We start from the raw sequence: 52500 nt of genomic DNA on the forward strand, positions 1-52500 counted from the left end.
TTCCTCCCTCTCTCCACACACACACACACACACACACACACACACACACACACCAAGAGAGGGGTAAGGGAGGCATGGAGATTTATATTTGTTTATTTATGTGTGTACGTCTTTTTAAGCCACTGATGATTAGATATGTTCAATTCCGTGCATGATATAACGATTTCCTAAAGACTGAGCAGATTATATTTTGATCTTGATGATGAATAAGACAGAGAAAGACAGGAAGGTGGGGTGGTGAGGGACGGATATGACTTAGTCGATCGTTGAATATTGGCACAAAGGGTAGTGAAGGTGGATGTTTTCCCTCTGTTAATCAAAGGGCAGTAATTTTTAACTAAACCCATTGGCTTTTTTTACCCAAACGACATAATCCTTTGATTTCTCCACTTCACATGCAGCTTGACACGATGGTAAAGCATTGTTTGCTAATGAGTATACACGCTGAGAGCAGCTGAGTAACTTTAGTGATGTATCACACCTTATCGTTTTGTCATGTAACGTCTTATGTTAGTAAGATAATTATGTAAGATTTGTTTTTGTAAAAGGGTGAAAAACCAAGAAAATATGGTAATCATGCCCTATCAAATTATGCAAGAAAATTTTATGAAATGAATATAGGGCTTTAGCATCATTGATAAAGCAGTAAAAGTTCGGGAAATGAAAAGAATTGAAATAAGGAAATACGCTAAAATATTCTAAAAGTGGACACACCAGGACATTATGAGTATTTTAGTTTCGTTGGGTGGCATTGTAGAGAAAAAATGTTCGCAAAAGACTAGCTTTGAGTTAGGGCGATCTCTGCGGGGATCACACCCAATAACTCTACTCCTTTGTTCTTTGGAGGAAAACGTGTGGTCTTTCTTCCATTTTTACTTCTTTTTTTTTTTTCGTGTGAGAAGTGTCTGCTAGGTCAGATAGAAGATGTCAGGCAGGTGAGGGAGAGTAGAAGGGTGGTGGGAGTAAGACCTAGGGCAACATAGGGGTGGAGAGACAGTGGGGACAGGCAGGGGGTGGGGATAGTGGGAGTGATGTAGATATACTTATGTTTTTTTTTGCTCATGTATGTGTGCCGTTTTGACCCACTGTTCTTTAGATATATCATATTCTGTGCATTATTAGATGATATCCTAACCACTGAACAGAGATTTGGATCTTGATGAAGAATTAGACAGGGGAGGCACTACAGGAGTGAAGCTGGATTGAATATATAATCAGTGACTTACACACACACACACACATATATATATATATATATATATATATATACAGAGAGAAAGAGAAAAAAAGTACATAGATATCTCGCTCCCTCCCTCATGTCCACCCCTTGCTTACTCTTCGTCCCCCCCACCCCACCCCACCCCTATTTCCCCCTGTCCTACTCTCCCTCCCCCATCTTTCCCCCCTGCCCCGTCCTACTATCCACTCCCCATCTCCCCCTATCCTAGTCTCCCTCCCCCATCTTTCCCCCCTGCCCCCGTCCTACTATCCACTCCCCATCTCCCCCTATCCTAGTCTCCCTCCCCCATCTTTTCCCCCTGCCCCCGTCCTACTATCCACTCCCCATCTCCCCCTATCCTAGTCTCCCTCCCCCATCTTTCCCCCCTGCCCCCGTCCTACTATCCACTCCCCATCTCCCCCTATCCTAGTCTCCCTCCCCCATCTTTCCCCCCTGCCCCCGTCCTACTATCCACTCCCCATCTCCCCCTATCCTAGTCTCCCTCCCCCATCTTTTCCCCCTGCCCCCGTCCTACTATCCACTCCCCATCTCCCCCTATCCTAGTCTCCCTCCCCCATCTTTCCCCCCTGCCCCCGTCCTACTATCCACTCCCCATCTCCCCCTATCCTAGTCTCCCTCCCCCATCTTTCCCCCCTGCCCCCGTCCTACTATCCACTCCCCATCTCCCCCTATCCTAGTCTCCCTCCCCCATCTTTCCCCCCTGCCCCCGTCCTACTATCCACTCCCCATCTCCCCCTATCCTAGTCTCCCTCCCCCATCTTTCCCCCCTGCCCCCGTCCTACTATCCACTCCCCATCTCCCCCTATCCGAGTCTCCCTCCCCCATCTTTCCCCCCTGCCCCCGTCCTACTATCCACTCCCCATCTCCCCCTATCCTAGTCTCCCTCCCCCATCTTTCCCCCCTGCCCCCGTCCTACTATCCACTCCCCATCTCCCCCTATCCTAGTCTCCCTCCCCCATCTTTCCCCCCCTGCCCCCGTCCTACTATCCACTCCCCATCTCCCCCTATCCTAGTCTCCCTCCCCCATCTTTCCCCCCTGCCCCCGTCCTACTATCCACTCCCCATCTCCCCCTATCCTAGTCTCCCTTCCCCTATTGCCATCCTTTCCTACTCTCCCTCCCAATCTCCACCCTGTCCTACTCTCCCATCCCCCTCCCCTCCCTCCCCCTTCAGACCCCTCCCTTCCCCTTATCAGTTTCCCGACATTTGATACAAATTTGACAGATGCAGATTTAGATTTTTACAGATCACTCCGTCACCTTATGTTATTTTTATTTATTTGTTTATTTATTTGTTGATTTATTGTTTTGTTTTGTTTTTTAATTTTTTTTTTCTACTGAGGTAAAAACATGCACTCGCTGTCAAAAACCTCTTACGCACGTGTACACACACACTCACACATATACACACACATACCATCGTACGCGCACGTGCACACACACACACACACACACACACACACACACACACACACACACATACTTAGAGAGAGAGCTGAATACTGAAATATCTAATGTCATTGCTTGGACTAGATGACATGGGGGTACAAATCAGAACAATAATGGTGAAAACAATGAAACACAAAGTTGGATAGGGGAAAAAACAAAACAATAGAAAACGAGAGAGAGAGAGAGAGAGAGAGAGAATCTGACAGAAGGGGGGAGAGAGACAGAGAGACCGAAAATGAGAGAGAGACAGATAGACGACGGGGAGAGAGAATCTGAGAGACAGAGGGACAGAGAAAGAATCTGAGAGACAGAGAGAGAGAGAGAATCTAAGAGAGAGAACGAACGAACCTATTTTTTTTAATGAGGGAAGTGGAATAAGCATGCATATGCTTTTTTACATCCAGCCCTCAGGGCAAAGAGAAATGAAATCAAAATGTTCACAAGATAACAAAAAGGTTATAGAAAAACATACGTGAGATTCAAATACACCCAATTGCACAGTAAGCATTCACAAGTACATAATCATGATACCTGCATTCATGACAATAATGTATGTGAATAAAGTAATGAGTGAGAGAGAGAGAGAGAGAATGAAGGAAGGAAGGAAGGAAGGAAGGAATAAATGAATGAATGAATGAAGAAAGGAAGGAATTTTATTTCCGATAGCATTAGAGTAAGCAAACAATTGCTTTCTCCAGCCCTCGAAAGGGAAACATGTCTAAAGAAAAGGTATGAAGAAGACCCCAAGAAATGAGTAAATGTGTGTGTGTGTGTGTGTGTATGTGTGTGTGTGTGTGTGTGTGTGTGTGTGTGTGTGTGTGTGTGTGTGTGTGTGAGAGAGAGAGAGAGAGAGAGAGAGAGACTGAAGACTGAAGATGTTTTATTCATAAAGGCCATAGCCCCTTAGAAGGGGGATAAACATGAAAGTCGCATACAAATACACAGAATGTTCAAGATGTTACGAAGGCACTTCGACGTTTAAACGCTTTACACAGATAAAGAGTGAATTGAGAGAGAGAGAGAGAGAGAGAGAGAGAGAGAGAGAGAGAGAGAGAGAGAGAGAGAGAAAACACTGAACACTGAAATGTTTAATGTCATTAGCTGAAAAGCTCTGGTGACATAGTAGGTACAAATAAGAACAAAATAGTGTTCTGGAACAGAAAAAACAACCCACCCACAACCCCCCATCCCCCCAAAAAAACAACAACAACACACAAAAAACACACAAAAAAAACAAAAAACAACAACTAAAAAACAAACAAACAAAAAACAAAAACCAGAATTGAAACAACATAAACTAATAAGAGATTTGCGACACTTTGGCACATTGTCATTAGGTTAAAAGTAAATGTGACAGGGGGTAATTTGCCTTTTTTTTTCAGTCGTTCGTCTCCAAGGTTTGGACAGTACACATAAAACAAAGTAGAGATAAATCATATAAAAAAATATTTACGCATGTAACATCGATACACATCATATCAATACGAATACATCAAATAATTACAATGTCGACATTGACCATCCAAATGTAGCCCCTCCTTTTTTGTCTATGCTTTTTTTCTCATAGAACCCATACTAATTTTTAATTGACTGAATATTTGGACCGATGATGGACGTATTCCGTATATTTATTGCCTCAGATACATATTTTGCATGTGAAAGTATCATATCTTCATTTTCTGTCATCAGTATGCCGAATAAATCTTTTCTCTGCGCTGGAGCTTTATTGAAAATGGTACAGTTTTTTTCGTAATTCATCGTACAGTCTTTTGCAGTTAAGTATGAAATGATTTTCATCTTCTGGGCTTTCGCCACACATTGGGGAAGGAGATGTTGCTACGTCTGAATCGAACCATCTTCTGTTGGCATTCAGTCCAAGTGTTTTCAATCTGAGCTTCGCAAAGCAGATTTAGTGCCATTTATTTGTCATAATCTTAATATACTTCTCTGCTTGAAATATTGATTTAAATGAATAAAACCATTTATACCTATCATTGCTCTCTACTTCTCCTTGCCAATTTTGTTTGTAACAAGCAATAAGTCTATCTTTAAATTCCGATACAAAGCCGCTCTCGTGCCTTACTCCTTGGCTCATCCAAACAAGACCGAATCCATGTTCCGTTAGTGTTTTATTGATATGGAATGCAGTTCTGTTTGCCCTTCCTTTTTTCCATTAGTAGGATCTCGTATGCTTGTCTACACAATCGTGATGTTGGCAATCTTGTTATTTTGGGCCAATATTTTATGCATTTTACAATTGATCTAATATGCAATGGGTACCTGCCGGTTTCGCCATACGTTATAGTGTTTGATGAGTGTAATGGGACACCAAAAAAGCGCTTCGTTGCAAATGTATGTACCTTTTCTATTTGGTTATTTGGCACGAGTCCCCATATTTCCGCTCCATGGTTCAAGGCTGGTTCAATTTGTGTGTCGAAAAGTTTCCAAAAAAAAAAAAAAAAAAAGCTGTGCGTCAGTCGAAGGCAGTCTCTTGAGTGATTTTATAATTTGGATTACGCCTTTTTTCCCTTTTCTATTTGCTTCATCCCACGCGGACGTCAAACTCAATTTTGTTGTTAATAACATTCCTAAATATTTATATGTATTGGTTACTTTTATTTCCCTATCACCATAGCAACATTTTTCACGAGTCGAAAGATGACCTCCATTGCGGAAAACTATAACTTGATATTGGTCTTATCGAGATTTACTGTTAGTTGTAGTCTGTCTGTTTTTTGCTGAAGAGCATTTAATTGATTCTGTAACCCTATGGGTGTGTCAGACAAGGGAACAACATCATCAGCAAATAGCATTAAGAACAATTTTGTTGCGCCAGGTATCGTTTGTATTCCACTGATGTCTACCCTTCTTTGCCGGATAACTCCACTGCCAATTCATTGGTGAAAAAGGAAAACAGCTGTGGTCTTAACCCCTCTTGGACACTGAATAAATACCTTTGTCACGAACACATACAAGTACATAATCAAAGATGCTTTTCACAGCCATGAAAAACTTCCCACGTACCCCGCTCGCTCTTAGAGTACTCCACAGGATGTTTCTGTTCAGAGAGAGAGAGAGAGAGAGAGAGAGAGCGTTCCCCCGTATATGCACTGAGTCATGATGAGGGAGAGCGTCTAAGTCCGTGTAATACGGCCCGTGTAACTACAACTGCAATACAAGGCAGTAGCCAGCCCACACAATAGCGGGTACCAACACACGTCGCGCACTGCTGCTCAACTCTGAAGGCGGACGGTTGTAAGAAGAGAACACGTAACACATTGTTTATTCCACAACACATCTTTGACTGATCAAGCAGAAAACATATTATCAGTCACAACTGTATAATTACATGTGTATTTGCTTGATTTTGGATCTTTTTGAGAGGGATTAACGAGCCGGGGGAGAATCGACACGGGGGAGTATCAACTTGGGGGAGTATCGACACGGGGGAGTATCGACTTGGGGGAGTATCGACACGGGGGAGTATCGGGCTGACCCCCACACTACTGTGTGTACGTGTACGCGCACACGGCGGTCTGTGTACCCGTGTGTGTAGTTTTGTCTGTTCATCAGTATACTGTTCTTTTTTCGCCGACCAAAGCTTATCGACGTGTCTGTCCAGTCCGCCAGGGCTACCAATCTGTCCAGCTGTCTGTCAATATGTCTGTCCTCTCAGAACACGTAGCCTGTGTAGGGGGTCAGCCCTCCCCCGAGTCGAATCGACACGGCGCTCTCAGGACCCCAGTATCGACACAGGGGATTATTGACACGCTCCCCATGTGTAGATGATGATTGATTAACATTTTTATACTGCCAGAGCCTAAAATTAAAGCTGTTTATAGGCAGTAACTGACCTGCACGCCATTTAAAAAAAGGATAATTATATGCATGAATTAAATATAAGATTGTCTGGCAATGAAAATAAAGAACAAGAAAAATACAAAAGATCCGATACTGAAACATACATGTTCCTAAGTACACTGCATAAAAAAGTCACAATAAGATGCAACATCACATACACTAGATTTGCCACAAATAATCCAAACGGGGGCACTGCATAAAAACCTGTACCCAAGACTAAAGTTGGCAGGGATAAGCTTAAACCAAAAATATGATTATTAAAAACAGTTACAGTGAGATCACGATTTTAATTACAGGAGCAAAAATATCTGTATGTGCACAGCCCAATGCAGTAAATAAAATGCGTAGTACTGCTTATGACATCTAAAAGGTGTTGTAATCTTTGTCGGTTATTGGGAAATAGTTATTTTGCAACGAAGGATTCTTCCCGCCTGAACAAAACGGGTCAGTTCCGGTATCCAGACGAAACTGCGAGGCATCAAAATATCCAAGATGGCGAATCAAAGCTGGCACCCTCCTCTGCCTCCTGGTTGGGAAGCACGTTGGGATCCAAACCAAAGAGCTTTGTGAGTAAATGCATTTTGTTTACTGTTTATTCGCATTCCCGCCCCGCATATTTCACAAGTTAATTTGCACGCGTGATTGTGATCATTCCCTATCAGTCAGAATGTTGCAGTGTTTGGGAGCAGACGATTCATCTGGACAACAACAAAACATTGCGACACCACAGTCTGAACAGTGAATCAAAATGTTCATACCGTGTTATGGCTTTCAGCTTCCATTTTACACTGAGCCTAAAAAGAAAGCGACTGGTATATGCTATAATTTTTTTGTTGTGTGCAAAAAGTTATTTTGGTTTTGTCGTAACTAAAAGTGCATGATGTTAAATGTTGGACACAACCGATAATAATGATATGTCTTATTTCTCACCTATACTTAATATATCTATCACATTAACCTGCTATGCCAGTTAAGTGCAATGAATTAATTAGCTTACTTAGTTTTTTTCGTTGTCCGTCAGGCCTCCCTGTGCCCGTTGTATACATTATTTTTTTACATTATTGTATTAGTAGTAGAAGTAGTAGGATGGGGGCAAGGCAAGCGTTGGGTTTGAAACTTTTAGTTAACCCTGTCTTTGTTTCATAACATATTTAGGTAGAAATTTTGGCCAAGATTTGATGCTTCATTTTCCAGTTTATTTATTCATCAAACTTTTGAAAAAATAGTTGAGAATTTTATACCATTGTCCTGTTGATTCTTTAATGAATTAGAAGATGGTGCTTGTTTTTGATGTAGTGGCAGTGTCATGTTTGGCAGTTCATTCAATACATTAGGAACTCTATTACTGAAGCAAAGCAAAGTGTTTGAACTTCATACCAGAAAATTTCCACATCAGTACTTCTTGTGGAACTGTACTCGGGTTCAGAGAAGATCTGATCCAAAAACACATCAACAGGACTGTTGAACTTGAAAAGTTTATATGTTTTCATGAGATCATCACTTATCTTTCTCCCCTTAAGGGAAAATAATTTTAGATAAGTTAATTGATCAATATAAGTTGTGCGTTGGCTTCGTGTACAAGCTTTATGGCTCTTCTTTGTACCCTCTCAATTGCAGTAGGTTATTGCTTCAGTTAAGGACATCACAGTCTTTCCACTCTCCAAATGAGGTCACCCTAGAGCTTTTTATAGTTTTACAAAAATATCACAGTCAAATTACTAAAAATAAGTAAAAAATCTTTTTATTATTCCAATTATTTGGTTTGTTTTATTTATGCTGTTCTGAATATGCGGGTCAAATAAAAGATTTCTATCAAAGGCGACTCCAAAGTCGTTTTTATTTTCATATGATTTTTTGTTTGGATTTTTTTCTGCCAGCATATATATATTACATCACTTTACATGTGTCAGCATTAAAATACAGATTCCATTTATCTGTCCAGGCCTGGAGTTTATCTGGATCTTGTTGCAAGATGTTACTGTTGCATGTCTTATTATATATTTGGTATTTACAACATGATTCTACACAATCTGGAAGATCCTTTATCAATATACTTTATAGTAAAAAGTATTGGTCTTAGAAGATAGAATAATTCCCTGTAGATCTCCACTATGAATATCAACTTCCCAGTCTGGATCTGAGGAGTAATCATCACTACCTTAGTACCTCTGACTTTTTTTGTTCTTTCTCAGTTTCTGTCAAAAACCTCTCATCCATATATGTAAGTTACTGACTATGCCATTAGCTTCTAGTTTCCTTAACAGTCTCTTGTGTCATACACTGTCGAAAGCTTTATTAAAATCTAAATATTGGGTTTAGTCATATCTGCTGGTTGACCATCATCAACTATCAAGTAACTGAGTAATTTCCTCCATCACCTCCAAAAGTTGTGTGACACAAAACTTTTTGCTTGTGAAACCATGTTGACACTTAGCATATGTTTAGATTGTTTCTATGAATCGGACTTTATCTGTTCAGATTGAATAATTATGTAGTGTCAGTGGACATTAGATGAGATGTGTTTTTTTTTTTTAATGTAGTAATCCTGTTGCATAACTTTACTGTTGAGTTGAGCTGAGTGTGTTTCTTTCTTTCTTTTTCTATGGGATCATAATTTTAATAACATGAGATTGTGTGTGAGTGTGAGTGTGAGTATACTTGTATGTGTGTGTATTTTCGTGTATGTTAATACTAGACAGCTGAACTTTCGGAGAGATGATGTCATAGTCACAACAGTTGCTTTTTTTCTTCCTTCAGCTTTTACATTGACCACTCCACGAAGACAACATCATGGGAGGACCCTCGCTGGTCCAAGAAACAAATGGTAGGTGGTGGTGGTGGTGTGTTGGTACTTACTGCTCATCGGTCCGGGTTTCTCCTCTTCTCATGATACTGTCACTTTCTCTTAGTCACAATTTCCATCAGACATGACCTAACCTCTCTTGTGTAGCTTTTTGTACACAGTCTTATAACATTGGTACATATTATATATACATATATACACATTATACATATTGCTTGCTTTTCTAAAAGACTGCAGTGTAATGCTGAGATTGGTTAGAACTGATTCACCAAATCTGCTGCAACAGATTGAATTTGCTTTGCTGTAGAGGAGCTTAAGTTTCAGGTGTGTTTGCTTTTTGTTTTTTGTGAGTGGGATGTTCAGCTGAGTGGAGAGAACAGAACATGAAATCTCAGAAATGTCCCAGCGCGTTCAGTTGAGTGCTTGTCAAATGTGTAAGAAAAGAAAGTGAAAATAAAAAGTTATAATATTTGCTTGTTGTTGAGCAAAGAACAAAATTTTGTGATGTTGACAGCTGTCAATTTAATTTTAGTAAAAAGATTGAAACAATTTTATGGAGAGAAATGTTTAAATGATGTAATTCAGGCAATCTCTATTGATTATGCCTGCCTTCCTTTATGTCATCCCCCTTCCTCTAGGCATTTTCTTTTTTCCTTTGTTCAGCAGAATCAAGTAACACTGTTGACGGATACTCAAGAAAATAACACTGCACTTCTAACTTGTGTCACAACTGACCTTTTGTATTTGTAATGATATATGTGCGTGGTTGAACTATTAAAGATTGTTTAAACCAACTGATTTTTTTTTTTTTTTTTTTTCCCCTAACCGAGGTTCAGCAGTCAAGGGATTAAAAAAAAATCTTATTCAGGTATTTCTTCAGATTCTTGTGCTGTTTTTATTTGGTCCTTATAAGTTATATTGTATTCTCAGTGTGAAATTCAGTCTGCTGTCCCTGGGGACAGCACATTACCACAGTGTAGTACTGTCTCTATTTTTCTTCTTCTTTTTCTGCCTGCAAATATGTTTTATTACTATAAAAGTAGATTTTTTGCCCCATAATTTTGCCAGGGACAACCCTTTTTGTTGCCATGGGTTCTTTTACGTGCATAAAGTGCATGCTGCACACAGGACCAGGATTTATCATCTCATTCAGATGACTAGCACCTTTTCTGTCACTCAGGGTCTAGTGGAGAGGGAGGAGCAGGAGTAGAAATCCTGGTCCATATATAGGGGATTTGAACCGATGCACACTCACTTCCTAGTCAGGTGCATAACCACTAGGCCACAACTCGGCTTTTGGTTGTTATCTCTTGAGTCATGTGCCACGTTGTTTGGTGCGCTGTTTCTGTTCTTCTGTCATCATCGCTCTCCACCTTACCATCGCCTTTTGGCATGGATGGCCTCTTTGCTGCAGCTTGCCACGCCGGCTGCCGCAGCCGGCCAAAACTCTGGCCATCAGGAGACCATCCCGATGCGCGACATGTCCCATGCTTCCCCCCAGCGCTCGCCTCGCCACTCGCCTCGCCACTCGCCTCGCCACTCACCATCTCCCTATGTGAGGTTTTAGGGCAGGGTGGCGGTGGTGCGAGATGTTTGTGGTGTGTGTATGTGTGAGGAAGGGGTTGGGGTGGAATGTGTGTGTGTGTGTGTGTGTGTGTGTGCTTGTGTGCTTGTGTGCTTGTTTCTTCAAGAAGAATAACAGATCTCATCTTTGGTGCCTATGTTGTAGTGTGCATAGCAGTAGTTGTCAAGGAATTGAAAATTGTTTTATTCATAAAGGTCTGCATTCATAGATCTGCACTGTACACGCTGAAAGACAAAAACTGGGGACTGGTGCAGGAATAGATTTTTTTCTAGGTTTGTCTTTGTCTGCCTATCTGTCTGTCTGTCTGTGCCTCGCTCTGTCTGTCTGTCTCTGTGTCTGTCTCTTATTGCTGTTCTTTTGCTTGTGCTGTTCTAATAATCAAGTTTAATTACACATACTTAACCGTGACCCACTAGTGCAGACTCCGGCAGGGGTCTGACATTACTAATATTGTGTAATAATCAAGTTTCTAACAACTGATCTAAGAAAAAAAAGGTTGGTAAAAATTCTGCTTGGTCATTAAATGATTTCTCTCTAATTCCTTTGTGGGGCTATTTTTTTTCATTGTTTTTTTTTTCTTGTTTACTTTGCCCCTCTGTTACGCTCGAAATTACATGATTAAAAAAAATTCCTTTTCTGAAATAATCTGGAAATTTTCTTTGCTTACATTGATTAATACATTTTTTTTTTTTTCTTATCAGAATTATCAGTATGATTGACAGAATTTCTAAAGACTGTATAAATAAAGTAACCAAACAAGTGAAAAAGCTTCTTGTAACTCTTGAGTGGTGTGTGTGTGTGTGTTTGTGCGCGCACATTTAATACATAGCTTTGATTTTGATGATTTATGTATGTTTGTCATAGCTGAGAATTTGAGTGGTGTGTGTGTGTGTGTGTGTGTGTGTGTGTGTGTGTGTGTGTGTGAATATCTTTTATATTGATGAATTGTGTATGATTGTTATTGCTGAGTAAGTAATTTTGCCTCAGTTTCTTTTGTTTTTTTTTTTTTGTTCTTTTAATTATTTACCAACTTAGTAGAGAGTTTAGGTTTGGTTCAGCACACAATGGGTCATTTCATCTGTTCACCACAAAGTCACTGGGTCGTTTTCAAAACTAATGTGTCTGGAAAAACAGCCCCTTTTTCCTCTTCCACACCACCTCACCCCCCACACATTGAGCATTTTGATTTGTACAATGTGTATCATGCTCTTTTGTATACACACAAACGCAGGTGAAACAGTTGGAGTCTTTAATGTTTGTGCGTTCATTTGTTATTCTTGCTGCTGTGCTTGTTGTTATTGTGTTGTTGAAAGGAAATGTTTACTGTTCAAGTTTTTCAGTGCACATGCATGTCTTTGGACACTCGCACTCTATTCTGGACCAGTGAAAAATGCCCTGAAACAGTCAACAATCGCACATGTACACTCGCACACACGAAAATGTGAACATGCTGAAGGGGGTCACTGGCTGCAGCTACTTTCCATTTCTTGTTTGAGTAGAGCAGTAGTTTGGCGTTTGCTCAGGACAGGTCCTGCCAGTCTGCACCAGTGAGCATAGCAAGTATGTTGGATTAAACATTTATTTTTTGGGGAAAAATTTCTTTTGTACTAGCATATCCTTGTCTGTTAGTTCCTAGTATTGATTTGAAAGTTCATCGCTCAGTTGTGTCTTCTGAGAAGGGTTGATGAATGGCTGGGCTTATTGCTGTATACCCATAGACAGGATACTTAAGTACATTGTAAGAACTGATTTGGTGCAGCTGTGTTCTTTCTGTGTGTGTGTGTGTGTGTGTACCGTAAAGTTCAGTCTATTGAGCGCACCAGTATATAAGCTGCACCCACTAAATTTTGGAAAAAATTGAACTTTATACATACATAATCCACACTGGCTTATAAGCCGCACATATTTCCGGTACCAGAACACATACTGATACTACAGAAAAGCTGTCAATACTGTATGTTATGAAATAAACACAAGCGGGAACAACAGAAAGAAAAGTAAGTGAAAATACTGCTAGTGCCACAAAAAAATAATAAATAAACACAACGAAAATAAGATCCATAATTTAGGGATAGTCACATTTATTCAACGTCATCCTGCTCCCTGAATCCACTGAAATCTTCGTCTTCAGTGTCCGAGTTGAAGAGAACCAGCACAGCTTCCTCCACCATCTTGTCACTGACTTCAGCCTCGCTTTCACTTCATAAACATGAAGGTGGAGATCACTGCTGGTTCGTCGCTTGCACTGTCGTCTGCTGGGTCGATCGCCTTCAATTTGAAGGCTGCATCATAGGCATAACATCGCGTTTTCGGCATGATCAGGGTGTATGCTTGAGCAGAGTAGAACTGAATGCTGATCTGAAGGCTTTAATGTGTGCGGATTTGATTAATAAAACGTGAACAGTTTGCACACTATCCTGAAGCTCATCCAAAACTTCATGGACAGAAATCATGATTTTGGTGAGTTGAAGGGCAGCTAAGAATAGACGAGAACGTGACACTCCCGGGATCGTTAAAATCCTCAAATAAGCTGCATCATTGTATAAGCCACAGAGGTTGAAGCTGGAGTAAAAAGTCGCGGCTTATAGACCGAACTTTACGGTATGTGTGTGTGTGTGTTGTCATTGGAATGTTTGGGATTTAGATATTTACAGTATCATTGTTTGCTGCAGTGAGAATGTGAGTAGTTTTATTATTTAAACTTGCAGCTTCACACATTTTGTATTTCATATTGTGTGTGTGTGTGTGTACATGTGTGTTTGTATACTTGTGTGTGTGATTGTGTAATTGCATGTGTGTGTTCACATGACTTTTCCCAGAGAGGGGAGACCACTTTCAGCAGGGACACGGAGGGAGAAGTCCTGGCGCGCTTGAACCAAAGATTTCCTGAAGCTCACCCCATCATCAAAGATATTCTGAGGGGGTAAGTAACTGGTTAGGTGGGACAAATGTGTACTGTTATATGTTGTTGTATGCCCATGTGTGATTGGACACGATTGAAATTGCATTTCAGGAGAACGTGCTCCTATTCAACAACAGTAACAAAAAAAGCTTTTATGTATTTTATACCACAGACATTTACACACACAGACACAAAATCAGCTGTTTGGGTGATGGAGATTGACTGCCATTATGGTGGGGATGAAAAAAACCCCATCATACCTGTCAGAAGTCCTGCTAGTACATACACGTGGACTTGGTAGTTGCCGCCCACAACATTGGAAGAAAGATAGGAAAGTTAACAGGGCTTTTGCTCACTGATCTTTCATGTGCATGCGTGCGCCCACACACATACGTGCACACACATGTGCACACACACACTCTCTCTCTCATACTCATTGGATCATAGAATTCACCCATCAGTTTATTCACAATACACACATACAGGGACAGACTGACAATAGAGAGAGAACAGGTCACCTCTTCCCTCCTGTCACTCACTGTCACACATGTTTCATCACCATCCCACATGCTGGAATATCAGTATCAAGGGAGATTAGTCTTCTTCAAGTGTTTTCCTGGCAGACGAACTTTTCTGCAATGCTGAGTGAAACAGAAAGAATATGGTATTTGGACTTTGATCGATGGGTTGATGTGGATACTTATATACCACTTATCTTCAGTCGGAGACCAAGCTCTAAGCGCTTTACAAACACGAGGTCATTTACACACCAGGCTGCCTACCTGGGTAGAGCCAACTGACGGCTGCTAGTGGGCGCTCATTTGTTTCCTGTGACATTCAATCAGATTTCAGGCATGCACACATACACACTCAGACATGTAACATTTTATGTGTATGACCGTTTTATTTATTTTCCCCGCCATGTTGGCAGCCATACTCTGTTTTCAGGGTTGTACATGCTGGGTATGTTCTTGTTTCCATAACCCACCGAATGCTGACATGGATTACAGGATATTTAACGTGTGTATTTTATCTTCTGCGTGAGTATAGGCACGAAGGGGGTTCAGGCACCATCAGGTCTGTGTATATGTTGACCTGGGAGAATGGATTGCAGTGTACATCAACACAGCATTAGCACCGTGTGTTTTATGATGTAGGCTGTATGTCAACAGCCCAGTCAAGGGGTTGTAAGATGTATGATGGTAAGTCATGTCTGGCTATAACCATCAGAACAGCAGAGGATGCAACTGCTGTGCCCAAATTGGTGTGGAGTGACGGCCTAGAGGTAACGTGTCCGCCTAGGAAGCGAGAGAATCTGAGCGCGCTGGTTCGAATCATGGCTCAGCCGCTGATATTTTCTCCCCCTCCACTAGACCTTCAGTGGTGGTCTGGATGGTAGTGATTCGGATGAGACGATAAACCGAGGTCCCGTGCGCAGCATGCACTTGGCGCACGTAAAAGAACCCATGGCAACAAAAGGGTTGTTCCTGGCAAAATTCTGTTGAAAAATCCACTTCAATAGGAAATACAAATAAAACTGCATGCAAAAAAAAAAAAAAAAGGGGGGGGGTGGCACTGTTGTGTAGCGACGCGCTGTCCCTGGGGAGAGCAGCCCGAATTTCACACAGAGAAATCTGTTGTGATAAAAAGATATACATATACAAATTTACAAGTTTGAGAGTCATAGCCCCATCACAGAAGTCTAAGCTATAAATGAATTCCCCAGCCAGTGCAATCTTTCCTCTAGGTTTGAGAGTCATAGTCCATCACAGAAGACTAAGCCATCAATGAATTCCCACTGCAGTGTTGAAACCATTGATCAAACAGCCCTTGCTTTGTTTTGGGGGCACCTGTAAGCTTATGTCAGCCTCTGATATAAGCAAGAGCTGCACCCAGACAAGGAGTTAAAGAGGGAAAACAAAGTTTCCTGTCTCTGATATAAGCCAAGCGTTGAGCCCAGACAAGGAGTTAAAGAGGGAAAACAAAGTTTCTTTAGTCTGATACAAGCCAAGCGTTGAGCCCAGACAAGGAGTTGACAAGTGAAAACAAAGTTTCTTTAGTCTGATACAAGCCAAGCGTTGAGCCCAGACAAGGAGTTGACAAGTGAAAACAAAGTTTCTTTAGTCTGATACAAGCCAAGCGTTGAGCCCAGACAAGGAGTTAAAGCGGGAATATAAAGTTTCCAGAACTGACAACCCCAACCCCCCCACCCACTACCCCCCAGGTGTGGACATGACGAAGACGAGGCGGCCCGACAGCTCATGGAGCTGGGCTTCACTTCCAAGGGCTCCGCCCCCACGCAGCGCCCCTCCAGCCATGCCTCCCCGGCCCACGGCAAGGGGAGGCCATCCAGCAGTGCCTCCCCCCACCGCTCCTCCTCCTCCACCACCCCCAAGAAGTCGGCGTCCCCAGCTCGCCAGCCGCAGCAGCCTGCGAAGCCGCAGCTCTCTGATGGGGAGAAGAGAAGACGTAGGTTCTGGTGTGGGAGTTGTGTTTGTGTGTGTGTATCTGTATGTCTGTGTGTATGTGTGCGTGTGTGTGTGCGCGTGTCTGTGTGTGAGTGTGTGTGTCTAGGGTGTCCTTCAGTCTTAATGGAGTCATAGGAACAGTCGTGTGTAAGGTAGGTCTGGTGTAAAGGGTTTTTTTTCTCTGTGATTTTTTTTGTATATTTCATTTTATTTACTTTTAGGTCTTGTGTAGAGGGCTTGTGTTTATCTTTCTGCGAGTGAAAATTATATCTATATATCTCTCTTTATATATAGAGATAGATATATATTTTTATAGGTAGTTCTTGTGTATAGGGTTTTTTCCCTGTGAGTTTTATTATGATTCTGTTTGATTTATAGATCTGTCTTGTATAGAGAGGCTTATTTTGTTTTCTCTGTGAGTTTTATTTTATATTTCATTTTTATTATTGGTAGATCTTTGTATAGAGTTTTTTTTTTCTCTGTGTCTATTCTTTAATTTAGAATTTTTTAATATATTTTTTATTAATGTCTTTCTTTGTTTTGACATCCAACTCCTGTGCTGTATAAAAGTTGTGTTTTATTAGTTTGCATCAGTTTGGCATGGTAAATATAATTATGTAACCTAACTGGCAGTATAATACAAGGTCCCCATTTCAGTCAGACAACTTCCATGATCCAGAATTTAATTTCCTCTTCTGATTTTCTCTTGTGCTTAACTTTTGCTGCTGCACCTCTGTGCTGCTGTTTCACTGACGTTCCTCTCAAGCTGCTTTTGGTGAATCTGATTCTTTAATTACACATACTTAACCGTGACCCAACTAGTGCAGGGGTCTGACATTCCTGCCTGTGCAAACTACTATCCGCCTATGCGGAGAAAATGAAACTACGGCTGCAACTCCATGTTCACTTGTATGTACACAAGTGGGCTTTTACATGTATGACCATTTTTACCCTGCCATGTAGACAGCCATACTCCATTTTCGAGGGTGTGCATGCTGGGTATGTTCTTGTTTCCATAACCCACCAAACGCTGACATAGATTACAGGATCTCTGTTGTGCGTATTTTGATCTTCTGCTTGCATATACACACGAAGAGGGTTCAGGCACAAGCAGGTCTGCTCATATGTTGACCTGGGAGATCGGAAAATTCTCCACCCTTTACCCACTAGGTGCAGTTACTGAGATTCGAACCTGGGACCCTGAGATTGAAAGTCCAATGCTTTAACCACTCGGCTATTGCGCCTGTCAGATGTTCCTCTCAAGCTGCTTTTGCTGAATCTGATAAAAACCTGTCATTTGCTGTCCCTGTTGACATTGATGCTGAACTTTTGCTGTCATCTGGTTATGAGGTGTGAACAAACTGCATGAGGAGTTCAAGGTCCTGGAACTGGAGGTGATCAAGATGGCGCTGGAGTCGTGCCAGTACGACGAGGGCAGGGCACGCACCACACTCAGTCATGTGGCCAGTCAGTGGCAGTCAAAAAGCAGGTGGGTATACAGGCTTCATTAATTGATCAGTGTCACGAACCCCCTTGGGAAGAGGTCGAGAGCTGTTTTTAAAGCCTAACACTCATCTCTATTCACCAGACAGCACAAACACAGAATACAGATGTTTCTCTTCCACACAAAATTTATTCTCTTCCGCTCTCTCTATCCCAGGCACTCGGGCGAACATTTTATGTATTAGATAATAGTTTTTTGTTTCCGATTTACTCTTGCAAGCATACACACACAGCATATACTTGCAAAAAAACAACGAAAAAACCAGAAGCAGTCGTTCACAAAACCACCGTGCTTCTCTCAAATGTTCTAAAGAGAGTTTACACACATAACACACACACGCACACACAAGCACGGGCGCGTGCACACACACAGACACACACACACACACATGAAAAAACAACAACAAAAAAACAACCTAAAACCCAAACCGGCACACAGATATTCATGCTTATAGTGTAGCGTCTTCACTGGCTTCAGGAAGCTTTCCTCTTAAAAGAAAATGAAACATAAACACACAGCTCCAGACGAACATCAGCAGACACGTGGCGCAAAAATCTGACCAAAGCCACAAGCCCTCAATCGAAAGGCCCAGGTGCCAGGATTCGATACAGCGCCAAGCAAAACAAAGACCCAGGCCACAAGTCAGAAGGCTCGGAACGAAGGAGGGATCGAAGACCCAGGTCGCCAGTTGAAAGCCTGAGACCCAGGATACAGGTTATGGGGCAGGAGGGAACGAAGATCAGGGTCACCAGACTAAAGGCCTGAGACCCAGGACACAGTGAGAGCTGGAACATTATGGAATGTTCACCCCATGCTGAGTAATACTATTTTTTTTAATGTTGACAGAAAATGTACAGTACATTCAAAATGCAAAGCTGGAATATAATTCCATTGACAAGATAAAAATACAGCACTCATATACGGCACTCACACTCTCTACACCTAACATGCAGAGCCAACGCCCAGTTTTACACAACCGTGAACTAAGGAAAAATTATATCATGATTTTAAAACTCAATAATAATAATAGAATTGGCAAAATTATTAATAACCGCCACAAGAAATGGAACTTATTCACGTAGTGGTCGCACAAGTAATTTACCAAATAAATTCTTGTGTCAAAACCTAACATTCACCTTCCTTTCTTGTCAGATCTCTACCTCTTTACACACCCACACCCCTGACAGAAATGCAAACAAGCAAAGTTGACAAGTGGCTTCTTACCTGCCACGGGCAGCGTACACCTACGACCACCACAAAGACACGATGACGAAGACACACAGAGAAACACAGAAGTGGCTCCAATGGAGGACAGACGGCCCACACATCAAAAGGTGCCAAGACGTTGGGGTAGCTACCCCACCAATACCAGAGGCGACCCGTAAACTTCAGCAGTCGCAAAAGCCTTGAACATTGTTGCTGCCCAACAATATTTCACACACGCTCAGGTGAACTGAGTAACATGCACGTGGTTGGTGCACAGTCCGAGAATTCTACCTGAACTGAAGGATGGGAGGAGGAGGAAAAGTGAAAGGAGAGGGTGGAGAAAAACGAAGATGGGCCACGCGCCCTGTCTGTCTTCACAAGTTGTGACAATTGATGTGGATACTTACACAGCGCCTATCCTCGGTCAGAGACCAAGTTAACAGGCGCTTTACAAACATGAGTCATTTGTACAGCAGGCTGCCTTCCTGGGTGGAGCTGACTAAGAGTTGCCTTTAGGAACACATGTTTTACTGTGTCAGTCATTCAGGCTTTAATCACATACACATGCATGCACACATGTGTATGGGTATCAGGTTCCTGACAAGGATGGTGATGGTTTTGGTCTGGGTATCACTGGATGCAGTGATGTCGCTTTTAACACTTTGTACCCCAAGTACTGATTTATCTGTATCTGGTTGCTTACTTGGATCAAGTACAGTGGTTATATCTAGCTTCGCTTTGTCAGTTATTGTATTCTCAGTCAGTGCTTTTAGCTTGGGCTTCTATGTTGTTTGCCGCGTTTTCAAGGGAATTTTTTGTTGTTGATGATGTTATGTGAGTTTTTTGTATGAGGTTTGACTTTAACAGTGCACTCAGCTGTTGTAGGGCTGGTCCACAAACTGCAGTGCAGCTGCACTGATAGGGTACAGAGTGATAGGTCTGGTGAGTGTTGACACAGTGGGGTTTGCAGTGCAGCTGCACTGATAGGGTACAGAGTGATAGGTCTGGTGAGTGTTGACACAGTGGGGTTTGCAGTGCAGCTGCACTGATAGGGTACAGAGTGATAGGTCTGGTGAGTGTCGACACAGTGGGGTTTGCAGTGCAGCTGCACTGATAGGGTACAAAGTGATAGGTCTGGTGAGTGTTGACACAGTGGGGTTCACTGTATCAGCAGCATATTTATGATTGTTTGACATCAGTAGCCTGATAATGAAAGCATATCAGAGTAACCTTTTTCTTAACCCTTTGATTCCTGGAACTGCTTGCAATTTTTGCCCTAAATTCACCAGCCTCCATTCCATTCCATTCATTCTCCTGCCCGGGATGGGCGTAGAGGAGACATGAGGGACGATTCCGTAGTCAGACGACGCCATCCGGTTCTATCTTCTGCCTGTCGTATCAGCGTAGCGCTATCCATATTGGTCCATTCCTTGATGTTGTCCATCCAGCATTTGGCTTGCCTCCCTCTTCGCCTACCACCCTCTAGTGTTCCCTGTAGAACTGTCTTTTGCAGTGAATTGTGGCGTGTCACATGCCCGAACCATGACAGCTTCCTCCTTTTGACCACTGCTAAGAGTGGTTCCAGTGGACCCGCTAGCATGGTTATTTGGCTCTTGACGAAGTCATTGGTCTTTCTGTCCTTCCATGAGATTCCAAGCAATCGTCTGAAGCATTTTGTCTCAAACGTCTGGACTTTCCTAGTAGTCTCTGCTGTTAAAGTCCAACTTTCACATCCATACAGCAGTATGGATAGCACCAGGGATCGGTACAGTTTGATCTTTGTTGGAAAGCTGATCTCTCTGCTCTTCCAAATCTTGCTGAGCTTAGCCATTGCTGATGTTGCGATCGCTATCCTAATCTTTATTTCAGTTGTTGAGCCTCATAAAAAGAAAATATGAATTAAAACAAAAACAAAAAAATCACCAAAATCTCAAATAATGCTCAAAAGTGTATCAAAGGAAAATGATTTGAAAATGTAATTATCATGTGCCCAATATTGATGGAAAGAGACAACCCACAATCAAGGAAAGATAACCAAGATTTTTATCGAAAATAAACAAGATATTTAACTCTTTCACTGCCAAAGGCGACTTGTTGACTAGACAGTGCGTCGCCACAGGCGACTGTTGTCGACTTCGAGGGGTCATGTCGATGAGACCATTTTTGACTCACTTGTGTAAACAAAGTGAGTCTATGTTTTAACCCGGTGTTCGGTTGTCTGTGTGTGTGTGTGTGTGTGTGTGTGTGTGCGTCCGTGTGTCTGTGTGTCCGTGGTAAACTTTAACATTGACATTTTCTCTGCAAATACTTTGTCAGTTGACACCAAATTTGGCATAAAAATAGGAAAAATTCAGTTCTTTCCAGTCATCTTGTTTAAAACAATATTGCACCTCTGGGATGGGCACAAAAAAATTTTAAAAAAAAGAAGCCTAATTATATGCAAACTGCATTTACTGTTATATTTTTTGTATTCTCTAAACTTGGCACTTTGACCTCTTATTCTGACACAACAACAAGAGGAGTCATTATTATCATTTTTTGTTCAAACAGGAACTTCTTTTGCTGAGCATGGAATTTTTATTTATTTTGCAAACGTTTTGGTGCAGATAGTAAAAAAGGGAAATTACTCTGTAATTAATGCTAGGGGACTTAATTTATCACAAGTGAGTCTTGAAGGCCTTGCCTCTCTTGTTCACTTTGTAACAAAGCTCGACAGCTGCAGCCAGTTTCCAACCAGTAGAACAATGACTAACCTTTGCCCCCTGACCATGTTTGAAGTGAACAAGTCATTGTGTTGTTTTGACATGAACCGAAGCCTGTGATAGAGAGCATCGTTTCTGAAATACTTGATGCTTGGGAGTGTTTTTCACACGGAAACTTGGCAGTGAAAGAGTTAAAGAGAAAAGAGGAAAAATGATCCAGCCACATCTCCATGATGTGAGCAATAACGCTATGCAATTTGACGTGACTGTTCCAGCCAGGAGAGAAGTGGTGCTGGCTCTTCAGCCTCGTCCTCTGGTGTTGAGAGGCGACCATCACCGCGACCTACCTCCCCTGTTGCCATGGGAGCGCCGGCGTCCTTGGAGCCTGTGGCCCTTTCTCAGGACAGGTGGGTGGGGGTGTGGGGTGCAGGGGAGGATGGGTTACCTTCCTGGTGGCGTCAGGGGCGTCAGCCTGTGGCCCTTTCTCAGGACAGGTGGGTGGGGGTGTGGGGTGCAGGGGAGGATGGGTTACCTTCCTGATGGCGTCAGGGGCGTCAGCCTGTGGCCCTTTCTCAGGACAGGTGGGTGGGGGATGTGGGGTGCAGGGGAGGATGGGTTACCTTCCTGGTGGCGTCAGGGGCGTCAGCCTGTGGCCCTTTCTCAGGACAGGTGGGTGGGGATGTGGGGTGCAGGGGAGGATGGGTTACCTTCCTGGTGGCGTCAGGGGCATCAGCCTGTGGCCCTTTCTCAGGACAGGTGGGTGGGGGTGTGGGGTGCAGGGGAGGATGGGTTACCTTCCTGGTGGCGTCAGGGGCGTCAGCCTGTGGCCCTTTCTCAGGACAGGTGGGTGGGGATGTGGGGTGCAGGGGAGGATGGGTTACCTTCCTGGTGGCGTCAGGGGCGTCAGCCTGTGGCCCTTTCTCAGGACAGGTGGGTGGGGGTGTGGGGTGCAGGGGAGGATGGGTTACCTTCCTGGTGGCGTCAGGGGCGTCAGCCTGTGGCCCTTTCTCAGGACAGGTGGGTGGGGGTGTGGGGTGCAGGGGAGGATGGGTTACCTTCCTGATGGCGTCAGGGGCGTCAGCCTGTGGCCCTTTCTCAGGACAGGTGGGTGGGGGTGTGGGGTGCAGGGGAGGATGGATTACCTTCCTGGTGGCGTCAGGGGCGTCAGCCTGTGGCCCTTTCTCAGGACAGGTGGGTGGGGGTGTGGGGTGCAGGGGAGGATGGGTTACCTTCCTGGTGGCGTCAGGGGCGTCAGCCTGTGGCCCTTTCTCAGGACAGGTGGGTGGGGGTGTGGGGTGCAGGGGAGGATGGGTTACCTTCCTGATGGCGTCAGGGGCGTCAGCCTGTGGCCCTTTCTCAGGACAGGTGGGTGGGGGTGTGGGGTGCAGGGGAGGATGGGTTACCTTCCTGGTGGCATCAGGGGCGTCAGCCTGTGGCCCTTTCTCAGGACAGGTGGGTGTGGTGAGGATGTAGGGGAGGATGGATTACCTTCCTGATGGCGTCAGGGGCGTCAGCCTGTGGCCCTTTCTCAGGACAGGTGGGTGGGGGTGTGGGGTGCAGGGGAGGATGGATTACCTTCCTGATGGCGTCAGGGGCGTCAGCCTGTGGCCCTTTCTCAGGACAGGTGGGTGGGGGTGTGGGGTGCAGGGGAGGATGGGTTACCTTCCTGATGGCGTCAGGGGCGTCAGCCTGTGGCCCTTTCTCAGGACAGGTGGGGGGGGGTGTGGGGTGCAGGGGAGGATGGGTTACCTTCCTGATGGCGTCAGGGGCGTCAGCCTGTGGCCCTTTCTCAGGACAGGTGGGGGGGGGTGTGGGGTGCAGGGGAGGATGGGTTACCTTCCTGATGGCGTCAGGGGCGTCAGCCTGTGGCCCTTTCTCAGGACAGGTGGGTGGGGGTGTGGGGTGCAGGGGAGGATGGGTTACCTTCCTGATGGCGTCAGGGGCGTCAGCCTGTGGCCCTTTCTCAGGACAGGTGGGTGGGGGTGTGGGGTGCAGGGGAGGATGGGTTACCTTCCTGGTGGCGTCAGGGGCGTCAGCCTGTGGCCCTTTCTCAGGACAGGTGGGTGGGGGTGTGGGGTGCAGGGGAGGATGGGTTACCTTCCTGGTGGCGTCAGGGGCGTCAGCCTGTGGCCCTTTCTCAGGACAGGTGGGTGGGGGTGTGGGGTGCAGGGGAGGATGGGTTACCTTCCTGGTGGCGTCAGGGGCGTCAGCCTGTGGCCCTTTCTCAGGACAGGTGGGGGTGTGGTGAGGATGTAGGGGAGGATGGGTTACCTTCCTGATGGCGTCAGGGGCGTCAGCCTGTGGCCCTTTCTCAGGACAGGTGGGGGTGTGGGGTGCAGGGGAGGATGGGTTACCTTCCTGGTGGCGTCAGGGGCGTCAGCCTGTGGCCCTTTCTCAGGACAGGTGGGTGGGGGTGTGGGGTGCAGGGGAGGATGGGTTACCTTCCTGGTGGCGTCAGGGGCGTCAGCCTGTGGCCCTTTCTCAGGACAGGTGGGGGTGTGGTGAGGATGTAGGGGAGCGGGGTTAGCATCCTTGTGGCCTCCTGTCCATCAGTCTGAGGTCCTTTCTCAGAACATGGGTGTGTGGGTGTGGTTGCAATGTGGGGCGTGTGTGAGGGCGAGCAGACATACCTGCCATCCCGATTTTTCCACAAATGCATGGCTGTTTTGGAAAAAATGATCGTGTGCAGTTGACCTCTTAAGATGATCACAATGGCAGCTTAGACGCACACACATCAGCGTTCTGTCGGAACCAGATATTTAGAAGGGCTTTGAAATGAATTGGCAAACCAACATGGCGACAAAGGAATGCATTTGAGAACTTCACTGAGCAGACTTTATACTGTGATGGAGAAGATGCGTGTGTAGAACACTGCCTAGGGCAAAATCATTGTGAGTGTCATCCACAACTGTGTGATGCGTGTGTAGAACACTGCCTAGGGCAAAATCATTGTGAGTGTCATCTACAACTGTGCGATGAGCTCAAGGCTACTGGAAAGAGTATTTCCAGATGTGGAATTTCCTGCAAATAGGTCAGAAAGGAGACAGCCTCTGTTTTTTTGTTGTTGTTTTTTTTGTTTTTTGTTTTTTGCACTCTGTGAATGCAATATTTTAGTGAGCCATGATGGTGTGTGATGATTTTCAACATGTTCAGTCAAAAAACCATTAAAGATAACAAGGCGAAGAAGAGTGAAGAAAGCTAAAGTCTGAAGATATCTGATTTTCTTTTTGTCTTTTCTTCAAAAACATCTCTTTTATATAGTACAAGTTACATTTTCAGTGGCTATTGGGTGTGTATGTGTGCCAGTGCTTTTCATTTGTTGGTTTGTTTTTTTGCTCTGAACATGTGCTGTTCTGTGACTGATACTGATCATGATTTTGGTTTGTTCCAGATGCATCTTTTCCAGTGCATGTTCTATGCTTCTAACAAAATCATGACTGTGAGTGAGTGCATGAGTGTGTGTGTGTGTGCGTGTGTGTGTGTGTGTGTGTGTGTAATTACACACATGTGTACATGTGCGCTCCCCCACCCCCAACACCCCCAGCATTCCCCCCCATCCCCAGCCACATACACATGCGCGCACACACGTGCATGTTTTATGCTTCCAACAAACTCATGAATGATTTCTCTTTTATTTTTCTGGCAGACCATCACCCACCAGGAAGACCACGGCGAGCTCAAGCACGGGCCGGACATCGGTCACTGGCAGGACGTCAGCCACTGGCAAAAAGACCACCACCACCGCGGCACCAAAGCCCAAACAACAACACCAGCAGCAGCAACGTGCCAAGCATGTCACCATGTGAGTTTTTTTGGCTGGTTTTGTGTGTCTGTGTGTGTGTCTGTGTGTGTGTTTTGGTGCCCCAGATTATGGGACATTTGATTTGCTATATTTTGATGATGACGATGATAGGGGGTGATGAAGATGTTCCTTTTAGGGTCTGTTTAGGTTTGGGACTCTCGACAATATATCATATATCCCAGTGTCAACCAAGGTGAGAGATACAACTTACAAACACCTGCAGTGTTTGGCAGTAAATTTAAGTGACTCCCCCAAAGACACATTCATGAAGTGGATGATCCTGGACTGTGTGATCCCAGTCTCCCCATCAGAGCCCATAGCACACTCAGGTTTTTGATAGGAGCCGAACTTACCACTGATGGGGTCAGTCCCATGTCCTCCCAGTCAGTAAATTGTGTTTATATCCACAGAACCGTTTGTGTGAAACCTTACACCTTGTGCACTGGGTTTCATACAGTGCTGTGTGTGTAAAAAGTGTACAATATATATCTATGTTTCTGCTTTTTGTTTTGTGTGAGACCTACCGCTTTGTGAGTAGTTTCAAGTTGCTCTGTGATGACAGATTGTAAGATTGTCTGTAAGATTATTTGGATACATCCGTACAATTTTCAGCCCTGATGAGTGATATTTCATTCGTTGGGATATGTATCCATGAATCCAGTAATTAGTCTGTCACTGTTGATTTCATGTGGTCTTAGTTTTATTTTAGAACACGTTTTGGTTCCTCTGTAAGCTATTACAGCTACTGAAGCAGTCTTGTGTCATCACAGACACCATTGAAGACAGTCTACAAACAAAAGTTTCTAAGGAGTGCTGGCCCAATAATGCATCACAGTTTATACAGGGGGGTGGGGGTAGGGTGTGTGTGTGTGTGGGTGAGGGGGCAATGGGGAGGACTGATTGAAATGGGATTCCTTTTTTTTTGTTGTTGTTTGAATGTAAACTACCTTGTAGTGATGCCCACTCACCCATTTTGGGTCAAAACTTTGCATAGGGTAAACTCTCAGGTAAACACCCACTCACCCCCACCTGGAAACAAAGTCATGGGATAATGATAATCCAGTTTGCTATTTTGCTATCTTGTTTTACAAAGCAGTATTGATCTTGAGTCAAAGAATAGAAGAATGTCTGCTTGACAAGTTGATGTATGATTGAAAAAAACCAAGTGCAGTCATGAAGTCATTCCATGAGGCAGTGTCCTGATTCAGTAGTTTGGTGTTTTGTTTTAAACTCTTTACAGAAAGTGATAAGTCTGTTTCTGGACATTCAGTTATCCAAGTCAATACTGGTCTCAAGTATGGTGCAGAACAAGTCCAATATACTTGAACTTGTCAGCGTTGGATTACCCTGCCAACATTGCAAGTTTAAGGAGAGATTTCCCATGCATGGAACAAACGCCTGGCCAGCAGTTGATGGTGACACTAAGCACTGGTCTCAAGTGAAGGGTAAAGTGCCCAGTAAATGCCCATCCCAAACTGTAGGGTGAAACTTGAGCAAAGAGTGGTTGGGCGCTTACAAGATAGTTATAGTATGTCTTTGATCTGTTGTTCATGGTCAGTGTCAGTAATTATCGCTGTAGTGTCAACATCTGATTCACTGAGTGAAAACATGTTGATCTGTTGTTTATAGTCAGTGTCAGCACATATCAGTGTATTGCAAACATCTGACTCACAAAGTGAAAATGATCTGTTGTTTATAGTCAGTGTCAGCACATATCAACGTAGTGCCAACATCTGACTCACAAAGTGAAAATAATCTTGTTTATAGTCAGTGTCAGCACATACCAACATAATGCCAACATCTGACTCACAGAGTGAAAATAATCTTGTTTATAGTCAGTGTCAGCACACATCACTGTGCCAGCATCTGAATTAGAGTGAAAATGATCTGTTGTTTATAGTCAGTGTCAGCACATATCTGAATCAGAGTGAAAATGATCTGTTGTTTATAGTCAGTTTCAGCACATATCACCGTAGTGCCATCGTCTGACGCACTCAGTGAAAACATTTCACGGCCATTGTGGATCGGTGGCCTCATGGTAATGCACCCAGCTAGGAATCGAATGTCTTCAGGTTTGAGTCCCATACGTGGACCTCTTCCTCCACTAGACCTTGAGTGGTGGTCTGTGTGTTAGTCCTTCAGATGATACACTAAAACGAGGCCCCCTATGCAGCATGCATTCAGATCACATAAGGGAACCCACGCCAACAAAATGGTTGTCCCTTGAAAAAATGTAGATTTGATTTTAGCAAATACACAAGCAGACAGTAAAAAAAAAAAAAAAAAAAAAAAAGTGAGAAAAAAAACACAAGGTGCTGAACTTTGGTGACATGCTCTCCCTGGGAAGAGCAGCCCAAATTTCACCCAGAGAAATCTTTTGTGACAAGAAATACTATTCTATACAATACAATAGAATCAGTTGTCTGAAACAGCTCCTGTTTGTGTACCCCGTCTGTTCAAGTCACACAAGCAATAAGCAATTCAGCTTAAGAGGTACTGTTTAAAACTTTTTTTTTTCTTTGACCATGAACGATGGTCTGGCTGCTTGTCTTTTGGATGAGATGATAAATCGAGGCACTGTGCAGCTTGCATTTAGCACACGTTAAAAAAACCATGGCAACAAGAAGACTTGACCCCCTGGCACAACTGCATAGAAAAATCCACTTTGATGGTAAAACACACACATTAATAATAAATTTTGCAGAAAAAAAGAAAGAAAAAATGTGTGGCGCAAGATTAGCGAAGCACTCTGCATGAAGAACAGCCCGTATTCCTGACCCAGTTGTCTTGTTACATTCATACTGTGACAGAATGAAGAACAGGTTGCATACAGTCAACTGGTGACTGCTCCTGCACCTTGGCCAGATTCGTTCCAGTGAGTGAAACCCAGCCTGGCAATCTGTAATGGGGTGCTCACAGAAGACGTGTATCTGAACAGAATCTGCATGAATCTTGACATATTTGTGTCATACCTTATCGTTTGTGAAACATGGCTGGAGCTCTGGGACTATTACTGAAGGCTAGGCGGGTGTGTTGATGAAGGATATGCGTCACTGAGTACCACCGGTATCTGGGCCTGGTTTTCAGAGTTTCTTGCCACTTCTTAAAATGGCAATGCTATGTTTTGGAAGTGTTGTGCCAGATCCTAATCCTGTTTCCTGTTAATCAGTATTGTCTCCGCAGGAGTGAGGAATCATGTTATTGAGAGAGAGAGTGTCTGGCAGCAAGCTCTTACTTTGAAGTCCATTGTAGCAGACTGCAGTTTCAAAATTAAGGAAATAACTGTGAGACATGCAGTGGCCAAAGTGATTCAAAATATGAATGCTGACAAGTTTAGCACTTCCTGTCAAATGGCGCATTGCAGTGCCCGGAATGATGCGATTTGGCATTTCCACTTGTGAAAGCATAACATACATGTGTCTTGCAAAACAGGTAGAGATTCTGTATTTCTTTTCATGGGCATTCTTCTTTCCAGTAGGAACACTTTCCATACAGTCCTTTGCCGAACCAAGAGCCTTTTGATAGTCAGTCAAAAAAGACGCCATTGCTGGGGGCAATGAGTAGGAACACTTTCCATACAGTCCTTTGCCAAACCAAGAGCCTTTTGATAGCAAAAAAGACGCCATTGCTGGGGGGCAGTGACTCCTTTGAGCTTGAGCTTCTCTGTCAGTCCAAATGAGACAGTAGAGAGTGAGTGCTGCCTCTTCCAACTTTCTAAAATCCACTGATGCAGAAGCAACAAAAGCACTTGTAATGGTTGGGCCTGTATGCGTCTGATGAGTACAGTAACTCACTGTGGTGATTTGGAGCTGCAGATCCTGTTTTGCAACCAGTATGGTCAGTCCTGTAGTTTGGATTGTGAAACAATGGGTGTTCCTCTTGCATGCATGATATGTCTACCAGGATTGATACACGCTCTACATCGTCATCGCAAATGATGCTCTTTTCCATTTACTTGCGCGCATGGTTAAAAGCATCCCAGTGGCCTTGCTTTAGTAATTGAATAATTTATCTCTTCTTCTGTGTCTGTCTACATGCCTCAGATTGAAGTCCCTTCCAAAAGATTTTGTGGTAGTGTGCTTCCCGTGGCACAAGATCTGTCCTCTATTTAGACGATCATAAAACCCTGGTTAGAGAAGCTGCCTCTCTGATCGAGTTTTCAGCAATTTTGCCACATTTTTCTCCATTTGAGAGCTGTGGTCTTTAGAAACTGGGTTTCATTTCCTCGCTTTGTAACACATGATGCAGCAATCTCTTGGGGGAAAAAAGAAAAAATGGCTTTCAGTGCAGGTTGTCTTTTTCCTGGGAGTTGATGGTCTGGCTGTGGTATCCACCTTCTCTTAGGCTTTCTGTCCATATGTCAGTGTTTCACTGTTTGCATTTAAGAACATGTCTGGCATTTTTACAGTGAAATACATACAATGCATCATCTAGTCTCTTTGCAAACTTTGTGTAACCTTCAAACTTTGTACAGGTATTGTGAAAACATCAAATTCCATATTTCTCAGTCTGAGCCTTGCTTTGCTCAGTCACTGATCTTATGTCTGTCTCGAAGTTGGTTTTGTTGTGAATGATGTAGAATTGGTGTATCCATGCTTCTAAAATTTATGTTGAACACAAGGAAAATGAATCATGTTCATTATTCTGGTACTGTGGCGTTGTAACCAGGTATACCCCAGACTTACCTATATAGCTTTAAGAAGGAAAAACGACCAATATATGTATACTCCCACTGCATTCAAACCACAGAAAAACCCTGTAAGATGGATACTGTGAGATTTCTTTCATAAAAAATGCATTGGAAAAGAAAAGAAAAAACACCCCGCTTCATTGACATTGCGGCCTATGCAATACTACATAAATTATTATAACACAAAAACTATTCTAATATAGTGCCTAATTATGCCAGCAGTTACCTCACTGTGATAGAGAAATCCTTATCCAGTTATCAGGTTGCTGGCGTTGGAGCATTTTCAGAAGTATTTGATCACATGACAAGCTATTACGGCACTAATCCAATTTTAATGTCAGAACAGTTCAGCACAGTTCAATTTAACATGGTGCAGAGCAGTTCAGCACAGTTCAGTTCAACATGGTGCAGAGCAGTTCAGCACAGTTCAATTCAACATGGTGCAGAACAGTTCAGCACAGTTCAATTCAACATGGTGCAGAACAGTTCAGCACAGTTCAATTCAACATGTTACAGAGCAGTTCAGCACAGTTCAGTTCAACATGGTGCAGAGCAGTTCAGCACAGTTCAATTCAACATGTTACAGAGCAGTTCAGCACAGTTCAATTCAACATGGTGCAGAGCAGTTCAGCACAGTTCAATTCAACATGGTGCAGAGCAGTTCAGCACAGTTCAATTCAACATGGTGCAGAGCAGTTCAGCACAGTTCAATTCAACATGTTACAGAGCAGTTCAGCACAGTTCAATTCAACATGGTGCAGAGCAGTTCAGCACAGTTCAGTACAGAAAGGAACAGAACAGTTCAGTACAGTTCAGTACAAGTTACAGAACAGTTAAGAACAGTTTAATACAGCATGGTACAATGCAGTACAGTTCAAAACAACATGGTACACAGTACAGTACTGTTCACTAGAACACAACACACTGAAGCAGAAAGCTGTGGTGTGGCGTGGCGTGGCGATGTGTGGTGTGGTGATGTGTGGTGCGGTGCGGTGTGGTGATGTGTGGTGCGGTGTGGTGTGGCCATGTGTGGTGCGGTGCCGTGTGGTGTGGCGTGGTGCCGTGTGGTGTGGCAGGATGAGCGAACAGCTGCTGAGCACCACCAATGACATGCTGAACCACCTGGCCTCCTCAGCCACCTCCTGCTGCCCCCCAGCCGACCCCCCCTCCCCCCGTCACCACTCCCCCACCCACCCCTCCGACCTCTCTGACCCCTCCCCTCAGCCCTCCGCGGACAGGTGGGTTGGTTCCGTCAGTCAGTCGTGTTGTGCGGACGTCCGGCATGGCTTGGTGTTGTGGCTGGCAGTGGCCTGTCTTGCCTGTCTCTCGCAGGAGATGCTGTGTGCCAGAACGTTTGGTTCCGTTGCCAGTGATGTCCTGTTTTAGTGTCCTGTGTTCGCAGAGACACGGACTTTGACACACAACCGACAGATCTGTAGAAGTATGGTAAAATAATCTTGTGTGTGATGCCCTTGTGACTTTCCACACAGTTGAGGGAGAAGAAGAAATTCAGAGATTTTTTTGTTTTGTTTTTTTGTTGGTCATTCAGTTTCGGCTTATTTGTGAAGGAGATATGTCAACAACAGAGTTGAAGAAGGCTTGGAAGAAATGGAAAACTTGGTAGGGAAAATGATAAAGCTTAACAGCAGTACTTGCGCATAGCTGGAATGATATTTCCATCAGTAGATGTTATTTACCAAACCAATAGTTTTCGACTGTAATTTTGGGGTTACTATGCTCAGTTTTGAGAGAGATTCAGTCACTAAAGTAATGTGCAGCCATCTTGCCAGGTTGAAAAAAATAGTCTTCCATGATGCATTCATTCAGATTGTGCCAATGAGAGAGCTGCTCTTTCCAGTTTTGGTCCCTTAACCCTGCAGAGGTGAACAAAAAACATGGCGGCTTGAGATGACAAGTGTCAGTTCATGTTCATGATGTGTCGTGTCATGTCATATTCTGCCTGATTCTTGATGAGAACGGTCAATCATGTGCAACATTCCATTTCTCATTGCACGATAATTTTTGTTTAAAAAGGTCCCAGAGAATTTAGGATACTAAAACAGGACACTAATTTCCGTGTCTTAGGCTGCGTGCCAGAATTTTTTGGTTCTGTGCCTTATGCTGTGTGCCAGAATTCTTTGGTTCGGTGCCTTATGCGGTGTGCCGTAATTTTCAGTTCTGTGCCTTATGCGGTGTGCCGTAATTTTCAGTTCTGTGTCTTATGCTGTGTGCCAGAATTCTTTGGTTCTATTGTGAAGAATCTTTTATTCTATGCCTTTGATGAAAATATTTTTTATAACTAAGTGGCTTTTTATTTGAATTCCACTTGTGTGTGTCTGTATGTGTGTTTGTGTGTGTTTTGTAACATGTCTGTGATTAGGGATGAGTTCCATTTTATTATGAAATATCCCAAGTATGATCAGTTGCAAAAAAGGTGTGTGCCTAAAAAATATTTATCTCCAAAATCAGTTTTTAACTTTTGCAATATGCTCAAAAGAGGCAAAAAAGTCATCTTAGATATATGTAAGTTTATTGAATTAGCAAATCTCGTCTAGATACTGTTTGGGGAGTTAAAAGACGTTTGTGTTTTCTCACCTTCAATGTGACACTGTTATGCAGTAGGAAATGTTTAATCTGGGCATGAAATAATTATTTTTTAGTAATCCTCTACGCTCAAGTAGAAGTGAAAGGATGAAAAAAAAAAATCAAAACTTGAAACTTGTGTGCTGTTTTCCTGCCCAAAGCAATTTGACCAAGGAAGGCATTTCTCGTTAACACACAGTTCCTCAGCTGTTTTGCATCAGTTATGTTGATGAAATATCATGTGGCTGGGGGTAAGGCATGTGCTTAAATACTTGAAAGCTGGTTTGTCAAACTTGTTGTCTTGGAACCTGCATGGTTATTATCATCGGATGGCTATTGCTGTTGTTGTTGTTGCCAATATCAGAGTCATTGTGTAGAATGGTGAATGATGCTTTAATTATTTATCATTGCCGTAGTTATTGTATATTTATTGTTTTTCCAAAGTAAACCTGTTTGCTATGATACTTTTTAGGAGTTATTGTTAGGTGTTCAAAGTTGAAGCTGAAGTTTTCTGAAGCTGTTCGTTAACACTCTGGATAGTACTTCTTTTGTTCCTGAGTTGAAGCTGGAATTTTCTTCAGCTGTTTGCAGTCGTTTTGTATGGTAGTTATTGTTGTGCTTCCTCTAAGTTTAAGCTGAACTTTTCAGATTCTTGACTGTCAACATATATTTTTCCTTTTCTTTGCATGACATGTGATCATTATGGTATATAGCTGTGTTGTGCTTTTGTGGGCTGTGTTCAGCTGTGTTGTGTTTTTGTGGGCTGTGTTCAGCTGTGTTGTGCTTTTGTGGGCTGTGTTCAGCTGTGTTGTGCTTTTGTGGGCTGTGTTCAGCTGTGTTGTGTTTTTGTGGGCTGTGTTCAGCTGTGTTTTGTTAGACTTTGGACAGTTTTGGGCTGATGCTGGGATTTCAAAAGGGTCAAATCTGAATGTTACCTGGTTTTTGTAGGGAGTCCAAAACATGAATGTCAGAAAGAAATGAAATTGGAAGATAACTACACATACCAATAAGATTTTATCCTTTAGGAAGAAATCTTTATTTCCACTGTTTGTGTATTTTGATCTGTGCTTGTGACATACCGTCTGCTCAAATGTCACTCTGAATATGTTTCTTATAAATCTTAGTGTACATGATCCTACTCCTGGTCTCTGTGTATCAGAACTTGTGTGTAACAACATACTGTTTATCAGCAAGCCAAATGCTGAACATCATTCTCGGGCTTGTGTCCAGGGTTTTGTCTGTGGGGACACTTTCAGTCAGCACATAGACAGATACACAAGCACACACACATACAAGACAGATATGCAAGCACACATGCATGCAAGACATATGCAAACACACACGTGCATGCATATTGACACACCCACATAAGTAGTATGTGAGTATGTGCGTGTGTGTGTGTGTGTGTGTGTGTGTGTGCCTAATCAACTTTGTTGGGATGAGGTGCTTGATGTCTGTGTGAGATACATGCCAACATTGTTCAGTCTTTGCTTCTCTGCTGACTTGTGTTGGCAGATAAAGTAAGAAAACTTTGTATCGTCAAGAAGCAACTTTAAAAAGAAAAGAAAAAAGAAGAGTTAAATGATAGTCGATTTTGTAATCTTCGGTCAATGACATGAGCATAAAAAAAAATATTTGAAAAATCCTACAGTCCCCTAGACATGAAGCATGAAACTTGCAACACAACATGGCATTAATTTGAGTTCAAGAAAAAGCGGAAAAACACATCCTGTCCCCTGTCCCAAAGCCTGTCTGTAAGTACTTTCCTTTCCTGCTTCTCCAACACCGCCCCATGCCTGCCAACTCATTTTGTATGTGTGAGGGAGAGGAGAGGGAGAGAGAATATGGTCACTTGTGGTTCAAGTGATTTATAACTTCTTCTTCGACGGGCGCAATAGCAGAGTGGTTAAAGCGTTGGACTTTCAGTCTGAGGGTCCTGGGTTCGAATCTCGGTGACGGCGCCTGGTGGGTAAAGGGTGGGGATTTTTCCGATCTTCCAGGTCAGCATGTGCAGACCTGTTAGTGCCTGAACCACCTTTGAGTGTATACGCACATAGAAGTTCAATTACACACATTAACCCTTTGAGCCCTGACCACCGCTTTACTGGTGGTGGGGAGGGGTGGCATAATGCCTGGCCACCGGTTGAGTGGTGCGTAAACACTTGTGTCGTGTTTTGCTATTGGTTGACTTATATTGTAGAGCCAATCAGAAAAACCATAATATTCTGACGTCGGCGAACGTAGTACCAACATTGCCGCGCCTTTTCACTGTGTTTTGTGCATGTGCTTTGGATAAAAAAAGATTGATTTCTACCATGAAGCGTGCAGAGTCTCAACCTGACACACCTCCTTTGATCAACTCATTCTGCATGCTCAGATTCATTTTCAACATCACTATCTGTAGCAAAATCATCCGATTCAAATTCCACCTCACTATCAGAGCAATCATTGTCATACTCTACTTCCGATAAATCATCAAACATATCAGTTACTTGCTGCGTTGTGTACAGTTGTTTTCTCGCACGTTTTGTCCCTGATTTCTGCCCTGACGGGCCAGGTTGAGACTCTGCACGCTTCAAGTGTTTACGCACTGCTCAACTGGCTGGGCATTATGTCATTTTTCTCTGCCACCGGTAAAGCGGTGGTTAGGGCTCAAAGGGTTTAATACCAGTTATTTGCAAATTTTGGCTCAGGAGCTCAGGCAGAAGGGTTAAAATTGCTCAGGAACTCGGGGCTCAAAGGGTTAAAGATTCTGTAACCCATGCCAGCGTTTGGTGGGTTATGGAAACAAGAACATACCCAGCATGAAAACGGTGTATGGTGTTTACATGGCGAGTAAATAAACAAAATGATCATGCATGTAGAATGTTACATGTCTGTCTGAGTGTGTTTGTGTGTGAGCCTGAAATCTGTTAGAATGACACAGGAAACGAATGATGAGCGCCCAGTGAGAGCCGTAAGTCAGCTCTACCCAGGTAGGCAGCCTGTTGTCCAAATGACCCTCTGTAAAGCGCTTAGAGCTTGGTCTCCAACCGAGGATAGGCACTGTAGAAGTATCCATATCAATCAATCGATCGATATACCTTTGTCACGGACAGCATCAGTCAGGGAGGTCAGGCGTCCAGGCCACAGGGTGCCCGGCCAGTAGTGACCACTCAGCCCACGGCCGGTCAGCGAACCACCGGGCCACTGGTGCACCATGGCGGCACGGGATTGGCACGGGGACCTGACCCCTCCCTGCGCTACGGGCCTGACTCCAGCTACCTTGCGGGGCCCGAGGCGGGGCTGGGGTTCGGAGCTAACCCTGAGCTGTGTTCTGGGCCAGATCCAGAGCTGTTGATGTGAGTTGTGTTGGTGTTAGTGTGATGGGTTGGGGTGTGTGAGTTGGGATGGGGATGTGAGTGTATATTTGTGTGTGTGTGTGTGTGAGTGTGTGTGAGTGACCTGCAATTTTTGATGTTTTTTTATCCTGTGTGTGTGTGACCTGCAATTTTTTTTTTTTTTTTTCGTCCTGATTATTTTCTTTTCTGTATGTTTATTTAAAGTGGGAGAATGATTGCTGTTGCTTGCTATAGTGGTTTCTTTATTGTACTAATCTTTGTTGTGAAGAAAAGAAGAATGATTATTTTTGTGAACATTTTTCGTCATCATAACTTGTGAATCATCATCATATCTTCTTTTTTTTTTTGTCTTTTGGTATCTACATGTGCTTGAAGAAATGAGGTTCTGTTTAGGGTTGTGAGAAATGTGAAGAAAACACATGCATTGTTAATTCCCTCCCACATCTTCCCTTATTTGTACATTCTGTGTTATCAGTAAACTTGATGCTGCAGCAGAATAGTGTATACCAGTCTTCTACTTTTGCATTTGTGGGCTGCAACTCCAAAGTTCACTCATATGCACGAGTGGGCTTTTATGTGTATGTCTGATTTTACCCAGCAGTGTAGGCAGCCATACTTCTTTTTCAGGGCGTGCATGACAGGCATGTTGATGTTTCTGTAACTGGCTGATGGGGGTGGTCAGATGGTTACAGTGCTGGGTTCTCGCCCAGGTTTCCTGAGTTTGATGTGTTGCACATGGTGGGTTAAGGCCCTGACAGGCGCAATAGCCGAATGGTTAAAGCGTTGGACTTTCAATCCGAAGGTCCCGGGTTCGAATCTCGGTGACAGCGCCTGGTGGGTAAAGGGTGGAGATTTTTCTGATCTCCCAGGTCAACATATGTGCAGACCTGCTAGTGCCTGAACCCCCTTCGTGTGTATACGCAAGCAAAAGATCAAATACGCACGTTAAAGATCCTGTAATCCATGTCAGTGTTCGGTGGGTTATGGAAACAAGTACATACCCAGCATGCACACCCCCAAAAGCGGAGTATGGCTGCCTACATGGCGGGGTAAAAACGGTCATACACGTAAAAGCCCACTTGTGTATATACGAGTGAACGTGGGAGTTGCAGCCCACGAACAAAGAAGAAGAAGAAGAAGAAGGTGGGTTAAGGATGGAGATGTTTTCCAGTCTCCCAGGTCAACATATGTGCAGACCTGTTAAAGCCTGAACTCCCTTTGTGTGTATATGAAGATCAGATACGCTGGTCAAAGATCATGTAATCCATGTCAGTGTTCGATGGGTTATGGAAACAAGAACATACCCAGCATGCACACCCCTAAAACAGAGTATGGCTACCTACATGGCGGGGTCGACAACATGGTCATACATGTAAAATGTTACATGTCTGTGTGAGTGTATGTGTGTGTGTGTGTGTGTGTGTTTGACTGAAACCTGACTGAATGACACAGGAAATGAATGATGAGAGCCCAAAGGCAGCTGTTAGTCATCTTTCCCTGGTAGGCAGCCTTTGTGCAAGTAACTCCTTGTTGTATAGCACTTTGAGCTTGATCTCTGACCAAGGATAGGTGCTTTTTAAGTATCCATATCATCATCATCACCATCAGATGCTTGCAAGGGTTACATGATTGTTAATGAGTATTTTTCATATTTTGCATGCTTATACACACAAAAGGGGTCTGCACATCTGTTGACCAGAAAGATTGAAAAATCTCTGACCTTCACCCACCAGATACCATAATCAGGCATCAGAATGTTACGCAAATCTGCTAGTTTCAGAGGACTGGGGGACCGCTGACCGTGGTTTTGGCTTGGGCAGCCGTGGATTTAATTTTTTATGGAGTGCAATCATATTTTCAAATGGTATTCTTAAATGGCTCGTTCTGTTTTTGTCCACTTCCCGCAAAGAAGTGCTGGCACCATCTTTATCAGTGTTTAATGGCTATCATGTCCTAATCATCCGCCGAGATTTGGAGGTATACAATGACAGTGGTTGCAGCAGTGAATGGCTGTGGTCTTGGTGCTGAAACAGACTGACTTTTGGTGAACAGGGAAAAGAGGAGAAGAAGCGCTATGGCCTGTGGTTTGGGAAGATCAGTGTGCCAAGAAATCAAGAAGCACTCTGTGCAATGTTGAGTTTGTTTACGGATCACGAGGTTTGACAGCGCTTGTGTGTATGTGAGAAATATTTGGCATGAGTGTAATATTTCACGGACAGTTGTAACCCACTAGAATTAGTAGAATGTTCTCAGGAAAGGCCTACAAAAAATACTGTGAGATTTAAAATTTCTCATTAGCTTCAAAGGGGGCTTTGCTCCCCTAGCCCCACAACAGGTGATGCCCCTTTTATCCGACCGGGGCCTTGACGGCCCCTGGACCCCTGCCTTCTTCAGAGGATTGGACTCTCGGGTATTCTGATGCCTGCATATGATTGGGGATAAACCCAGGACCCTCAGATTGAAATTTGAATGCTTAACCGCCCAACCATTGCTGCCTGCCTTTTATACATGTCATTGTGTTGGTAAATAGCATCACACAGCAGTACGCTGTGTATGTACACATGTGTCTCTTCACCACTTTCCCCAGGGGAGCCTCAGTGGGCGCAGAGGGTCCAAACCCGGAGTACCACCAGGGCAGCATGCCCAACCTGGTGGATGGGCCGTCGGGGGCCACAGGACCGAACCCAAGCCTGCGCTGCGCTGCTGAGCACCCCTCCCCCATTGGGGCGGACAGGCGCTTCCTGCAGACGTCCATCTGAAACCAGAGCTTTGCTTCTGCTGCCGCTGTGTTGTCTCCACTGCCAGAGTGAAGCGGTGCCAGGCTGCAAGGCGTGAGTGTCCCTTGGAAGGAAGGAAAGCAGATCTATCAGCCAGCCCTTGGCTGTGTTGGTCCAGGCAGTTTTCTCTTCTCTGTACGTGGCTTTGTATTACACTGGTTTGTACTTTTCATACCGCCTTTTTAAAATAGTTTTTTCTTCGAGGCCTCACCAATGTGTTGGGTTTAAGCATAGGCCATGCATCTGCTTTTTTTTTTTTGGTCATAGCAGATGTGTTGTGTGTATATGGATCTGTCGGCATGCTTTGACACTTCCTTGAGACGGAGACTGGTTATAGTTTTGGTCCCCTCTGTAAAGTATGTTTTTTCTCTTGTTTTTTCTTTCACTGTGACTTTTGTCTGTCTGTCTTTTTTTTCTTTTGTTCTGTTTTTTTTAGAGTTCTGTGTGCAGTCCAGTCCTGTTAGTTAATGGCCCAGTGTTACAGTAGGCCAGGCTTCAAGCAACAGAGATGAGTTAGAAGTCTGTGTGTGTCTGTTATCCCTGAAACTGACACGTTGGGATGATGTTTGTTTGCTTTGATGTTTTTGTCCGTGCTTTAATTAATCGGTGTCATTGTACAGTGGACTGGAGTTGTTGTGGTCTGCTTCTTAACATGGTGGAGAGAGAAAAAAAGAGCTCAATTCAAATGGTTCCAGAGACCTTTAAAAACAGAAAAAAGAAGGGGGAAAAAGAAGGGAAGTAAGAAAAAGCAAACCCATGCAAAACAGAATAATGGTTCTGACAAAACAGCAGGGAGGACAAAGTAGAAGAGGAGAAAGAAGAAGAAGAAATAAAGAATATTGGATTTCTAAAGCTCCAGTCTCTCTGAGTGGCGTTTCGTTGAGCTCAAAACCAGATCCAGCTTTCAAGTCTCTTGAGTGATGTTTCGTGGAGGAGGTTTTTTTTGGGGGGGGGAATCCAAACCAAGTGCGGTGCTGTTCTTCCCAACTTGTGCCACACCAGACACAGTGTTACATGGGGTCGATGTTTATCACCAGGATTCTGCTTTTTAACAAAAGAAGTTTCTTTCGAGTGTGCCACATATTGATCACACCTACGTCTACTGAAACTGGGCGATGCCAGAAGACGAATGCAGACGGAGGGAAAGTACCCACTTTCTGTTCCTGTCATGTGATTTCTTAGTGAGTGTTTATAAGTAGGTTGGTACAGACTGAAAGTCGTTTGTGTGCTGAAAATATTGAGTCTAGTCTCCTGTGATGTGTAGTATTTGACTAGTTGTCGAGAAAATTCAGGGTTATTGGTTTGGTTTGTTCTGCAGAGCCCCAGACTTGCTTGTATGTGATGCTTTTGTTTTTTGTTTCTTTCTTTTTGGCGCCTTTTGACATACGCAGTATAATCTGTACCCAGTGTTTAAGTCACAGACTTGTCGTAAAGTAAATACACATTTACTCTGTAGTGGGGTTTTTAGAGATTATTGATGGGTCAGTGCCAGGTAGAAAATGTTGTTCTGAGACTTCACTGACAGATGAGCATTTTGCAGAGAAGTTTTTTTAGAGCCTGTTGGTAGAGTAATGTGGTAAATGTGGTGGTCTTTTTTTCCATATAACAATGGAGGATCTTTTTTTTTTTTTTTTTTTAGTGTTGTCTGCACTTTATAAAAGAGGCCTTACCAGGTTCAGGTTATGCTGGTGGAAGGTGGTCTTTTCAGGGAGGGGGGTCACTTCTGTGTGGTGTTATTGTAAATGAGGCCTTTTCAGGGTTCAGCAAAATGTATAGACTGCTTCCTAGGAAGTAACAGTTTTTATAGTGTGTGTGTGTGTGTGTGTGTGTGTGTGTGTGTGCATGCATTTAGGAGCCAGGTTATGTTTTCATCATCCTCTTATTGTCATTATCTTACGTATATGTGACTGGGGCTTTTATTTATTTATTTTTTTTTAATTATATATCTTGATTAGGTGTTATTTGTCAGATTCATAATTTACATTCTGGTCTGATTCAGTGATTTCTGGTTATTCTTCTGGCAAAATGTTATGATATAGGGTTGTTTATTACATTTTTTTTCTGTTTGTTGTTTATTACAGTTTCATTCTATACACTTTTATTTGGTTGTGTTTCTGTTGCATTTATTTCAGTTCTGTTTGAGAGGTTTTCTTTGCTCTGTGTTTGTACAGCTATTAGGGAAATAACTGAGCAGTTCTTTTACTGTGATATATATATATATATATATATACCTGTACTATCTGCATGGACAAACGTAAAATAGTGTCATGCCTGAGGCTTGTTTGTGTTTTCATTTTGCATGAATCCAGTGTAATACATGTTTGTGAAGAAGTGTAGCCATTGAGCCTGTCTTCATTACTGGCTGTTTACAGTTTGTGATTAAAAAAAAAAAAATCATAATATGTAGCCTCCTAAAATACCGGTACATGTGCATGTGTGTACAGAGCCTAATTGTGTAAAGTGTACGGTTGCTTGGACTAAGGACAAACCGCTGACGGTAAAGAAAAAAAAAAAGAGTTGAAATTCTTGTTGATTAATGTACTTCACATGGTCGTTAATTAATGTACTTCACATGGTCATTAATTAATGTACTTCATTAATGGAAGCACGGGGAGGAAGGGAACACAGGAAGAGTGAAAAAAAGAAGAAAAAAAAAGGAGAGCAAAAGTAATGTAAACACAGAAGAAAACAGAATCTGTTCTGTTTAGCAAAAAGAGCGTATTGTCATGAATCACTTTCAGGGCTTTGTATGTATTTCATCTTTTAGCTTCCCTAGCCACTCCTGCTGGTTCATCTTTGTGGTCATTCTTCGCGAAGGTCTGATGATCCTATAGCAGTGCCCAGGGTGTTTTTCCTCTTTGTTAGTTTTATTACAGAATACACACTGCTAGAAAGTGTGTCAGTTGGACTGATGTTGCCCTGTGCAGTCCGGCTGACTGTACACAACAATATTAGATGAAATTTTGTTGAATTGGACTTTTTGCCTTTTTGATAGATCTATTTTTAGTTCTGTCATTACATATTTTCTTCCTTCTGGTTGTTGGCTACTGTTTTTTGTAAACGGACAAACATGACCTTTATATTTCTTTGTCCATTCCTACTATCTGCAGTCAGAATCAGATGAACTGCATTATCTCATTGAGAGAAATTATGTGTAGTGAAGTCTGTGATACATGCAGATCACAAGGACAGTAAAATTTGGCATTCAACATATATAACAAGCACAAACACAACAGAGGCATAGCAAACCAAACCTGAAAACAAATGTTGTGCACCTGTACACACACACACACACAGGAGGAAGGTGGCAGAATGGTTAAGACGCTCAGCTGCCAATACAGAGAGTCCGTGAGGGTGTGGGTTCGAATCCCGCTCTCACCCTTTCTCCTAAGTTTGACTGGAAAATCAAACTGAGCGTCTAGTCTTTCGGATGAGACGATAAACCGAGGTCCCGTGTGCAGCACGCACTTGGCGCATTGAAAAAGAACCCATGGCAACGAGAGTGTTGTCCTCTGGCGAAATTACGTAAAATGAAATCCACTTTCATAGGTACACAAATATGGAAGCATGCACTCAAGGCCTGACTAAGCGCGTTGGGTTATGCTGCTGGTCAGGCATCTGCTCAACAGATGTGGTGTAGCGTGTATGGATTTGTCCGAACGCAGTGACGCCTCCTTGAGAAAGTGAAACTGAAACACACACATACATGCACACACACAGAACGCACACACACACACACACACACAGACTTGATGTTGGTTGGGTTGTGTGATGGAAAGAGCAACAGAGAAAAAGAAGAGGTCAGTTTCCCTGCTCTGAACTGCTTTCTATCTCTTTGTTCATTTAGGTTTTCCAAGAGAATCTATTGTGTTTTTTCACCACAAACTTCCAACACAGATTCACAAGACGCTCCTTCCACTGAGACCAAATTTCTCCTGTGCAATTTGATGAACAACGTGTAAATGTGTAAAGCTTTTCTGTTTTTCTTTTCTTTTTTGTACAGTAGTCATCACACCTTTAGATTTTTTATCGGAATGAAGAAAAGTTTGTACAAATTTTAAAGACAGAGAAAATGAGAACAGTAATGGCAAATAGGTTTTATGATGCTGATGATATTTATTATCATTACTTTGCTCATTTTGCATCTTGTGATAACCAGAGTTTTCTTAATTTCTTTCTTTTCTGGTTTTTTTGTTGTTGTTGTTGTTGTTATTTTAAACTTTACTTTGGAATGCTGTATACCCAACATACGTGTGTATTTTGAAAATAGGTGTTATAGGCTAGGCTGACACAGATGTATTAATTTTGTTACTTCTTTTGAACTATCTGTATTGCCATCATTATAAAAAAAAAATACAGTGTTGTCGTTTTTTGCATGCACACTTCATTATTGAATAAATTGGTTTTTGAACCAGTGTTTTTTGTTTGTGTGTGTGTGTGTTTTGTTGTTGTTGTTTTGTTTGTTTGTTCTTTTATTGGTGTGTGAATATTGTTACTGTGTTTCTCTGTTTCTCATTATGTTTGCTGTTTTTGTGTGTTTGAGAAACTTCTCTCTCTCTCTCTCTCTCTCTCTCTCTCTCTCTCTTTTGCTTTTTCTCCTACAGAATGCAGGATACTTTTATCTCAACAAGAGAAATTCATGTGCAGTGAACACACACAAACAATAGAACAGAATAGAAGAGAATAGAATGTCTTTATTGCCAAGAGTACCAGGGTCACAAAGAATATTGGGAAGGGGGGGGGGATAGTACCTAACAAGATAAGAACAACGAACATAAATCGAAAATCATACACAAACACAGATACAGTAGAAATTAGGATACATACAAGTGCATATCAATATGAAAACTTGTGCAGACACACACATGCACACATTGCACACACACACACACACACACGTTTGAACAGAAGCTGCATATTACATATGGATGGGGCTGATGACTAGATCTTCATGTAGATAGTTGTTGGTTGCACAATTCTGTTTATCATACTGGACAATGCACAATAATCACAGTCAGTCAAAATGAATACATGAAAAACATAAAATTTTTAAATACTGAGTTCACCGAGAATCAGAATGAATACATAAAAAACATAAAATGTTTAAATACTGAGTTCACCGAGAATCAGAATGAATACATAAAAAACATAAAATGTTTAAATACTGAGTTCACCGAGAATCAGAATGAATACATAAAAAACATAAAATGTTTAAATATTGAGTTCACTGAAAATCACAGTCCGTCAAAATGAATACATGAAATACATAAAATGTTTAAGTACTGAGTTGATGTGAACATCACACACGATGATTACAATCGTACTCATGCAATGATCACAGTCTTAAAATCATTCACCATGAACACATAAAAGACAATGCTTAAATACACACACAGTACATGCACACAAGTATGTGTGAGTGTGCATGCATGTGTTATGTGCGTGCGTGTGCACGCACGTGTGTATGAGTACAGTCGTTCAATATGAATACATAAAAGACAATGCTGATATAGACACACACAATACATGCACACAAGTATGTGTGAGCGTGCGTGCGTGTGTTGTGTGCATGTGCGTGTGTATGCATGTGTGCGTCCATGTGCACATACTTGTATCTCCTGGTCCGTCTCCCTTTCCATCACCCCTCTCTTTGTGCAGACCTGTGCGCACCCCTGTGTGTGTGTGTATACATGCATAAGATCAAATGAATAGAAACAACTGAACTTTATAAAATAAAAAAAAAGTCAAACAGAGCAAATAACCTATAGTGGAGTGATGGCCAAGAGGTAACGTGTCCGCCTAGGAAGCCAGAGAATTTGAGCACGCTGGTTCGAATCACGGCTCAGCCGCCGATATTTTCTCCCCTTCCACTAGACCTTGAGTGGTGGTCTGGAAGCTAGTCATTCGGATGAGACGATAAAGCGAGGTCCCGTGTGCAGCATGCACTTAGCGCATGTAAAAGAACCCACGGCAACAAAAGGGTTATCGTTCCTGGCAAGATTCTGTAGAAAAATCCACTTCGATAGGAAAAACAAGTAAAACTGCACGCATGAAAAAATACTAAAAAAATGGGCGGCGCTTTCGGTGTAGCGACAAAAAAGAAAAAATACAAATAGAAATTACAAATACAAATACTTACTCAATCCTCTTACCTCTGACTCGAGCTCTAGGCACCAACACATCTTCTCCAGTCATTTTAGTCTTGAGCAAGCCACTGAGGTGATTTCGTTCAGGTCCTGCCTGCTGTTTTCATTTCTTCTTCGACAGTTCCTCTCCATGTGACCAGTGGGCTGCCTCTCTTTGTGTTCCTGGTGGTGCCCATCTGGCGACAGCGTAGGGAGGTCTGGCTTCGTTCATCCTCAGGACGTGGCCCAGCCATGGGCACCTCCAACGTCTCTGTCCTACCTCATCCACGATGCTGATGATGCCTGTGCGTCCGCTCACTTCTTTCTTGGTGACGTTCTGTTCCCAGTAAAGTCTGATGATTCGACGGAGACACTGTCCTTCAAAGCCTCTAAGCTGGCTTTCAATTTTCTTGTTTGTTCTCTCCAGGTTTCTGAGGTATATTTTGAGGACTGAGTGGACTTGTGATTTGTAGATTTTCAGTTTGGTGTTGGTCTGCAAGACTGATTATTTCCAGATGTTCTGCAGTTTATTGAAGACCTGTGCTGCAAGACATGCACCTTCTCAGTGTTGGTAACAGCCGAGATGTTACTGCCGAGATACTGAACTTTCTCCAGCTCCATACAATGTAGATTTGTTTTCTTTGTACTCCTTCGCTTTCTGCACTTTGTCAGGATGCGTCCTGAGTTCCACGCTTCTTGCTGTCTGGTCAGCTCTCTTTCTGTCCAAATAAATGATAAAGAGAATAAAGAAGAAAGCCTGATGATCAGGCTCAGACTTCGTGTTACGCTGAAGACCATCTTCAGTCAGTGAGGACAGGAAATAAAGCATGGATATAGATGGTAAAGTCACACTCATTTCTTCAAGGATGCATGCTCCCACATTTCAGTCTCAGCCACCCTTGAAACTATTGACTGTTCAAGTTTTATGTAGCCGCCAGACTGCATTCATTTAGTTTGTTTTCATATTGATTTGACTTAAACATTCAGTCATGATATTGATGATAGCCCTATTTATCTTTATTTATTCATTTATTTGTCTATTTATCATTTTATCATTTGTTATTATTGTTATTATTACTAACATCAATGTAATTAATTTTATTTTATTTTTATTTTTTCAATTGTGCGACAGAGGAGAAGGGATGTAATTCATATCAGGAAATTGCTGTCGGGCGATTAACGCAGTTCTTTCCCCTGTTCCACAACCTTTTCCATGAAGGCGTGAGACGCCAGCTGTCAGCCCACGCACGCAAAGAGAAGATGAAGAACCGTCACTACCCACCTTCCCTCCCTCCCTCCCTCCCCATGCCACACCCACCCCCTTCCCCCCACACCCAACCCCACCCCCTTCCCCTCCACCACCACTGACCTGTATAAGATGTGACATGTATCTCAGTGACTTTAAGTAGCATTGTGTCAGTAGTGCATGCAATGACATATAATATAATGTAGTATTGTGTAGTGTAGACCCTGTTTCAGGGCGGGGACTGGATGAGAAAAAAAAAAAGCGCCAGTGCTTATCTGTTATCCTCGAAAATAAAGAATTTTGTCTTGTCTTGTCTTGTCTTGTCTCTTCAACAAGGAGGAAGGTGGCGGAATTAGTGATTAAGATGCTCATCTGCCAACACAACACAGTGTCTGTAAGGTTCTGGGTTCCATTCTCGCCCTCGCCCTCCCTCCCACGTTTGACGGAAAATCAAACTAGTCATTCGGATGAGATGACACCAACAACAGGACATTGATCTCCTCGAGGCAGTCCAGAGACGAGTAGCCAGATTTGTGCTGAGACGCTACCGAAACACCTCAAGTGTATCAGCAATGCCACAAGACCTTGGATGGCCCTCCCTGCAACAACGCCGCCAAACAGCCAGACTGACCATGCTGTATAAAATCAAACATAATTATGTAACCATGGATTCACTGAAAGAAAAACTGGTACCACCACCACCACCACCACGGCAGCAACGCACCCACACTGAGCAGCTGGAGCAAATCTTCTGCAAAACTAGATATAGGAGGGCTGGTTTCCTTTTCCTCCTACGTACCATCCGGGATTGGAACGCCTTGCCCCAGAGAGCTGTGGAGACCAGCTCAGTCGACACCTTTGTGTCGATGGTCTCCAGGATATAAATACCAGAATATACTTTTTTTAAATTTTTTTTTATTTTTTTTTTTTAAAGAAACCTATGTAGACCTAAATGTATCTTCTGCAGACTCCCTTTTATTGACTCATTTGTGTAAACAAAGTGAGTCTATGTTTTAACCCGGTGTTCGGTTGTCTCTCTCTCTGTGTGTGTGTGTGTGTGTGTCTGTATGTCTGTGTGTCCGTGGTAAACTTTAACATTGACATTTTCTCTGCAAATACTTTGTCAGTTGACACCAAATTTGGCATAAAAATAGGAAAAATTCTGTTCTTTCCAGTCATCTTGTTTAAAACAATATTGCACCTATGGGATGGGCACAAAAAAAGAAGAAAAAAAAGAAGCCTAATTATATGCAAACTGCATTTACTGTTATGTTTTTATTTTTTGTATTCTCTAAACTTGGCACTTTGATATGATATTCTGACACAACAACAAGAGGAGTCATTATTATCATTTTTTGTTCAAACAGGAACTTCTTTTGCTAAGCATGGAAGTTTTATTTATTTTGCAAACGTTTTGGTGCAGATAGTAAAAAAAGGGAAATTACTCTGTAATTAATGCTAGGGGACTTAATTTATCACAAGTGAGTCTTGAAGGCCATGCCTCTCTTGTTCAGTGATAGAATAGTCAGGTGTTGACTGTGATCACTTTACCGAGGTCCTTTGTGCAGCACCACACACTTGGCACACTGGTAAAGAACCCACGGCAACTAAAAAGTTGTCCTCTGGCAAGATTCTGTCGAAGTCCCCTCTGTCTGACAGGTACAACATTATAAAAGCATGCACTCAAGGCCTGACAAAGTGCGTTGGTCACTCGGAACTATTAACTCAAACTTTTTTAAACATATAATTTCAGGATTAAGATTTAACTGAGGAATGACCCATCCTTTCAATCTGTCCTATTGCTGATCTACATTCATTATAAACAGCGCACATGTATATCATTAACAATAAAAATGATGATTTATTTCTGTTGCGCCTTTCATTAACTCTCTCCATACGAACGGCGAAAGAGACGACGTTAACAGCGTTTCTCCCCAATTACCACCATCAAAATATTACAAGCGGAAGGCTCTTACACTGAAGAGGTGAATGTTGACAAAGAATACCACAATTCTGACGACGGAAGCTAAAGGTTGGATCATTGAGACACCCACTGGACACCCGAGGGGTCTGTGTAGAGGAGAAGAGAGGACTGGTCGTACTGAGTGAGTTAAAATACAGGAATGCTCAAGGCACAATACAAAATGTAGCATAAAAGAAACACTCTACACCAAAATCACAGTCACATGTAAAAATCTCCCCAAACTGTCCCATGTGAACGCAGTCACCCCAAAACAGCGAACAAGTGCAAATATCATCATCTACCAAGCATTAAAGCATGCACAGACGAAATGCACACACACACACACACACACACACACACACACACACACACACACACACACACACACTGATGGTTAGGAGAGTGAGAGAGAGGGAGGTGTGGGGAAAGAGAGAAAGAGAGAGAGGCAGGCAGAAAGTCAGAGAGAGAGAAACAGAGACAGACAGACAAAGAAACAGAGAGAAAACACAGAGAGAGGGGGGGAGAGGGGGAAGAGACAGAGAGAGAGGGAAAGAGAAAGGAAGGGGGGGGGGTTATAGGGAAGGAGAGAGAGGGCGAGAGAGGGAGAGAGAGAGAGAAGGGGGGGTGTAGATAGAGAGAGACGGGAGAGAGAGAGAGATAGGGATATAGGAAAGGAGAGAGAGGGTGGAGAGAGGGGGGCGAGAGAGGGGGAGAGAGAGGGAGGGAGAGAGTGGGAGAGAGAGGGGGGAAGAGAGAGGGGGGGAAGAGAGGGAGGGAGATAGTGGGAGAGGGAGGGGGGAGAGAGAGGGAGGGAGAGAGTGGGAGAGAGAGGGGGAAGAGAAAGAGGGAGAGGAAGAGTTGGGAGGGAGAGAGAGGGAAGAGAGAAAGGGAGAGAGGGGAGAGGAAGAGAGAGGGAGGGAGAGAGTGGGAGAGAGAGGGGGGAAGAGAGAGGGGGGAAGAGAGAGATGGAGGGAGATAGTGGGAGAGGGAGGGGGGGAGAGAGTGGGAGGGAGAGAGTGGGAGAGAGAGGGGGAAGAGAAAGAGGGAGAGGAAGAGTTGGGGAGAGAGAGAGGGAAGAGAGAAAGGGAGAGAGAGGGAGAGGAAGAGTTGGGGAGAGAGAGAGGGAAGAGAGAAAGGGAGAGAGGGGAGAGGGAGGGAGAGAGAGGGAAGAGAGAAAGGGAGAGAGGGGAGAGGAAGAAAGAGGGAGGGAGAGAGGGGAGAGGAAGAGAGAGGGAGAGAGAGAGGGAGGGAGAGATGGGGAGAGGAAGAGAGAGGGAAGAGAGAGGGAGGGAGAGATGGGGAGAGAGAGGGGAAGGAAGAGTTAGGGAGGGGGAAAGAGGGGGGGAGAGAGAGGGGGGAGGAAGAGAGAGAGAGATGGAGAGAGAGGGAAGAGAGAGGGAGAGAGATGGGGAGGGGGAAAGAGGGGGGAGAGAGAGGGGGGAGGAAGAGAGAGAGAGATGGAGAGAGAGGGAAGAGAGAGGGAGAGAGATGGGGAGGGGGAAAGAGGGGGGAGAGAGAGAGTGGGGAGGAAGAGAGAGAGAGATGGAGAGAGAGGGAGGGAGAGATGGGGAGGGGGAAAGAGGGGGGAGAGAGAGGGGGAGGAAGAGAGAGAGAGAGGAGAGAGAGGAAGAGAGAGGGAGAGAGAGATGGGGAGGGGGAAAGAGGGGAGAGAGAGGGGGAGGAAGAGAGAGAGAGAGAGATGGAGAGAGAGGGAAGAGAGAGGGGAGGAAGAGTTAGGAAGGCAGAGAGAGAGAGAGGAGACTCCAGGTCGTTCACACCAGCAGTTCCAGTCATCAATCGATTGGGATCCACTTGAGGAGAAGGGGCTTGGGGGGTGGGAGGGGGGCTTGGGGTGGGGGAGGGGGTGGAGGGGAGGGGGGGATGCTTGCTTCCTGCGGCAACTACGATGTCTCCAGCTTGTCAACAAACACTCCCGGGCCTCTCCCTTCCCCAATCCTATCTGGACTCGTATGGATCTATAGAACAGAACAGAACAGTCATACGTGCGCGCGCGCGCATGTGTGTGTGTGTGTGTGTGTGTGTGTGTGTGTGTGTGTGTGTGCGTGCGTGTATGTGCGTGTGCGTGTGTGCGTGCGTATGTGTGTGTGTGTGTGTGTGTGTGTGTTCGATGCATGCACGCGCATGAGAGACAATTGAAAGTCGAGAGAGAGAGAGAGAGAGAGAGAGAGAGAGAGAAACAGAGATACAGAGAAACAGAGACAGAGAGACAGAGACAGACAAACAGACAGACAGACAGAGACAGAGAGGCAGAGAGACTGAGAGAGACAGTGAGAGAGAGACAGAGACAAACAGACAGAAAATAGAGAAACCTCTTTCCACACAACCGTACCTACCTTGAGAAAACCAACTTAAGGTTTCCCCATCACAACAGCTATAATCATAATTCGGCTTACCGCCAACCATACTATGAATTGACACAGGCTACACAGCTACAGGCCCGAGAGATACACAGGCAGACACCTGCAGAGCTGCTCCCTGAGGCCGACAGACGAGCGGTCGTTGACACCAGCCATGACCGACCAGCGATCGACTCGCGTGGCACTGGAAATGTCAGTCAACTGTTTGTCGAAATAACACGTCTTTTTCTCCAGCGTGTGCTTAGTGTGGACGGTTCTCAAGTGGGAACTTGCATGTTTTGTTTGTTGTTATTTCTTTTGTTGTTGTTGTTATTGTTATACACATTTTCCTCTCTCTCTCTCTCTCTCTCTCTCTCTCTCTCTCTCTCTCTCTCTCTCTCTCTCTCTCTCTCTCTCTCTCTCTGTGTGTTCAATTTCATTTAATGTCTACCCACATTAAGTGATATTAGACAATTGAGAGAAGGGGCATAGGGGGGTGGCTTGATGTGAGAAAAGCAGTCGTTCCTTATTCAATTACCATCTTGAAATAAAAATTTTAACTTTGACTTTTTGACAGACACACGCACAGAAAGACAGTCAGACAGACAGACAGACAGACAAGCACACACACATACAAAAAACAAACAAACACACACACACACACACACACACACACACACACACACATACATACACACACACACACAGAGAAAGTCAGACAGACAGACAGACACACAGACACACACACACACACACAGAAAGTCAGACAGACAGACAGACAGACAGACACACACACACACACACAGACACAGACACACACACACACACACACACACACACACAGAAAGTAAGTCAGACAGACACACAGACAGAAAGTCAGTCAGTCACACACACACACACACACACACACACACACACACACACACACACACACACAGAAAGTCAGACAGACAGACAGACACACACACACACACACACACACACACACACACACACACACACACACACACACACAGAGTCAGTCACATAGACGCACAGACACACAGACACACAGGCACAGACACAGACACAGACACACACACACACACACACACACACACACACACAGAACGATAACACGACACGTCACTGTGGTTTCTGAGGAGTGACAGATTACCGTCAACTTTCCAAAGCGCCCGTCAGACAATGTGCGTGTGCACAGGGAACTGAGATATCGTCAACCAGGAACCACATTAACCCATACAGGACCGCCCCTTTTCCAGCCACCCCACCCCCACCTCCCCACCCCCACTACCCCCGCTCCCCACCCCCACTGTCTCACAGACAGTATCATTATCAAGGAGGCGTCACTGCGTTCGGTCAAATCCATATACACTACACCACATCTGCCAAGCAGATGCCTGACCAGCAGCGTAACCCAACGCGCTTAGTCAGGCCTTGAGAGAAAAAAAAACAACCCAAAACAAAACAAAACAAAACAAAAAACCCCAAAAACAACAGAAAGTCAATGTTTTGGGTAAAAAAAATCCCGTTTTCAATGAATTTACAAGTGATATGTACACTTCTGGATCAGTCTGACGGGCGCAATAACAGAGTGGTTAAAGTGTTGAACTTTGAGGGTCCCTGGTTCCAATCTCGGTAACGGCGTCTGGTGAGTAAAAGGGTGAAAGATTTTTCCGATGTCCCAAGTCAACATAATAATGCGCAGACTTGCTAGTGCCTGAATCACGGAAGCTGGAATTCCCTGAGATATTAGTGTCTATGCCTGGAACAGCCTTCGTGTGTATACGCACGTTAAAGATCATATAATTCATGTCACCGTTCGGTGGGTTATGGAGACACGAAAATATCCGGCACTGACTGACGCACCAACCACGACAAAGTCATCAGCAAGTCG

The 52500-nt window shown here is 43.6% G+C and overlaps 1 protein-coding gene across 3 annotated transcripts; it reads left to right on the top strand.

Annotated features, from left to right (window-relative positions):
* The first annotated feature begins 6989 nt into the window (after nt 1–6989).
* On the top strand, nt 6990–43327 carry LOC143289793 (uncharacterized). 3 transcript variants are annotated; one of them, XM_076598936.1, is made up of 11 exons: nt 6990–7115; nt 9307–9373; nt 10767–10907; nt 13757–13860; nt 16064–16308; nt 17658–17796; nt 21995–22126; nt 25366–25521; nt 31288–31449; nt 35893–36135; nt 38723–43327. In XM_076598936.1, the coding sequence occupies exons 1-11, from the start codon at nt 7042–7044 to the stop codon at nt 38892–38894; spliced, it is 1635 nt and encodes a 544-aa protein (XP_076455051.1). In that variant the 5' UTR covers nt 6990–7041; the 3' UTR covers nt 38895–43327. The 3 variants fall into 3 exon arrangements, with proteins under 3 accessions (XP_076455051.1, XP_076455053.1, XP_076455052.1); XM_076598938.1 differs by lacking the exon at nt 31288–31449; XM_076598937.1 differs by lacking the exon at nt 10767–10907.
* The last annotated feature ends 9173 nt before the right edge of the window (nt 43328–52500 follow it).

This window comes from Babylonia areolata, chromosome 14 (genome assembly GCF_041734735.1).
Source record: "Babylonia areolata isolate BAREFJ2019XMU chromosome 14, ASM4173473v1, whole genome shotgun sequence".
Taxonomy (NCBI): Eukaryota; Metazoa; Mollusca; class Gastropoda; order Neogastropoda; family Buccinidae; genus Babylonia; species Babylonia areolata.

Excerpts from the sequence above, each read along its gene's own strand:
- LOC143289793 (XM_076598936.1), top strand. The coding sequence starts at position 7,042 with ATGGCGAATCAAAGCTGGCACCCTCCTCTGCCTCCTGGTTGGGAAGCA. Across the intron at positions 10,908-13,756 it reads GCCACTCACCATCTCCCTAT|AGAGGGGAGACCACTTTCAG; the intron begins GTGAGGTTTTAG and ends GACTTTTCCCAG. Across the intron at positions 22,127-25,365 it reads GTGGCCCTTTCTCAGGACAG|ACCATCACCCACCAGGAAGA; the intron begins GTGGGTGGGGGT and ends TTTTTCTGGCAG.